This window comes from Lepidochelys olivacea (genome assembly GCF_965140295.1).
Source record: "Lepidochelys olivacea isolate rLepOli2 genome assembly, chromosome: 1".
Taxonomy (NCBI): Eukaryota; Metazoa; Chordata; order Testudines; family Cheloniidae; genus Lepidochelys; species Lepidochelys olivacea.
Window position 1 is genome coordinate 97,823,185 of NC_140411.1, and position 72,089 is coordinate 97,895,273.

The window sequence follows — 72,089 nt, forward strand, 5'->3', positions numbered from 1 at the left end:
TTTGTGGGGGGGGGGGGGCAGAGGGTGAGAAAACCTGGATTTGTGCTGGAAATGGCCCAACTTGATGATCACTTTAGATAAGCTATTACCAGCAGGAGAGTGGGGTGGGAGGAGGTATTGTTTCATGGTCTCTGTGTGTATATAGTGTCTTCTGCAGTTTCCACGGTATGCATCCGATGAAGTGAGCTGTAGCTCAGGAAAGCTCATGCTCAAATAAATTGGTTCGTCTCTAAGGTGCCCCAAGTCCTCCTTTTCTTTTTGCGAATAGGGGAGGCGAGGCAGGCCCTGGCTCCGCCCCCTGGCTCGTGCTCTCTTCCCATTGGTTCTCCCTCCGCCGGCTCCAGCTGTGCTGGGGGGGAGGGGGGACTGTCACGTGACACGGAGGTGGCGGGGTGACCCGTGCGGCTGCCGGGGATGGGGCGGCTGCTGTGGCTGCTCTGCCTGGCCGTGGGCGGCAGCCGCTGGTGGCTGCGGGGCGCCCAGGGGAAGACGCTGCGGGGCCGCTTCTCCAGCGCGGGGGGCGGGGCGCAGCTGGCGGCGCGGTTCCAGTTCCACGGTAGGTGCCCGCCGCGGGCGGCCCCGACGTCGCTCCGGGCGCGGGTGGGAGCCGCGGGACCGGTTTGCAGCGTGAAGCGCCGCCCCTGTCCCCACAGCAGGGCTGGGTGGCGAGCCCTGCCTGGCGCCCCGGAGCCCGGGGCTGCCCGCGGCTGGAGCCGGGCGCACACGCCTGCCCGGAGCCTGGCGAGAGCCGGAGGGGCCCTGCCAGAGGTTTGGAAGAGCGACTAGGGCATGTCCGCTCGACAGCGGCTACAGCCCGAGCGTGAGCGCTCCCCACAGTCCTGCAAGGGTTTTTTTCCATCGCTGTAACTAACCCGCGCCGCTTTGAGAGGCAGCGGCTGCTGGATCAAAGGAAATATTCTTCCATGGACTAGACTGTGCTGACAGAGTGGGTTAAGTCGAGGTAACTATGTGGCATAGGGCATGACATTTTTAATAGCCCTGAGCATTGTCCCTAAATCAACCTAAGTTTTAGGTATAGACCAGGCCTTGGAGGTAAACCATTCATGTCTACACTGTAATTAAACCCCCAGATCTGGCCTGTGCCTGCTGACGGGAGCTTGCGGGACTTGGGCTAAGGAACTGTTTAATTGCAGTATAGCTCAGGGATCAGCAACCTTTGGCCCGCGGCCGGCCAGGGTAAGCCCCCTGGCGAGCTGGGTCGGTTTGTTTACCTGCCGCAGGTTTGGCTGATTGCAGCTCCCACTGGCCACGGTCCCCCACTCCAGGCCATGGGGGCTGCTGGAAGCAGCAGCCAGCACATCCCTCGGCCTGCACCGCTTCCCACAGCCCTCATTGACCTGGAGCAGCAAAACACGGCCTATGGGAGCTGCAGTCGGTCAAACCTACGGATGCAGCAGGTAAACAAACCCGCCCGGTTCACTAGGGGACTTACCCTGGCGGGCCACATGCCAAAGTTTGCCGATCCCTGGTATAGATGTTTGAGCTTGGGCTGCCGCTGGACCTCTGGGATCCTCCCGCCTCACAGGTTCCGAGAGCCAGAGTACAAATGTCTACACCACAATTAAACAGCCCCTTAGCCAGACTCCTGCAACCCTGAGTCAGATAACAAGGACCGGCCACGGGTTTTTGATGTCAATGTACACATACCTGAAGAGGCCTTTCAACAATCCCAAGCCATCTAGTTTGCCTCTGCTAGTGTCCAAATATCATAATTATATAGTAATGAAAGCACATTAAGAACTAGATACTGTTATCGGTCTGTCTCAATGACTTTGCACAGGAGGTCACTATCAGTATCTCCATTTTACAGAAAAGGTGGGGAAAGTGGGGCACGTGGAGGATAGCGACATGTCCAAGGTCACATAGCAAGCCAGTGGCAGAGCCAAAAGCTTTATGAGCTTTGGCTACAAAAGAATTACCATGTAATAATAATTTTTAAAGAAGTATCTTGAGGGTATTTTGCATTATGTTTGCTTAATTTTAACAGTAACTCAGATTATGTGTTGAATCACTAAATAGTAACTAGAATGATACTTAATACTCTACATTCTTCAATCAGAAAGTTTCAAGGAGCCTGGTAGCTTTCTCCACTTACTATTAAAATATCAGGATGTTCCCAGGATGTTGCCCTTAAAATATCAGGATGTTTCCCAGAAAATGCCTCTTCTGCAAACACCTCTGTATAGAGGTATCAGTTAATAATAATAATGGTATAAAACAATTTTTGTCTTTTATTGGGACGCATGTTTAAGAAAGATCTATTTATGGAGATGAAGAATTATTAGCCTGTACCATAGACATGCATAGTGCTTTACAGGTATCTAAGACATTGTCTCTGTCACCAAGTTCTTACCATCTAAGACCGCTATCCTCCAACTAGCTCTTTGTGGTGAACCCCTGCTCCTGTGTAGAGCCCCACTGAAGTCAATGGGAGTCCACTTGCTCAGAACCAGTTGCCGCATTAGTGCTTGAATTAGATACAAGTGTAAGAGATAATACACGAGAGGGTGGAAAAGAGGTGGATGTCTTTACAGTATAAAAGCCAAACAATACCGACATAAATTTGAAGACATTTATATTTTTGCTGTTTGTATTGTTTTGACTAAATCTGACTAGAATTCTCGATTCTAAGAATTTTTTCTTTTAAGAACAGGGGGGTATGTATTATATTTAATATAAAGACCACATGATGGTGTGGAACAAATGGATTTATTGGGATGAATTTGAGGATATCTGACTTAATCACAAGTGATGAAATATTGAGTGCTGCAAGTTATCCTCAAACAAATAAAACTTTTTCACCATGCCATGTATTTGCCGTATATGTCTATACACACCCCATGTTACTAACTTCTAGAAGTTCTTTTTAAAAAAAAAATTGGTGCTGTTTTGTATTCGTCCACCTTATATTTAAATATCTTAGTTCTCATCAGTTCTACTCTACAGTAGATCATAAAATAATCATAAAAAGAAAAGGAGGACTTGTGGCACCTTAGAGACTAACAAATTTGTGAGAGCATAAGCTTTCGTGAGCTACAGCTCACTTCATCGGATGCATACAGTGGAAAATATAGTGGAATCTCCCCTCCGATGAAGTGAGCTGTAGCTCACGAAAGCTTATGCTCTAATAAATTTGTTAGTCTCTAAGGTGCCACAAGTCCTCCTTTTCTTTTTACGGATACAGACAAACACAGCTGCTACTCTAAAACCTAAAATAATCATGATTTTAAAGATTAGTGTCTCAAGCCCTTCCAGTTTTAGAATCAAGTGCTAAATTCCATAGGGAATTTTGGAATTTATTCTTTCTAACCCTTAGGATTATATAATATCGGATGTTTAACCACTCACTAGTACAAAACTGAACAGAACAATTCCTGGACTTTGGGCAGATGTAAATTGGGAGGAAAGGGGGACACAATTACCCCTGGAAGACTTTTTTTTTTTTAGTTGTTTAAAGTGTAACATAAACGTATGTTTATGTTACTAAGGCCAGAGTTAGGATTTCGTGCAAGTTGAGATCATAAGATGGTGTTCAGTGGAGAGTAGTTGGCTGGGCTTGCAAAGGTTTTGTATTCAATTTGACAGCTTTTGTCTCTCTGTAATATAATAACTTTCGAACATCACATGCAATTAGTTCCAAAATTTCAGGGAATGTTCTTGGCATCAATGGCCATTAGTCCCTCCAGTTCCCCTGCCAGCTCTTTAGCACAACCACCACCTTAAACACCTCTGCAATTGTTAGTAGAACAAACAACAGGTTGATGGCACCTTTTAACGCCTTCCAGCATAACAGTACCCCATCTTGTCTCTGCCTATTCTCCCAGTAGAGTGTAACATGTTGACACTCTGGATAACTTATCGCTCAGACAGAAGGGGGGAGGAGGAAGAGGCAGGGAGACATGCACATAGCCCCTGGTGTGGGAGGGGGAATGCGGGTTACAGAGAGCCTCTTCCTATGAGGGGTATGGAGGGCAGGGGGAAGTGGAAATCGGAGTGCACTCAGAGCTGCTGAGTGTGGGGTATGGGATAGGAGAATGGGAATCCATCTTGTATGGGAGGAGGTGAGATTGGAGGGCCCCCTTAGCCTCGGTCAGGAGGGAGGTGTGGGGGAGTTGCAGGGTGCCCCAGAAATAAAGGGGAATGGGAGGATGGCACACAGGGAGCATGTGGGAGGGGTGGAATACAGGGATGCATTCCACTCCTGGTGTGTGCATTAAGCTTGACCTACAGATGGTACAAAGCGTGCAACTCCCTGGTTTACCTCAATGACTGTATGACTAGTCAGTAGGTATGCTAAGGAGGTTGGCTGGAGCTAGAGGAAACCACTTCCTCCAGCTTGTCTGTAGGGGGCTGAAATTTGAAGGAGCTTGACAAATGTAAAATTACCAACAGCAGAACAAAGAAGCCAGGTGTTGTGGTGGGACAGACAACTTTGAGGGATTCTCAAAGCCAGTCAGGAACTTTGAGTAGGAGAGAAAGGAAGAGATGTGTATATTTTCATAGCAGGGGGTGGTTAGCTGCAGGACCAACCAAGGTCAAATCAAGATGACCGAGAGGGAGGCTTGGTAATTGAGAAGGCAAACTATGTCCTCTGGCCGAGGAACCCTGGACAGCACCAGAGGACTCTGATTCCAAGCCAAAGAATGATCTGAGGTGGTAAGAAAACCAAGGCAGGAAAATGCATGCAGGGTTTATTATTTTTATATAGATGTGCATATTTCTTGTGCGATTGAATAAAGAGCAATAGTGATTTAGACTCTTGTGCAAAGTCAGTCTCTGTGTTATGTGTTCTACCCATCGCATGCACTTGAAGAATTAACCTGTGGACCCCAGAACACCAGAAGTGCTGGAGTTCTGGGAGAGAAGCTACAACGGAGACTGAGGGGTCAGTATTGATCCTAAGGGCTGATCAGTTGTACTGTGAGGTCTCAGCTCTCCAGAGAAGATGTGATATAGGAACTGCACCTTAAGAGTATGAGTAGGGATTCCAGACCAAGGGCAGTGACTGGACCCTGTTTATGCTCTGGTGACCTAAAGCACACACAGCCCAATGAAGTGAGCCCCCTTATGGTAGTCTGGAGAGTGACCAAGAGTGGTCCATCTGGATCTGTGACATGCATTAAAAAGGTACTGTGATAGCTGTTTAGGTACTCTTCCAGTTTTATTTGTGTGATCCACATAAGACGAGTAGTTGATTTTATTTTTTTAAATATCAAGGCGACCATGCTGTTCTGTATATCAGAATCAACAATGTAGCAGCAGCTGTTGGAAAAGAGGCCAGACTTCACCTTTTTCAAGCACAGGAATGGCTAAAGCTTCAGGACAGCACCCAGGATTATAGCTGTGGAGAGAAACTGTCCAGAGCTCAGCTGACAAGTGAGTTTATTCTTTTTTTTTTTTTCACCTTGAAGTCTGGGTTCTTTTAACTGTATGTATTTCGGATCAATTCATGGTTTAAATGAAATCAGTAAGACTTTTGTTACCAACTTAAGTGAAACAAGAACGGTCCCTTCAGTATTTTTTTGTTTAATTACAAAGAGATGTAGTTGGTTTGCTTGTGTCATTTTTGGAGGATTTTTTATTTTACAAATGATGTCTTGTTAAACAGCTGGGATGCTAATATTCCTTGACAAACCAATTAGTGAAACATTTTAAGATAGGTAATTTTATATCAAGGCTCATTATAACCCAATGCTTTCATTTGCTTAGAATTTTGAAAAATACTAGTATTTGGCTGGTTTCAGAGTAGCAGCTGTGTTAGTCTGTATCCACAAAAAGAAAAGGAGTACTTGTGGCACCTTAGAGACTAACAAATTTATCTGAGCATAAGTTTTCGTGAGCTACAGCTCACTTCATTGGATGCACTTGCATCCGATGACGTAAGCTGTAGCTCACGAAAGCTTATGCTCAGATAAATTTGTTAGTCTCTAAGGTGCCACAAGTACTCCTTTTCTTTTTAGTATTTGGCTGAAATTTTCCATATGTGGGCTCCACCTGGAGATTATTCCCATATCACAATAGTGTACGATTGTTATTGAGTGTGCAGAAAGTCTTAACAGAAGACCTTAACAAAGTGCAGTCTCCAAGCCAGTTTTCAGAATAAAATCACTATGATGTATAAATGTTTGGGGGACCTGAGGGTGAGGGCAGGAATTTAGTTCTTCAGATGCACAGTTGTTGTTGGTTTTTTTGGGGGGGGGCGGTGTTATTAGTCTCTTTTTGTTAGAACAGGAGAAAACAGGTTTTATAAACAAATAATTGCAGTAGATTTCACTAATTATGAATACATTTAAGAAATGTTAAGAGGTCTCAGTCATAGTAAAAAGTGCAAGTCTGTAAGGTGAGTATAATGTCTTATCAAAGAGTAAGGCTTCCCTAAGGGTAGCTTTTTATCTGAACCTCCCCCCTCCGTGTTTTCTTTCACACCTCCTCGTACAATAATTTTCGCATTTCTCATGTCCTTCTGTAAGTTTCATCGCTCTAAAAATTAATTCAAGACTGAATTGTGCGGTCTCATTCCACAAAGTTTGTTTAATATTAATTTCCTTTTACCATTTAATTCTGCAGTTAACTATTCATCATTGAATCTCTAATTCAAGTGTTGTTAATATTTGAGCTGATAATTATACCAGTATAGAATATGCAAGCTGTGTTGTCGTCTTTTGTTTCTAGAAGAATAATTCAATTTGTTAAGAGGTTCTTTTCCCCTATCCCTGTCGAAAATGGCATTGTTCAAAGACAGGAAAACAAAAATAAAAGGCCAGTATCACTTCCATGGAAGTGTGAATCTGTCAGCCTTTGATGTACAAAACATTGAAGACCCTCATAAAATTCAGTTTCAAAGAAGTGTTAATCAAGATAATGCTTAATTTGTGTACTGATCTAAGTAAAAAAAGTGCAAATGGTAGAACAGCCAAACAATAAAGCATTCAATAGCTCTGATTAATTATTTAATTGAAAGATACAGATACTAAAAGCATTATTTTGTACCATTTATTGAGTATTACATTAGACATTCTAATTGAAGCAAGCATAAAGTTTCCTTTTGAAATTAAGCAGATATTAGGGACTTCATTCATCAGTATCTTACATGAATGTAGCTCTATTTTCATATATTTCCCTCAGGCAACCAAAAGACCTACCATCTGTATGGTAAATAAGTGACCTCTTTGCATGTTGTCAGAATGGAACCTTAACGCAATCTGACTGTGGTGCTGCTTCTAAGGCTACCATGTTCTGAAAACAGTTGCCTTTGTATCAGCTGTTACTATACCTATGTATGATTGATGGGACATGGATAACACTAGAATAATACATGCTTAAAAGAGCTACGCGACACACATTGCATTTATTACATATGGTGGTGGTAGTTCAGTGTACAGTCCCCCAGTGGTACTCACTGCTGGTTGCTTCACGAGAACATGGAATGTGTTTCTTCCTGAATCCGACTGTTGATTCTCTTGAAGGATAAGGGAAAATAGGCCTTTAAACTTTATGCCAGGTACAGTAATTTAATTACAGCTATTCATAGTGGGTTTCCATAAAGGGAATTAGACTCTCTAAGTTGTTTGTCTCAAATATCCTGGGGCAGTGTGTACTGCAAGGTTTTTTGTGTGTAATTTAAGATTATTATTTTTTAATTCGCAAGTTTGCTTGTCTTCCAACTTAGACCGCTCTCTTTGTATTTTGTGAAAGGTTAGCAAGGTACTCAAGTGTCCTCTATGCTATTAATTAGTTTATAAATTTGTCACTTCTTTCAGTTCTCCTTTCCCATCTAGTCATTGTTTTTGGAATCCATAATAGGGATTTCACCCCACATTGCTAGTTGTTTAGTCATCTTTTCATTGCTAGTTTGTCTCCAAAATAGCTTCAGAGAACAAATACTATTTGCTTTGTAGCACTGAAAGCTTGAAAAGAGATCCCACAAAAATAATGCAAGTGTAGAACAAGAACCTTGTATTTCAACAATAATCTGTAATTCTGTCAGGGACCAGGAAAACTCTCAACACAAGTGATTTTTTTTCTCCCCCTTTGTACCCAGTCACGCTATTCTTGTCAAGGAAAAGAAATAGATGGAATAAAAACCATTACATGTACAACACAGAGAGGCTGTTTAGGAGCAGTTAATGAAACTATTGCTTCAGTGTGGCTATGATTATTAACTGAAATGTTAGCTACATAAAGTAAAGTCCCTTTTAGGGGACAAAGTCAGTTTAGGCACCTGACTTTTCATTCATGACTTACACGGGTAACTCAGTAATGCTCTAGATGCCCCTATTTCCATTTTTCTCTGTTCCCTTTTAGTCTTGCTTCCCCACCCCAAACTCCAGCCCATCTACAAGTTTCATTCAGCAGAATCTGCAGGAAACCCACAAAGATGAATACCAGGTATATATAACTTTTTAAGTGTAGTGCAATTTGAAAGCAGCTACATTTTTAGAGAAAATGGTCTCATTCCTCAGACCCAGTTCCACCTGCTAAGTGAAACTCACTCCTTCCTTAGCATAGGAGAAAAGGAAGGAGGTGCCAAATTAGACAGTACGGCACTAGATCTTCAGTATTTATAGCCACTGGCTGTGAATAGAGTGCTGTCCCCCAGCCAGCCCAAGATTCGAGAAGCTGAAAGATGGCTGAGAGTGTGTGTTCCAAACACTTCCTAAATTGCATCAAGTTTAAACTCAGCAAAAATGAAGATTTAGCCCAGAGTCTTTCTTCATACAGTTTTATGGTATGCTTCAAAGTAGAGACTGTTCCTTTTTGGAGTTTAGTTATAGTGTATAGAAATATGATTGATGCTCTAAAATTAAATAGGTACATGACCCGGGAACTCCTTAGTGCCAAATGGCGAAGGGCACAAAAGTGCATAGGGTTGTACAGGGATCCACTGAATAATAGTTCCCCGAAGGTTGGCATGTAAGGTGTATTCCGAGAGCCGGTTGCCCACTGGTTGTCATTGTAATTGCAAAATGGTACCGATAATATTTAAAGAGCTATGTATCTATACTGAAATTTATGTCCTTAAGGTCCTGGAGTTAAGGCGGGTCACCAGAAGATGACATCTCTCGGAAATGTTCTCTTCAGACAAGAGATAACAAATGCTTATCTCCCTATCTGGCCATTTGTATATTTGCATAGTAAGCCAGGTGCAAATTAAGAGATTGTGAAATCTGAGAGGGTGAGGGGAGAGAGAGAGAAGTTAAAAAGAAACTATGTAGGAAGAAACAAACAGCAGGGGAGTGTCCTGTTCATGAGTAAAGACAAAGGATTGGTCTGATCTATCTGGGAATGCAAAGAGGCTCACTGAATCCTTCAGGTAGGAGACAAACTGACTGTGTCCATCTCATGAAATAAGGGTAACAGCCAATCTGTCTGACTGCAAAGCACTGCAAGGTTTTTTGGTGAGCAATACAATGCAAGATGAGAGTTTCTTGTTAATTAAATCTAGGCTCTAGAATGCAGGTTTATGATTTTTTTATATATATAACCATTTGTCTCCAATAATAATTATTGTTATTACTTGAATTTCCAGGGTTTGTTAAATAAACGTTTATTCTTAATTTCATATAAGCATAATTTAGTGCTGTGTGTTAAGCAAAGCAGTGATCTGATGTGGAACTGGCAATCTGGGATGTATTGTTTCTTTGGAAACAGTAAATCTCTGAACACTGCGAGTGTCCAGTGAACTAGATGCTGGACACTCCAGGAAGATGCTTCTTAGACGGTTCAAGGGTTGGGATGTGAAAATCGCTAACCACGTCAGGGCCTGCAAAACCTGGAGGGGAGTGCCTATGTTGCCCACTGGCGCTGGAGTTGGGGAGCTGACCCTTGGTAGACATGGAGAAGGCTTCCTCATGCTAAGGGCAGGTAGTAGGAAGGTACCTCTCAACCTGGGTTCCCCTGGGAAGCATCACAGTGTATTGTATCTGAGAAGATTTAATAGTTTTCAGAAGAGTTAGTTTGTAGTACATTAAATGCTTACTTCATTCTTTGTTTCTTTTTAAAGTGCCTATGAACCACACAGAGCAAAATCTGACAGTGACCCAGATTCCATATCCAGAAACGTGGTATGTGTTTTATGTAGACAAGTTTACCTGCGAGGAGAATTATGAAAATTCTGAATCCGAGGATATTCAATTTGAAATGGTGTTACTAAACCCAGATGCAGAAGGGAATCCATTAGATCACTTTAGCGCAGGGGAATCGGGTAAGATTTTTTTCTTGAAATTAGATCAATAAGATAAGGATCTGATCATCAAATAAATCAGTGCTCACTGTGTTTAAAAAGTGTGTATTTGGATAAATGGATGGCTAAGCCTTTCACTTATAGGACAATACTTTCTCAGAGAGTAGGCAATCCTGATGAATTTTTCTAACATGAGCCTTTCTAGATCTTTAACCTAATTATCCAACTCTGGTCTAATCAGAGAAATAGATGAATTTAAAAGGGTAACATCAAACAGTCAGCTTGTCCAGTGTTTATCTTGAAATAACTGGGATCTGCTATGGCATATTGAAGTTTTATGTTGCTGCAGTACAAAGTAGTTGTATTGTAATCCAATGTGGGCCTTTTAGAAGTAGTAAGAAAAATATGATTTATTTAATGATTATCTTCAAAGTGCTTTACATGCATGAATTCTCAACTCCCCAAAATGGGATTGGCCTTGATCAGTGATATACCTTTAAGAGAGTACTTCATTTGTTAGGTTCTCATTTGTTGCATATTCAACAGTCCTGATAATCTAATTCACCATATACTTTATTCATTTGACATGGTTAGTTCTTTAGGTGCATTTATGGGTTTTATCTCTTAGTGTCAAGGATAGAACTGTCCTAGAATTAAGATGTTCACGATAAAGATTGAAGTTTATTGAAAATTTTGGGGAGCTTTATTGCTTGTTTGGTTTTGAACTTTTCACCAAGAATGTAGACTGCAGGAACAAGTGAAACCTCAAGCTAGCACTAAAATCAGTAATATGTTGCATTACCTTCTATAATGGGTACCTTTAGGCTTGGACTTAAAATCATTCTATATAGATTTGTTTCATTGTACCCTATTAATATTTTCATAATACTAATATGGTATGGAATTTAGTGTATTAAATTTGTTGTATTGTTTCAGTTGATTGATTGGCTATCTTGTGACAGATCGTCGTGGTTGACCTACTGTCAACTTAAACTTGATCTCATTTCTCCCCTTACACACACCCATCACGCAGTTCAAAACCTCATTGTCATCTTTGACTCCTCTTTTCCCCCAATACTTCTTCCTCATATCCAGGCTGTCACCAAATCATGTCAGTTCTTCCTGTACATCGCTTCAAAAATCTATGCTATCTCTCTCTACCTCTAGAATGCACTTGTCCAAACCTTAGTCCTCTTCTCCTCCCTGCTTCTTGTTTTAGTCATCTTCAATCTGTCCAAAGCACTGCTGCTAAAATCTGTACTTCACGGATCTCTCTGTGGCACTCCCCTCTTCATATCCATTCATAGGCTTATTCTTGCCTTTCACATGAAGGCTTGTATTGTTGAAGGAGCCTGAGTGGGATTTTAGCATGGAATGCTTTTGCATCTGCACAGTTATATCCCTAAACATGTTCCCATTACCATTCTCACTCTTTGTGTACTTGTTAAAGCCTTATTCCTGCCTCCTGTTTTTGTATCCTTCATCCACTTTGTCTTCATGCCTTATTCCATGCCTTCCATCTTTTATGCTTGGAATTTGCTCCCTCCTTGTGCATCGTACACCTCGTCTACATGCAGTTTTTGTATTGATATAACATTTGGGTATAAAAAATCACACCCTTAATCAAAAGAGTCATATCAATACAACCCTCCCCCGAGTGGATGCAGTTATATTGGTACAAAGAAGTTATATTTGTTAAGGCACCATTAGCGTCTTAAGTGTCCACACTGTGCAGGTTGTACCACTGAACTAGACCAATATAGTTACAGCAGTGCAATTTATATTTAGACAAGCCCATGCTATCCGCACTAAATCGCTCCTTAGAAACACTGTGACTGCTTCCAAGAATTAGACATGAGTGTGTATAGAAACTATACACATGCAAAATACCTGCACTACAGGCTGAAACTTCAGCCTTCATTGTGTATGTTTGAATTGGATTGTCTGAGTAATTTAGGCTGTAACTCACTGGAGCAGGAACAGTGTCTTCATCTGTTTGTACAGCAGTCAACTTGCTGTTGCTACCCAGTAAGAAATCAGCCCTAGGAAAACGGTTTGATCAAATCTGACACCTTTGCCAATGAAGTACCCTAGGCGTAGACTAATTCCCTTAGTCATTTATTTAGTCCTAGTCTTCGCCTTCTCTTCTTTGGCTGTCCCTTGATGCAAGGTTGATGTCTGCCAAAGGGGTTCATTGGTGGATTTTTTAGGTGGCTGAGGAGCCCAATTTGTGCCCTGCAGATTTTCCCACAGCAGTGACAGGTCTGATGTTGGAGGAGACGGTTGTTGGCTGGACTGTTGTGTCCTTTCTTTCCTCCATAAGCACATCTGTTCTCCTCAAAGCGAGCTGTGGGTCGGTGTATGGTGTGGCACCACTGTGTTCTGTTCCATGCCAAATCCTCCCAGTTTGTTGGGTTGATGTCTCCCTTTTTAAAGTGTTCTTTCAATATGTCTTTGGAGCGCTTTCGCTGCCCTCCGCAAGCCTTTCTTCCCTGACTTAACTGAGAGAACAGTACTTGCTTTGGGAGGCAAGTATCAAGCATACGTACGGAGTTGGTGTTTCATGACCTTCACTTCTACACTGCTGATGTTGGCTGCAGAGAGAATGCTGATGTTAGTGCTTTGGGTCTTCCCAACTGATCCTGAGAATACATCTGATGCAGCGCTGCTGGAACCACTCCAGCCATTTGAGATGTCATCTGTAGGTTACCTAGGTCTCACACCCATAGAAAATGGTGGCGATGACAACTGCCTGGTAAACCAAGATCTTGGTGCCTGTTTGCAGATCCCTATCATTGAAGACTCATATGAGTAGTCTTCCAAAGGATATGCTGGCACAGCAGATCCTGTATTTGATTTGTGTGTCAATGCTGGCTGTTTGGGAGAGGTGGCTGCCAAGGTATGGGAAATGGTCCACATTTTCCAGAGGTTCTCCTCCGATGGTGAACATAAGAACGGCCATACTGGGTCAAACCAAAGGTCCATCAAGCCCAGTATCCTGTCTTCTGACACTGACCAATCCCAGGTGCCCCAGAGAAAATGAACAGAACAGGTAATCATCAAGTGATCCATCCCCTGTCGCTCATTCCCAGCTTCTGGCAAACAGAGGCTAGGGACCCCATCCTGACTAATAGCCTTTAATGGACCTATCCTTCGTGAACTTATCTAGTTCTTTTTTTAACCTTGTTGCAGGCTTGGCCTTCACAACATTCTCTGGCAAGGAGTTCCACAGGTTGACTGCGTTGTGTGAAAAAATACTTCCTTTTGTTTGTTTTAAACGTGCTGTCTATTTGTGGAGTACGAAGAGTAGTTTGTGCAGTTGAGGGCTGGTAGAGTACCTTGGTTTTCCCAATGTTGAGACAGACACCCAGGCCGTGATAGGCATCTGCAAAAAGATTTAGGGTGCTTTGCCTCTGTGTGTGCGAGAATGACACAGTCATCCGCATACTGAAGATCAGCGATGCCAGTTCTTGTGATCTTAGATTTTGTTTGGAGATGCTGGAGATAGAGGAGTTGGCCATCCATACAATACTCAATCCCAATTCCATCAGGAAGGTGGTCGCAGATGAGAATCAGGATCACGGCAAGGTAAATGGAGAAGATTGTTGGAGCAATGAAGCCCTACTTGACACCATTGCGAACGATTAATGGTTTGGTCTCTGAGCCGTTGCACAGAATGGTGGCAGTCATCCCATCATGGAGTAGTGTGATGATGGAAATGAATTTCTGTGGACAGCCAAACCTACACAGTACCTTCCATAGGCATCACGATTGATAGAGTCAAAGGCCTTGGTTAGGTGGATGAATGCTATGAACATTCCTGGTGTTGCTCTTTGCACTTCTCCTGAATCAGTCATGCCACAAAGATCATGTCAGTTGTGCCTTGGGATGGCCTGAAGCCACACTGTGATTTGGGGAGGAATTCCTTGGCAAGGGGGAGGAGGCAGTTTAGTAGGATCTGGGCAAGGATCTTCCCTGCAATGCAGATGAGGGCAGTACCTCTGTAATTCTTGCACAAAGATTTGTCCCATTTCTTGAATATTGTAACAATCTTGGCGTTCTTAAAATCATGTGGAATTTCTTTGCAAGTCCAGGTTTTGTCGAGGATTTGGCAAAGTTTGTGCTGAAGCATTGTTCCACCAGCTTTAAAAACCTCAGCTGGGATGCCATTTGGGCCTGGTGCCTTGTGATTTTTTTTTTTTTTTGTCTGGGTGATGGCATGCTGCTGGACTTCCCCTCAGAAGATGGAGGATCAGCACGGTGTTGCATTGCTGAGCATTGTGGAATAAACTCGATGGTGTCTTCAGAGACCGTGAATTCACAGTTTAGTAGGCTCTCAAAGTGCTCCTTCCAGCATTGTTTAATGGCTGCATTGTCCTTGAAGAGGGTGGAGCCATCCTGGGAATGTAAGGGGGTTGGCCTTTGGAGCTTGGCCTGTATATAGCTTTTGTTGCTTTGAAAGAAAGCTTCTCTTGTCATCCTGATCTACGAAACCTTGGATCTCAGAGGCTTTGTTTTTGACGTCATGTAGCCTCCTTTGGACTTCGGCTTTGAGCAAGTGATAGTCCTAGTAATTCTTTAAGAAATATATAAGATTTATGGTACAAATCCAGAATACACTGTGTGAACTTTCTGCCAATGAAATTTCAGTTAAGTATGTCTAAATCATCAAGGACAGAATAAAGCAAAGATTCCCCCTATAGCTAGGGCCCCAGCTTCTAAAGCCATACAATTATGGTAGTCCCATCTTTTATTGAAAAAGAACAAATTTCCAGCCTTCAAGATTACAAAGAAAAGCTTGAAAAAGTGACCCAAGCATAACAGATGAAGGCTGATATGAACTGCTTTACATATCTCAATTAAGAGTTAACTCCAGGGCCCACTGCCTTGGGAGGCCCCACCAACACAACCCTAACAGGAGAATATGTTACAGAAAAAGAGTGCAGTGAGCCTGGCATGCCCTCCCACCCAAATAGATTTAGCTCAGCAGGTGAGCTAAGTACTGGTTGTCCTCTTGCTACTCCCAGAGGAGGGAGAGTGAGTGGAGGTGGGGGAAAGGGGCTCTGTGCTCCTGCCTCTGAAAGGAAGGAGACCCCTATGTCATGGTGTTTCTAGGGTTCCAGATTGAATTAATCCAACCTGTAAATCAGTTTGCATGACTTTTTCAATTTCAGTGGAGCTATTTATGCAGTAAGGAACAGCCCAGTGCAAGTAAAAGTGGTGGAATCTGGTATAATATACATATTTTCCCTATAAAATAAAGAACTATGAAGAAAGAAGAGAAATGGATAATCTAGATGGGAGAAACAGAAGGGTCTGTTTAGAAAAGGCTTGTAATGAATATCTCCTTATTAGCTTCTTAACATTTGAGGTGTAAGGAGACTATAATTCCATCCACCATGTGTGTATCCATCATTGACCGCCTTCAATCTTAATCTCTAGCTGCACTGGCAAATGTTCATATTTCATCCACACAGATTCCCTTCTTTGGTTAATAGACATGGAACCACGTATGCTTGTTCTAGATTTCCTATCCCATTTAACTAGCTGTTGGAAATTCTGTGACAGAACTGTTTTCTATCTGAGAATGCAGATTGTTGAAATCAAAATGTTCTATGGAGATGGTCCAGTTTCAACAAAAGTCTGTTAGAAACCAGGTAGGTTTTCACTGGAAACATGTTGGTTTCCTGACAGCTCACCCATCAAGCTCATTGGCAGCCTGCCCGGCTTGCCAAGAGCCTGATTTCCCCCACACTGGCTCCCAAGTTTGAGGCTCCTTAGCAGCTTGGGCTCCCAGGGTCTGTGGCTCCAGGACAGTCAGCCAGGCAAACTGCCCCTGAGCCAGGGACCCCAAGTCTTTCCCTTTCAGAGAGAATTTTGAAACATTTGGTTTTCATTCCAAATTGGAACAAAACCAAATTTCAAAATATCAAAATCTTCCCCAAAATGGAATTGCCTTTCTTCACATAGCTCTGCCTTTAACTTCTCCTTTGGACACAGGTGCTATCTGGGCTAAACATACTTCATTTTAGGTGGTGTAAGAGTGACACCCAGTGGTTAGACAGGCTTACCTCAAATGTGTATCTGCTGTCTCTCCTCATCTCAGATCCTGTCTTTGAAGATAAATAACAGTTTAAACTTTCACCTATTTATTGTAGATGTTCCTGACTACCCATTGAGCTAGGCTATGGTTTACTTTATAGGTAGGATTAGATTTTTATTGGTAAATACTGGTAAACCTCGACTTCACTATAGACACATATGACAAAAAAAATTCCAGTGATGATGATAGAAATTTACAGATAGTCAAAGTACGAAAAAATTGGCTGAGAATTTATTAGCATTTGATTTAAGGATATTTACTTTGTATGTTTTGACATGTGCTGCTGACAGTTTGTGTTCGAATGGTTGTAAAGCTTTAACTTCTTGAATCTCAACGGTCATTAATAATTGTCTGACTCCCCCCCCCCCCAATAATTTTGTGCAACTGTGAAAATTTAAATTGATAACTTTTAAGCCTTTTTTATGTTTAACATCAATGTTATCTGTCAAAGTTATTAAAAAAAAAATCAAATTCTGCCAAGCCTAGTTATAGGAAACTATTTACGATTTTCCAATAATTCTTACATATGTTTGTGGGGGTTTTTTAAAGATAAATTGTTTACAGAATGCCTCTTTGTATTCAAGATAGGTATTTTTGGTGGACAAAGACTTTACAGGTCAAATAATGACCAGCCACCTTAAAGAATTAAACTGACACATGAAGATTTTTTTCTTCTATTACTGTGTGGGAAGGATAAGAGAAAGTAGTTGAATACTAATCCGTCTTTACTATCACTTTTATGTTGCTATGTAGTAATAACTACATAACTTAATATTGCTTGTCTTGTGGTAAGAGCATCTTAGGTAGTACTTGTTATGTGCCATAATTCACTTTATTATATTAAACTGCATTTCTTCTCTTCCCAGGATTACATGAATTCTTTTTCCTACTCATCCTAGCATACTTTGTAGCTGCTTGCATCTATGCTCAATCACTATGGCAAACTCTGAAGAAAGGTGGACCTATGCATACTGTCTTAAAGGTTCTGTCAACAGTATTAGTGTTTCAGGCTGGCTCAGCATTTGCCAACTACCTGCATTTCTCAAGGTAACTTTAATTAGTTGTCTTTCCATTTTCAAATTCCCTTAAATGAGGAAGGAGGCAGCTGTAGAGATCAGTAAGGCTAGAGGTAATGATGGTCATGACCTGTGTTCCCTCTAAACTGCGCTGTTGGGTGGTCGCCCAGGAGTGATTCAAGTGCTGCGCACTTGATTAGCAGAGCTGCGCACATCCGGCAGCATGTGTTCAGGTGCCCCTCCCCCCACTGCTTTGCAACCACATTGCTCCTGCAGCTGCTCCCAGGATCCTCCTGCTGGCTATGCAGAGGGGGTGGGGGACTGTTGATGTCAGGGTGTACCCCATCTCCACAGAACAGGGGAGAGGGGACAGCCTGGCTCAGGACTCGGAGCAGGAGAGAGCTGCTGCTGTCTGAGGTCTGAACGAGCCTTCCCTTCCCAGTGAATGAGCACCTTAAAGAGACAGTGCATGGCATCTCTCAGAAACTTCCCCAGCAGCCAGCACATACTGTCTCTTTCACGCTCGCCTCCCAACACATACTTGTATTTTTATTGTTGTTACTTCTTGGTACTTTCTGCATTGCACATATATTCTCTGTAATTTTATTCTTTCAAAGTGTGTTGTTTTAGTTTTTTGACTGGTCTATGCATTTTGTAATTTTTATTTCTCCTACACTTAAATTTAATTCTTTGAGTAGCGAGTTCTAAAATGCCTAACCTGTCCTGGCTGGAGTAATTATCCCTATGGTAACTTTTAAAAATATATATATATATAAAGTTTTTCATTTATACTGGTGGTGCACATCTGCATATATCTCGGTGCACATAGTAAAATTTATTCTGCATATGGATGGAAAAAATTAGAGGGAACATTGGTCATGACAAAACTTGTAGGGTTGACTTGTTACAACTATGTACACCTCTACTCCAATATAACGTGACCCAATATAACACAAATTCGGATATAATGCAGTAAAGCAGCTTTCTGGGGGGCAGGGCTGCGCGCTCCGGTGGATAAGCGCATGCGCTCCGGTGGATCAGCTCTGAGCAGCGTGTTAAGGGTGCCGGGCCGGGGCTGAGGGGTTAGATAAGGGGCAGAGGGTCTTGGGGGGGGCGGTCAGGGAGCAGGGGGGGTTGGATGGTTGGAGGTTCTGGGGGCGGGGCGGTCAGGGGACGGGGAACAGGGGCGTTGGATAGGGGTCCCGGGGGGGCCTGTCAGGGGGCGGGGGTGTGGATAGGGGTTGGGGCAGTCAGGGGACAAGGAGCAGGGGAGCTTGGATAGAGGGTGAGGTTTTGGAAGGGGTGGTTAGGGGCAGCGGGTCTCTGGAGGGGCTAGTCGGGACAAGGAGCGGGAGGGTTTGGATGGGTCAGGGGTTCTGAGAGGTCGGTCGGGGGCAGGAAGTGACTATTAATAACAGAAACGCCCGAGGCCAAAGCAAGTTCAATATAATGCGGTAAGATTTTTTGGCTCCCGAAGACCACGTTATATTGGGGTAGAGGTGTAGTTACTTAGCTGTATCTCTAAGAAGGAAGAGAAATTTAATACTGACTAACTTAGACCATTTATTATCTCCTGTTTTTTATTAGTTACGCTAAAGATGGAATAGGGGCACCTTTTATGGGAAGTCTGGCAGAACGTGAGTATGCTTAAGAAAACATACTTTTTTCAACATGTTTATGCAGAGTAATGTAGAGACATCGGTTAAAGCATATTAACCAATGCTAACATTTAGAGTCAGATTCTGATCTCGGGTATATATCACTACTTTATTTTAAATATATGAAACGCAGCTATTTCTTTAAATAGTGGCTTTTTTCTGGGTATTTTTAAGAGTTATGTAATTAAGGTGTGATTTAAGAATGCCCTAAAACCTAACCTTGCAGACATTTAAGCATATACCTTTTACTCAGCAAATATTCTCATTTAAGTCTAGGGGACTATCATATGAGTAAGGTTATCCACACGCTGCAGCATTTTGCTGGATTAAATTGTTAGTGTGTGTTTTCTTGAGTACTAATGCGTTTTAAAAATTTATATCCATTTTATAATTTATGGATGCTCCACTTCTGTATATAGAATTGTTTTTAATGGAAAATGCTGTATTTTATGGCACAGCATTTTAAGATTAGAGCTGTGCCAAAAAATTACCCTAAGACTCCGTATTAGCACAAAGCAACTTTCTTGATTTCATCCAGCTTTGTTGAATGTCTAACTGGAACCAAAACACCCTAGAGCATCCTGTCCCAACATGCACTAGTTATGTATAATCTTGGTTGGCTTCTTCACAGGTTGCCGCTGCTTTGGTTGTTCTGAAGTTCTGGTTAGAAATATAGAGGGGTTCTTTCCAAGATAATACATTTGCCTTTCTACTTGACTGAAACTTTCCAAGAAACTGGCACTCAGGTGTAACATGCAGTGTAAGAACCTAAATAGCAAAGTATCTCCTCACAAGTTATCACAAATCCTGGCCTGCTGTTCTGGACTTCCACAGACCTCCTGTCAAGGTTCCTCCCCCACTCTGAACTCTAGGGTACAGATGTGGGGACCTGCATGAAAAACCTCCTAAGCTTATCTTTACCAGCTTAGGTCAAAACTTCCCCAAGGTACAAAATATTACACCCGTTATCCTTGGACTGGCCGCTACCACCACCAAACTAATACTGGTTACTGGGGAAGAGCTGTTTGGACGCGTCCTTCCCCCCAAAATACTTCCCAAAACCTTGCACCCCACTTCCTGGACAAGGTTTGGTAAAAAGCCTCACCAATTTGCCTAGGTGACTACAGACCCAGACCCTTGGATCTTAAGAACAATGAACAATCCTCCCAACACTTGCACCCCCCCTTTCCTGGGAAATGTTGGATAAAAAGCCTCACCAATTTGCATAGGTGACCACAGACCCAAACCCTTGGATCTGAGAACAATGAAAAAGCATTCAGTTTTTTACAAGAAGACTTTTAATAAAAAATAGAAGTAAATAGAAATAAAGAAATCCCCCCTGTAAAATCAGGATGGTAGATATCTTACAGGGTAATTAGATTCAAAAACATAGAGAACCCCTCTAGGCAAAACCTTAAGTTACAAAAAAGATACACAGACAGAAATAGTTATTCTATTCAGCACAATTCTTTTCTCAGCCATTTAAAGAAATCATAATCTAACACATACCTAGCTAGATTACTTACTAAAAGTTCTAAGACTCCATTCCTGGTCTATCCCCAGCAAAGACGACTACAGACAGACCCAGACCCTTTGTTTCTCTCCCTCCTCCCAGCTTTTGAAAGTATCTTGTCTCCTCATTGGTCATTTTGGTCAGGTGCCAGCGAGGTTACCTTTAGCTTCTTAACCCTTTACAGGTGAGAGGAGCTTTCCCCTGGCCAGGAGGGATTTCAAAGGGGTTTACCCTTCCCTTTATATTTATGACACCTCCGGCAGCTGAATTGGATGTCCTTTGGAATCTTTTTGGGAGCTCTAGTGCAGCCCATGGTCCAGCGCTCACTTTACTCAATGATTATTAAGTCACTTGTTTGCATGATCTTATATCTTAAAATAGAGGGCTTGACAAAATTTGTCAGACTCCTACTGGCTGGAGGAATAAACCTACCTAACCACAGGTAGATACAACAGACAAGAGAGGAACTCCACCAGTGAGGCTCAGTGGCAAAAGCTAGATGAGAAGCCCTGACCTCCCGTCTAGAACCTATTGGTTTAATATAAATCCCAGCACCTTTCTTCTTCTAGAGTGCAGTTTCTGAACCTTACTGCGGGGCTCCTTAGCAACTAGTAAGTGTCAGACATTTTTAAGCCAGTGGGACTACTTGTATTGCTGACTGATCACATGAGGGAGTAAGGATCATAATCTGGTCCTTAGGAAGGAAATCATACAAACTGTATTAGTAAGTGAATATGTTTGCTGAAAACTGAATAAAAGATTTGAAGTTGTGTGATGAAATGATGCAAATATAATTTTAGGCTCATGTCACCTTTATAGAATATTAACACTTACTAGTACACACCTGATAAAGTAGATCCCATAGTTTTGTTGCCAGGGGTCTGTAATCAGATTATTTTATCTGGCTATAAATGTGTTCAAGCTGAAGGTTTAGAATTTGTACAGGTTTTATACTGGATCCCACTTTCTGACCCCTTCGGTGAGCAGAAATCTGACAGCTGTTGATCAGGTTGTCATTAAGTTATGGAAATTCCCGTAGATGAAGTTCCATTTCGTTAGACAGCAGGGATTCAATTTCTATGCAAAATAAAGGAGACTTTGATTATTGTACTACTTTGGTAAGTGTGATTGTTTTACAAATCAGTGTGTATGAAAGTGTTTGTTTTTAGCTTTAAGGATGACATATTTTCTTCTCTACCACTATGACATGGCATATAATTTTGTACACTGTCTCTCATTAGCCAACAGAAACAATATCCAGAGTCCAAATACTTGCAGTTGGAATTAACAGCCTCTTGGTGGCAGCTGGCCCCACAGTAACTTACATTAATTCTTTGTTTTGGACAGTTGAACTAGTGAATCCAAACTGACTGTGCATTAGCCATGTGATTAAACCCTTTCTTTGGCCTCCAGAGGTGAGGTTAGATGGAATATATGAACCTACTCAGAACTTCTTTGCTGAGGCCACAGCTGTGCACTTCCTTGTATATGTTGGGTTGCTGTGTACTGTGGGTTTAGATTCTTTTCTTGGGGTAGTATTCACATTGCAGCCCCCACCAGATCTTCATATCCTCTTAATTCAAGGGGGTAGTTTCTTCTCTTTGTCCCATTATCTTTGCTTTAAGAATAGTTTAATTTAAAAGGTGTTTTGGCTCTGAGAGTTTTCCTCCCTACTCCTTTCTTTTTGTGATAATAGTTTCCAAAGGAAGCAGGAGGGCAGAATGAAAGGATAGAAATATGGAAGATTTCTTACTGCCACAACCACAGCTCTGAGGGATGGATAATACCAAGTGTAGGTTGCAGAAGTGCAACAATCTCTTCTAGCTGCTACTGCTCTCAATGCAGATTTTTTTTTTTTTTATGTAAAGAGTGAAATCCGGATTATATTGAAATCAGTGGCAAAACTCACATTGACTTCAGTGGGGCCAGGATTTCACTCCAGATATCTGGTTCTGGCACTATCCCAATATCTTTCTACAACTTCTCTTATAACCTAAGGGCCTGCTTCTACAACAGTTTAAGCATGTACCTTCACTCACATGAATATTTCCATTGACTTCAAGCACTGTGAGAAGTCAGTAGATCCTTTTAAGTTTAGGCAGCTTCTGAATGTGAGACTCAAACAGTGATTTTTCTGGATATTGGAAAGCCTGATGAGAGAAATGAATGATGAAGAAAGCAGGTAAATTTCATACCAGCTGAGTCTGTGCATGGCTCTACACTGAGCTGTGGTACTGGTGGGAGAGGCGTTTTGAAAATCTCATCAAACAGTAAGATAACCTTATTGGTCTCAACCAAATTACAAAAGTTATCAAAGGGGACAAAAATAATATGATTTTATCCAAGAATCCACGTACTGCATTATGGAAAAAAGGAAACATTAAGACACATTGAGCTACCAGTAGAGTTTATTCAGCTCTCAATCTGGTATTCCACACACACAAATGCCACAGAACATTTTACAATCTCTAACTCTGAGCTGTGATTAAAAGAGATTCTGTTTGTCCATAGCTTGTTAGTAGGGAAGAGGTTATCTTTAAGAACGGTAGAGTAGTCACTTTTCTTATTCATCTAGATTTTCAGGCTCTTTTGTTTTCAGTCATCTCCCTGTTTTTGATTTTTCTCTGCCATGGCAGATGAATGCCCTATCTACAGCCAAATACTGATGGCATAATAAAGTTGATAATGCCACTCTACAGAATAGCGGTCAGAGCTTGTTCCTGAAGCAGTTGATCCAGTACTGTAGACCTGATTTCAAATAACCAAAATAATTCATGCTGCCTCCTCACCTATAAGCCTGGGAACCCAATATTATTTTGCTCAGATAAATGTGGTTTTATGATTTTAAAGATAGAACTTTGTACATGTTTATTAAAATGGCCTGAAAATAATTTTTAAATAAGCAAAATGAGGACTCCAAATACTGGAATCGTTAAGGGTCAATAAACTACCTTTAATACTATATAAATCTCAGGGGCAGTATCTTGGGTCTTAATTATTTAACATCCATGTTTTGCTATTATTACCAAACATCAAGGAAGTACTCTCACTGACCACCATTTACCATAAATATAATCCCTTGAGTGGGCATATAGCCCATAACATTTTGAAGACATTTTTTGTGTGTGAAAAATACTTAAATTTGTCTGTGATACAGAAATAATGCCATTATTTCTATGTTAATATTTCTGTTCAAAGTTTGTTTGTCTCGGAGTCTTCCATAACAAGTTTACTCAGTTTATTAAAACTAGAGAGCTGATTGATCTAGCAAAGCTACACCAGCACTGTCAGAAACTCAATCCAAGAGCTAAAAGTCAAGCAATGTTCTTTCTGAATGGTTCATTTGGTGCTGGTGGTAATAAATGTGTGACTGGAGTATAGTTAGTAATCCATTTTCCTCTCCCCTAGCAGTAGCACCATTGGAAGGCTAATAGGAGTTAAAGGTTGTAATAAAAATTTTTTTAAAAAATTCCCTTTGCTGGAGTGAGCAGATATGACAGCACACAAACGCACACAGGGATCAGAGTTGCTGATTAAGAAGGTGCTTGTACACATAGCTGTCAGGTGGGGCCAAGCAGTGGCAAAAAAATGGAGAAGCTCCCACAGTGAAATTAGGAAAAAGAACGTTTATTTAAATTCCAAAGTTAAACCAGTTAAGCAAGGACTAACACCCCAAATGAAGTGTTGGTCAGGGTTAGTCACAAGCTAAGTTAGGAAACCCCAGTCGGTCTTTGGTTATTCTGTAGACAACTCAGAAACAAAAACCCCCTCAAGTTTTTCTCAGGTTTTCTCTTACCTCACTGAGGCCTGGACGCATCCTTTCCCACTCACCAGCTGGTCAAGCCACTTATAAAATGAGCCATTTCACCAGCCAGTAGAAGACCTCAGACCTTTCAAATCCAGTTTCCTCTGATTCTAGAAAGAGTGTCTTCTGTTTCGTAGAGACGCCCCTTGTGAAAACGTGACTGCTCTGCTTTTGTAATCTTCTTGATTATGTACTATAGGTGGAGCCCCTCCCCGGGGTTTGGCTATGGTAGTAGGTGCCACAGGATAGGGTTCTTTTCATTTGCTGTCTCCAGGGCCAATCACTCACCCGTTTCTGCCATGGCCCAATATGGGGTTTGTAAACTTCATCACAGTGCCATGGGACATAGTAATTTTTCCAATCATGCCTGTATTTTAAATATGAATGGTCAGAGTTTGTCCTCACTTCCACCTGTGAATCAGTATTCAGAGAGTAGAATTTGTCCTAAATGTGTGTTTCTGTTCAGATTGATGTATTGTTCCTTAAGAAAGATACAGCTTAACTTAAAGAAATTACTGCAGGAATCTGATCTTGGAAACAAAAGTCCTGCTGGGTAAATAAGGGAACCCATTCTAATATATTTTGTATTTGCAGGGTAAAGACATATTTAGTAATTGATATATAAACTTCAGTTTTAGTTTCCTGACCTTACAAACAGATTAATGAAGGTGGATGCTTGAGCCCGTGCTTAGTCTCTTGTCTTCAGTGAGATTCTGCATGATATAATCATCTGCCTGTATGGAGCTACTTGCAGGATTGGGACCTTAGTAAGGGAATGTTGATAATGATGTAATTCACAATTGATTAAATAAAATTTCACATAGAGAATTATCCACAGCATGAAAATCCATATAGTCACAGTCTCAAAGTCTATAGCGTTTAATAAAGAGTGAAAATTATATTGAGAAGTAATAAATTTTACAGTAACTGGTTTACCATACAGTTGCCACATTACTCTGTTTTTTCTGCTAGAGAAAGGAATTGCCATTATGTTGTTGTGACTACATTTAACTTTCTTTCATTCCCGCTAGTGTGTGACATAGTCTGTCAGATACAAATGCTGTACCTGTTGCTGAGTTTGTGTATGGGTTGGATGATCGGCAGAATGAAGAAATCTCAAAGCAGACCCCTTCAGTGGGATTCCACTCCAGCGTCCACTGGCATTGCTGTAGTAGTTGTTGTAACCCAGGTTTGTATTTGTGCTGACTTTTCTTGCTGTACTGTATGCAAACTGTAGTACTGTTACCTGAGCAGCTGCTCCTAATAACTTTGGCAGAAGTGTATTGATAAGTATGACAGAACTGGGAACATCCCATTTCAATATTTTATGACTTTGGTGAACGAACATCAGGACCTTCAATCTTTTTTAAACGCTTGAGCAGATTAAAATAACAAAAAAGCAAGAGAGTATGTAACCGGCGATAACACATCCGCTATCGTTTACTGCAGGGATCGGCAACCTTTGGCATGTGGTCTGTCAGGGAAATCCACTGACGGGCCGGGACGGTTTGTTTACTTGCAGCATCTGCCGGTTCGGCTGATCACAGCTCCCACTGGCTGCGGATCACCGTTCCCAGGGCTGGTGCAACCTCTAGGCGAACTAGGCGGTCGCCTAGGGCGCCAAGTGGTTGGGGGCGGCGGTGGAGCGGAGGTAAGCTCGGGTAGGGGGGTGCGGGGAGGGCCGCCTGCAACAAGTAAAGGGGGGGGGCGGCACACAGGAGAACCGCTCCCCGCCCCAGCTCACCTCTGCTCTGCCTCCTCCCCTGAGCACCACCCCGCTCTGCTTCTCTCCCTCCCAGGCTTGTGCGCCAAACAGCTGATTGGTGCCACAAGCCTGGGAGGCGGGAGAAGCGGTGGCGTGCTCAGGGAGGAGACGGAGCAGAGGTGAGCTGGGGCAGGGAGCTGCTGTACGCGGCTCCCCGGGCCGAGGGGAGAGAGCTGCCACAGGGCAGGGGTGGGGGGTGCGGTGCAAGGTGGAAGTTTTGGCTAGGGCGTGAAACCTCCTTACACCGGCCCTGACCGTTCCAGGCCAATGGAGGCTGCAGGAAGCAGCGTGGGCCAAGGGATGTGCTGGCCGCCTCTTCCCGCAGCCCTCATTGGCCTGGAACGGCGAACCGCGGCCAGTGGGAGCTGCGATCGACCAAACCTGCGGACGCTGCAGGTAACCAAACCGTCCTGGCCTGCCAGCGGATTTCCCTGACAGGTCGTGTGCCAAAGGTTGCCGATCCCTGGTTTGCTGCTTAGCATTCTCAATTCAGGATCCTGAGATTAGGGTATCTAGTGGTCTTTCAGATCCACCTAGGAGAATTGTTGAGCTGTTTGGATGCAGAATTGGTCCTGCAAATATAAAAATGGTCTAGGACATACACAGAAATGAGTTGAATTAATGTAATTAAATAGTCAATTTAGAGTAGCAAATAAATCATTAACATTATAGTAAATCTTATCTTATTGGAGTGCCTAAAAAAGTGATTAAAAATAGAGAAGAGAGAATCTGAGAAGTACGGAGAAGTGGAGGAGCAGAGAGAAACTAGAGATAGTAGTGAAGGAAAGTAATGTTGCCAGCGTATGGCTGCTGGTATTAGAAAGGAGCCAGAAGTGGACTGGCACAAGATTTTTGGTCATCTTTGTGACCAGTACTGATCCCAAACAGAAATTAAATGGAGACTTGGAACTCTCTTAATAGTAGTTGGTGGTGTTCCCTGCTAAGTACGAGCCTGAACCAAAGTCCACAGAAATCAATTGGGAGTCTTCCCATTGGTTTCAATGGACTGTGGATGAGACCCTAAGTCACAGAACAAGGTGCTGGAGAGAGCATACTAATTCAGGTAGGAGGGGGTGTCAGTTTTTGAGAGCTAGTGTCTATGGGCCTAATTCTGCTCCTCTTGAAGTCAATTGGCAAACTCCCACTTCAGTGGAAGCAGGATTGTGGTTCTCCATCAGGTTCCTCTCAAAGGAGAAAATGGAATTTAGCTGCAGCTTTGCTGCTCTAGGTCACTACATTATTTGAAATTTTAAATGAGTGAATTTTTCAAAAAATGAGGGAAGTCAAGAATCAGACTCCTTCCCTGCTAACAGACGCATCAGTTGTACTTAATATGTTAATTGGTGATGCCAAAGGAACAGTTCTAGCTCTGTTGCTTTTGGTAGCATGGCAGTTTCAGGCAAGAAGAGAGAACCACGGCTCTTGTGCTGATAGCTGGCACCATGGTCCTATCATAAATAGTTATGTGAAGAAATGTAACATGTAAGTACAGTATTTACTCTAAATGTACTTTTTTCAGAGTAACAGCCGTGTTAGTCTGTATTCGCAAAAAGAAAAGGAGTACTTGTGGCACCTTAGAGACTAACCAATTTATTTGAGCATAAGCTTTCGTGAGCTACAGCTCACTTCATCGGATGCATACTGTGGAAACTGCAGAAGACATTATATACACAGAGACCATGAAACAATACCTCCTCCCACCCCACTCTCCTGCTGGTAGTAGCTTATCTAAAGTGATCACTCTCCTTACAATGTGTATGATAATCAAGTTGGGCCATTTCCAGCACAAATCCAGGTTTTCTCACCCTCCCCCCCCCTCCCCCCCCACACACACACAGACTCACTCTCCTGCTGGTAATAGCTTATCCAAAGTGACCACTCTCCTTACAATGTGTATGAAAATCAAGGTGGGCCATTTCAAGCACAAATCCAGGGTTTTCTCACCCCCACCCCCACCCCCAAAATACACAAACTCACTCTCCTGCTGGTAATAGCTTATCCAAACTGACCACTCTCCTTACAATGTGTATGATAATCAAGGTGCGCCATTTCCAGCATAAATCCAAGTTTAACCAGAACGTCTGGGGGAGTGGGGAGGAAAAAACAAGGGGAAATAGGCTACCTTGCATAATGACTTAGCCACTCCCAGTCTCTATTTAAGCCTAAATTAATAGTATCCAATTTGCAAATGAATTCCAATTCAGCAGTTTCTCGCTGGAGTCTGGATTTGAAGTTTTTTTGTTGTAAGATAGCGACCTTCATGTCTGTAATTGCGTGACCAGAGAGATTGAAGTGTTCTCCGACTGGTTTATGAATGTTATAATTCTTGACATCTGATTTGTGTCCATTTATTCTTTTACGTGGAGACTGTCCAGTTTGACCAATGTACATGGCAGAGGGGCATTGCTGGCACATGATGGCATGTGCCATCACATTGGTGGATGTGCAGGTGAACGAGCCTCTGATAGTGTGGCTGATGTTATTAGGCCCTGTGATGATGTCCCCTGAATAGATATGTGGGCACAGTTGGCAACGGGTTTTGCTGCAAGGATAGGTTCCTGGGTTAGTGGTTCTGTTGTGTGGTATGTGGTTGTTGGTGAATATTTGCTTCAGGTTGGGGGGCTGTCTGTAGGCAAGGACTGGCCTGTCTCCCAAGATTTGTGAGAGTGCTGGGTCATCCTTCAGGATAGGTTGTAAATCCTTAATAATGCGTTGGAGGGGTTTTAGTTGGGGGCTGAAGGTGACGGCTAGTGGCGTTCTGTTATTTTCTTTGTTAGGCCTGTCCTGTAGTAGGTGACTTCTGGGAACTCTTCTGGCTCTAGACAAGCCATTTACAACGCACACTTTGCTTCTCTACAAAAGAAAAAGGACACTAAACTTTCTAAACTACTACATGCTACAAGGGGCCACAGCAATGGTTCCCTCAACCCACCCAGCAATATTGTTAACCTATCCAACTATACTCTCAGCCCAGCAGAAGAAGCTGTCCTATCTCGGGGCCTCTCCTTCTGCCCCTCCACCCCCATGAACATGATACAGTTCTGTGGTGACCTAGAATCCTATTTTCGACGTCTCCGACTCAAGGAATATTTCCAAAATACCTCTGAACAACATACTAATCCACAGAGGCCTCTCTACCAACATTACAAAAAGAAGGATTCTAGGTGGACTCCTCCTGAAGGTCAAAACAGCAGACTGGACTTCTACATAGAGTGCTTCCGCCGACGTGCACGGGCTGAAATTGTAGAAAAGCAGCATCACTTGCCCCATAACCTCAGCCGTGCAGAACACAATGCCATCCACAGCCTCAGAAACAACTCTGACATCATAATCAAAAAGGCTGACAAAGGAGGTGCTGTTGTCATCATGAATAGGTCGGAATATGAACAAGAGGCTACTCGGCAGCTCTCCAACACCACTTTCTACAAGCCATTACCCTATGATCCCACTGAGAGTTACCAAAAGCAACTACAGCATTTGCTCAAGAAACTTCCTGAAAAAGCACAAGATCAAATCCGCACAGACACACCCCTGGAACCCCGACCTGGGATATTCTATCTACCTAAGATCCATAAACCTGGAAATCCTGGGTGCCCCATCATCTCAGGCATTGGCACCCTGACAGCAGGATTGTCTGGCTATGTAGACTCCCTCCTCAGGCCCTACACTACCAGCACTCCCAGCTACCTTCGAGACACCACTGACTTCCTGAGGAAACTACAATCCATCGGTGATCTTCCTGATAACACCATCCTGGCCACTATGGACGTAGAAGCCCTCTACACCAACATTCCACACAAAGATGGACTACAAGCCGTCAAGAACACTATCCCCGATAATGTCACAGCTAACCTGATGGCTGAACTTTGTGACTTTGTCCTTACCCATAACTATTTTACATTTGGGGACAATGTATACCTTCAGATCAGCGGCACTGCTATGGGTACCCGCATGGCCGAACAGTATGCCAACATTTTTATGGCTGATTTAGAACGCTTCCTCATCTCTCGTCCCCTAACGCCCCTACTCTACTTGCGCTATATTGATGACATCGTCATCATCTGGACCCATGGAAAAGAAGCCCTTAAGGAATTCCACCATGATTTCAACAATTTCCATCCCACCATCAACCTCAGCCTGGTCCAGTCCACACAAGAGATCCACTTCCTGGACACTACAGTGCTAATAAACAATGGTCACATAACCACCACCCTATACCGGAAACCTACTGACTGCTATTCCTACCTACGTGCCTCCAGCTTTCACCCTGACCACACCACACGATCCATCGTCTACAGCCAAGCTCTGCGATACAACCGCGTTTGCTCCAACCCCTCAGACAGAGACAAACACCTACAAGATCTTTATCAAGCATTCTTACAACTACAATACCCACCTGCGGAAGTGAAGAAACAGATTGATAGAGCCAGAAGAGTTCCCAGAAGTCACCTACTACAGGACAGGCCTAACAAAGAAAATAACAGAACGCCACTAGCCGTCACCTTCAGCCCCCAACTAAAACCCCTCCAACGCATTATTAAGAATCTACAACCTATCCTGAAGGATGACCCAACACTCTCACAAATCTTGGGAGACAGGCCAGTCCTTGCCTACAGACAGCCCCCCAACCTGAAGCAAATACTCACCAACAACCACATACCACACAACAGAACCACTAACCCAGGAACCTATCCTTGCAACAAAGCCCGTTGCCAATTGTGCCCACATATCTATTCAGGGGACATCATCACAGGGCCTAATAACATCAGCCACACTATCAGAGGCTCGTTCACCTGCACATCCACCAATGTGATATATGCCATCATGTGCCAGCAGTGCCCCTCTGCCATGTACATTGGTCAAACTGGACAGTCTCCACGTAAAAGAATAAATGGACACAAATCAGATGTCAAGAATTATAACATTCATAAACCAGTCGGAGAACACTTCAATCTCTCTGGTCACGCAATTACAGACATGAAGGTCGCTATCTTAAAACAAAAAAACTTCAAATCCAGACTCCAGCGAGAAACTGCTGAATTGGAATTCATTTGCAAATTGGATACTATTAATTTAGGCTTAAATAGAGACTGGGAGTGGCTAAGTCATTATGCAAGGTAGCCTATTTCCCCTTGTTTTTTCCTACCCCCCCTCCCCAGGCGTCCTGGTTAAACTTGGATTTATGCTGGAAGTGGCCCACCTTGATTATCATACACATTGTAAGGAGAGTGATCACTTTAGATAAGCTATTACCAGCAGGAGAGTGGGGTGGGAGGAGGTATTGTTTCATGGTCTCTGTGTATATAATGTCTTCTGCAGTTTCCACAGTATGCATCTGATGAAGTGAGCTGTACCTCACGAAAGCTTATGCTCAAATAAATTGGTTAGTCTCTAAGGTGCCCCAAGTACTCCTTTTTTTTTTTTAAATGTACTTTATTGTTTTGCAGAGTATTTTACTAATTTGGGAGCAGTTTGAAGATACTAATCATCACAGCTACCATTCACACCACAGTTTAGCAAGTGGACTTCTTATTGGTCTAAGAGTTTGTCTATCTCTGTCATTGGCCTGTGGACTCTACCAGATCATCAGAGTGGAGAGAAGTACACTCAAAAGGGAGTTCTATATCACCTTTGCCAAAGTAAGGCTCACATCTGGAAAATTAATCCCTTTCTTTTTAAATATTCTTATGATATGCTATTGACTGGACTATGCTTTACCTCCATGGGAGAATTAATGATTAAGGATTTGATTTGATGAAATAAATTGTATTCTTTCCATATACACTGAGTAGTTAAATTTGATGTGATAAGGATAAAGTGTGACCTAGAGCATAACGTGTGGTTTTCATTCTGTTGCTTGACTGCAGAATGATGGAAAGATGGAAACATGTAAACATAATTCCCCTAATTGTCATATCCATCTTCTGTACTGACACATCAGAGTAAATGGTATAAAATGCCATTATTCTCTTTCAGGGCTGCATTTTGTGGTTTTTGTGCCATCCGGGTCTTGCAACCATTTCTGTGCTATTTAGAGACTATCAAAGAGAGAAGGTATGTATGGACAAGATAAAAACAATGTGGGATCTGATTAGAAATTCTACAGAAACTGCAGAGGAGCTGTTCCTTCTGTTGGGCTTTCTTTTATTAGAAAACTCATGTTCCAAGGCCTCTAACCTTTACATTCCCAAAGTAACCTATGGAGTTTTAGCCATACTCTCACTGACACAAATGGGAATCATGTGGCTGAAACTCTGCATGCCTTATAAAATGTAAAGGTAATAGTTTGTAGGAAGAAGAAGGAGATGCTTGCTAAGGTAAAGCAAAAAATGGTTCTAGTAAAAACCAACCTTGATGCTGGGGGGTTTTCAGCTCTCCTGAGGTAGAATTCAGTGCAGTGCTTTGTGATATGTAGAGATCTGGTAGGACACTGTAGGAAGATTTCTGCTCTTGGGTACTGGAGGAGTTTGATCACTGTGCTTGGGCAACTACAGTTCTGAAACTATGAAGATTTAACATTGTTTGCCTTTTAATTAAAAATATAGAAAAATATGTGCTCAGTGAATGTCACATTCAGTTGAGAGAAACAAGTATTTAAAAAAGATTTATATAGAACTTCCTCAAAGTGCCTACACACGCAAGTAAACTCTCACACCCCCTTTGCGAGCTGGGTAACTATTAACATGCACGTCGTCTACAGATGGAGAAACTGAGATTAAAAGACCTTGCCTACACTAGAAAATTAGACCACTAGATCACCACCATTGCAGCTCCACAGATGGAGGGTGTACTGCAGACAGGGCTCATTTTACTACTGTGTCATCTGAGGGCTAAATTCACAAGGGGAACTTAGGCATGGCAATGCTCAGTGTTGGTCTGTAATTATTCACACACTCCCTCTTTAGCCCAATGACTCAAAGTGGAACAGCTTCAGCTGAAGAGATTGAGCACTGCACCCCAGAAAACCCTCCTGTAACCAAGTGGTTAGGGATTCATCTGGAGGTGGCAGAGCTAGGTTCGAGTCCCTGCTCTGAATCAGGCAGAGGGGGGATTTGAACCCAGGCCTCCCACATCTTGGGTGAGTTCTCTAAACAGTGGACTACAGAGTATAAGGGTGGGTGGCCCTAGCAATAGTGGCATCTCCTCCAGCCATCATTGCATGTTAGGCGTGCTAAAAGCACATTTATCAGACTTGGCCCTGCTGGAGAGTTGGCCCTTCCTCTTGAGAATTCCACCAAGGTTTTTTTATGTGAGACAGGCTCCAAGTAGTTCAGTGGTGTCAGGACTTAAGTGGCTTTGTGCATGACCACTGGCAGAATTTTCGGTGCCTCATGGACTTTATCAGTGGAAATGTAGGTACCTATGGGATTAGGCAGCAACAGAGCAGTGGTTTTGTGAATGCCAGTGGTACCTAAATGTCAGATTTAGGCACTCAAGTCCCTCTTGTGAATCTAGCCCTTAGTCGTGGTGAACTACAAGACTGAGCTTTCCAAGAGCTGACGCGGGCAGAAAGGTTATATGACTTGTCCAGGGCTACCTACTAAGCTAATGTAGATCCAGGATTACTAGGCAAGAGTTTCTGTATCCCAGACCAATGCTCAAACCTTTTGTAACTGCTGCAGTAGCAAAAGGTGTGCCGTAAGCTTCATTGTGCTTCTAAAAATAAAGTCAACTGATTTATTTTATTCTTTTTTCAAAGTATTCACTTTCTCTTTCCCCCACTCCTTTTTTGTCTTTAGGTTATTACCATAGGTGTTATCCTCTGCCAGTCCATCTGCATGTTTATCCTCTACAGACTTTTTCTATCTCATAGTCTATATTGGGAAGTGTCTTCTCTGTCATCAGTGACATTGCCACTGACCGTGGCATCTGGACATAAAAGTCGACATTACTTCTGAGATACATTTAGGAAAGAATACAGTGCAATAATGACCCAAATACAGCTATTTTCATCAGGTCAGTGTGCTACATCAGTGTCCCTGGAAAAACTAAATCATAAAATCAGAGCACATCACTGATCCTGGATCTGAACAAGTCCCCAAATTAGGTACATTAATTTTTTTTTTTAAACTGGTGGTATGAAAATATATTTAAAATCTGAATGTTTGAATAGAGATTGTTTTTGTGGCACATGCGGTGCTGTGTTGTATGACAACAAAGGAGGACAAACCTAACCTTTCCACAGTGTTTTCACCCTAATAACTCCATGACTTTGTATCAATATTAAGTTTGAAGGCCTAGAAGAATCCAGTGCTTTAAATGGCTCTGAGCTCAAACAAGTCTGAAATAAGCCAGTTATGAAATCGGTGTAATACACGGAATAAAAGTTTGCTTTTCTTTTTATTCTGTAAAGAAAATGCATTTTGTGCTTTAAATGTAAAGGACTTGAAAAACAAAATTGCTCCAGAAACCAATGTAAAACGTTTACAGCTAACTGTGCAGTAAGCTTTCTTTCATTATTTGTGCAAAAGGAAAAGCACTTTTTTTCCCCACCAGTGTTGGTATTAGTTCAAATTTTAACTTGAGCAGCAATGGGGTTTTATCCATAACACTTTTGAGAGAAATGTTACTAAAAACATAACATAGGTGTGATGGGCAAAATGCTATTTGAGACTTTAAAGACGTGGCAACACTCGTAATAGAAACAGCAGGCTTGCTTTTTTTAGGAAAGAATGTGTAATGTGGTACTAGAATTTTAATCCTGATATAATTCATTTCTCTTACATTGAGGATTCAATCATAATTAAGCCATATACACAGATTAAATTAACAGAAGCATTTCAAATAAATGGTGGTTTCAGTCATCAACTACTCATGTATTCCTGCCCAAGGATACTTAATCAGGATTAAATTTTCTATGAATAATTGAAAAACAAAATACTCACTGGATTTGTTATAATCCATGTTGGCATTGGGTTCTAAGTAGTTGCCATCTTCCATCCATTGTAATAAAGCCATACATCTTTGTGATGCCCTAGCATTCAGAATGCCAGTGTAAATATGTACTTTATTGAAGTGCCTATTTATTGAGTGTGATTTAAATCATTTTGACAATTTTTTTTCTGTATCATGTGGACATTCCTATTAAGTCATAGTTTGAAATCTTCTTGTTTGTACTTAATTTGATATTCGTCAAATTGTCTAAACCTATTATTGTCACATTTTGTTTCTTCACGGCATTTATTTTATTTACTAGTAAGTGTATTGAATTTTTAAAAAGAAATGAAAATTCATATTTGTAATAGATTATTGTTTATATAGATTTTGTTCATGTTTGCTTCAGTTGTACACTTTTTTGAAACTAAGTATTTCCCTTTTAGTTTAAAGATAGATGAAATATTTGCCTTTGACTAAGGCAAAATGGCAACATGACAAAGTCGCTTATTTAAATCATCTCCTTGCTAGTTCTTCTCTCTAATTCAGGTCAAGAATGGCAGGTTGAGACTGGAAAAGGTGAGTTGTTATAATTTCACACGATCTGCAAAATAATTACAAAATTAATTATCACATTCATCTGATAATCACATCAAAATGGTGTTGGTTATGTCTGTTTTCCACTTCCAAAGGAGAAAGCTTTCTGTTTTGGTGTAAGTCTCAAATAATGGAGTAGGAATAATTCTGGGTCTCCTCATGTGCAAGACAAATGTGTATTTCACACATTCAAAATATATACTGATTTTGGAATAGAGACAGGAATTATATATTATGATCTGACATGATAAAGGTTTCAATTTATGCAGAAAAGCTATAACTCTCTTAAGGAGCACTCAGTGTTTTCTTTACCCAGTGCACTCTCTTTTGTTATTTAATATAAATCGATCCGTGGCACTTTCCTGTTAATATAAAGGTAAACAATTTCTTGGCATCACATGATAAACACAGTGAATACAAAATCCTAATTCAGAATTCATAGTTCATCTGAAACTAAATATGTAGTATGACATTCAGTCTTTTCAACTTCTTGAATACATCCATTGGTCATCAGATAACCTCATCCTGCTAGTTTGCATCATTCCAGGTTATCTGAAAACATCAATTTAATCTGTCGTTTAGTGTAACCATAGCAGTTTAGTGTCACTCTACTGGTAGTAAGCTGGGCCACATCAAGAAGCTTTTCTCCAGTCATCTAGCATCTGACAACCTTGAGTATCAACTCATTAATGTATTTTTACATAACTGCCCGTTTTCTAGATTATTTCATAACTGCAGAGGCTAATAGCTTTGGGAAATGATCCTTCCACACACTTTGGTTAATGCATTATGACTTGAAAACTTAGGGCCAGTTTATCTCCTGCACTAAGATCCACTTGAAACAGGAAGGGGCATCAGAGAGCAGGTTCCTCCACCCCGATTCTCAGGCTGCAGCTGCTCTGGCCCCATCACTGTCATAAATTACAGCAGCCTATGAGCTGTCCTAATTTACCCTAAGGGACCATACACAGGCTGAGACTATTCCCCTGATACACCCAGTACCCTGGTATAATGGTTGACACAGGAGTCAGCTCATCTAATTTTGTACAAACTGAAAGAGGAATTCTGAAGCTCAGCATCTCCCACAACTCTGATCCATATGGGCTGCTCCCCTCCTGTCTTCAGTTGGAGAAGACAGTTCAAAAGCTGTAGCACAGCCCATGCTAACCACATCCCCTTATCCAGCAGCGGTCCAAGGGCGGGTCGCTTTGTTCCCTTTTCCTTGCTGGCCTTTTATTTTATCTGATTTTTTGGGCAGTAGCAAACAGCTTTTCTTCTTCCTCTCCTGGATCAGGCATTGAGTGAGGTGTTTTCAGCCATCCAGCACCAGCACTGCAGCACCTTCCTGCCAGACTCCTCAGACCCCTCTCAGACATGGCAGAGCTGTCGCGTGAACAGTGAGCTGACGCCAAATGCTGCTCTATTTGTGAGGCAGCTTTCCAGGCCCTTCAGAAGGTGAATTGTGCCCTGTTTTTTCTCAGTCAGCCCACCTTTTTGCTGCTAGGGCACAGGGCTCTGAGTCAGACAGGCATGTTGTGTTCCCTCCTTGCTACGTTTGCCCTGAGAAGCCATGGCTCCAACAGAGAAAAGCCTGATCTGGAGATGCAGAGCAGGAAGAGTCTCCAAGCACAAGGAGGACTTCATCCTGCCAGCCCCAGCGGTAAGTCTTGGGGCACAACAGGTCTGGAAAGCAAAATTCCTTGAGGGGCTCCAGGTCCCCCTGCCCAAGTCCTAAAACTGGTCTTAAATTCTCTGGGGTTTGAAGCGGAGCTCATATTCAGAAGCCGTTCTCCCAGGTCGAAACCCCATCCCCCAGCAGGGGGACCATGAAGGGGAGGACACCGAGGGTACAGTCTACACTGCATACACCTTATGATTCCACAATACATGTACTACAGGTATAAATAGTGTGGATTGTGAAGCACTGCTTAGGCAAGTAAAGACACACCTGAACCCTGTGAGTATGTACCCTACCCAGCTTTCTACATGACTAAGCAATGCTTCCCCTGTCTACATTGCTATTTTTAGCAGGGTAGCATCCCGCTGCTGGAGTCTTAACCTGTTGCCTGCTTCTGCCAGAGCCTTTCACTGACACATGTAGCTACATATGGATGCAGCCTGCTTTTTACTGTGGTATGTAGCTGCACACACCGGAGGAAGGGGACCTCTCAAATTCAGGCTCTGAGCAGCATGTGTAAAAAATGCAACAGAAGTCCCCCCCCACCCCCTGAAATATGCAAAAAGGTTACAACCACAATCCAGATCAAATGTGAGCAGGTGCTAGAGGAAAACCTAAAGGCAAATACCTATCTTCTAAATCCTTGCTTGAAACAGTAATCGCACTGCTCTCATCTTTTGAGGATGTGATCAGAGAGGAATGGGGAACACCTGATAAGGGTAAATGCATAAGCAGGTGTGCACTTTTATATTACAGGGATGCAAGAGCCAAAAAAAACCCCAACCCATTACAGATATACCAAAGGTCAATGCTGAAATAGCTTCTTTAGCAAGATGTGGTAATTCTGTCTGAAGGCGATATCTTTCCCCAGGATCCTGGTAATAGAAAGGTGATAGCCCCCCTCAGGAGGGACTTTAAGACTTTGTCAGTCTCCTTTAGAGCATCTACAAGGGCTTTAGAAGGGTCACAATGTCCTGCCTGGATGAACTTAAGGCCGTGAAGGACTGACCATCCCAAGTTCTGATCTACACTTAAGAAAAGTTCCTTAGCAACAGCCTCTTTGGCAAAATCCTCAATGGATGCAATGAGCTTTTCAGCCACATCTGGCTTTGCCTCTGGAAGATTGAGGCTCACTCAAGCAAATTCTGTGCACATGTACATTCACAGGCTTTCTCCTCTCAGGTGAAAAACTAGACAAAATAATGTCAGAAAGTGCTGCCAAACCTAAACCATCCCTTCTTCCCTTTCCCTCCCAACTCAACACTCTAAGGTGGGACTATAAATCTAGCAACAGACAACAGTGCTCCTTTCGTCCACCCTCCTCGCAAAGCTATCAGACAAAAGACAACAGGTATATCAGGGAAAATCCTGGAATTGAAGATTGGGTGGAAAATCCAGAGGGGAATCTACCACCTCTAACAGCATTCTATGGCAACAAACAAATGTATCTCTGCCCAGACCTGAATCTAGAAGGCAGAATTTCCCCCTTCTCAGAAGAATGGTCTCAATTGAACCCAGAGAAGTGGTTGAGAGAGGTAGTGAGTCATGGACACTCCCTGAAGCTCCTCATCCCAACCCTTCTTCATCCAATCCCCCCATCTCAGGAGATGCCATCAAATGTGAGCTGGTGTTATACAGAATCTCACATCTCCTAGAGATAGGAGCAATAGAAAAGGTTCCCTTCAAAAAAGATTCTTAGAACTCAATTTTCTTCATTGTCCAGAAGCATACTGGTGGGTCAGAGCAGTCCTGGAGTTCAAGCAGCTCAGCAAATGATAAAGAAAACATGGTGGCCCTAGCTTCACCAGGAGTATCCTTGCCTCAAGTGGACTTCCATGGATCTAACAGATGTATAGCTTTACATTCCTATATGACTGTACTACCACAGATTGCTGAGATTTGCATATGGCACAGCCCACTGCCTGTATCGAATGCTTCCATTCAGCATCTTGTTGGCCCCTGGGTCTTTACAAAGATGCTCGTGGTGATACTAGCTAGCCTCAGGCTCTTTGGAGTGCTTACCAGTAACCTTCCATCCCTAGATGACATCTTGATCTGCGCTCTGACCAAAGCAGCAAACACAGTGCCACAATCCAGATGCTGGATCTGCTTCAAGCACACGTATTTGTGATAAAGACAAGAAGAGCTCCTTGACTCCCTCCACAAAGATGATTCACCTGGAAATGGAAACAGACACTTCTGTGACAAAGGTCTACCCTGAACAGATTCCACAATATCCGGAGCCCGATATCCATTTTGGAAAAGTCTGCAAGGCTGACCAGAGCTCAGTGTTACAGCTGCTTAGCCTCCTGGTTTCATGTGCAGGAATCATCTCCATGGGCAAGGTCCCATATCATGGGCGAGGTACCTCCAGTCCTTTCTCCTGAAAGTATGGAACCATTTATCGGAATGCATTCCACACCAGATACTGTTCTGAATCTCAAATCTCTCAGATGGTGGACAATCCCTCAGAACATCTGCAAGGGTATTCCTATGTAAGTCAACCTGTTCGCTAATCTCAAGAGCACAAAGTGGCCAAAGTAATTCATCAAGAAAGCAGACCCCAAATCCCTAGGGACAGGTGCTCTTTTGCACAGACGGACACAAGGCCTGCTACATGCATTCCCACCCTTTCCACTTCTAGGAAAGGTGATCCAGAAGGTAGGGCAAGAAGAAACAAAGGTGATAGTGTTAACTCAGCACTGCAAAGGAGAAGAGAGTTCTCCAGTGTGATAGAACTGAAATCAGAACCACCATTGCAACTACCAGTGAGATCTGACCATCATTTACTGAGAACGTAACAAAAGCACATAACAAAAATCCCAAGGATTCCTAGTTATCCTGGACTTTCTTCAAGAAGGCGTACACAAAGGACTTCAGTGCAGCACCATAGCGTGCCAGGTGTCCGCTATAACTAGTGTCCTATTTATAGGATCCTCTGGTTCCTTGACAGAGAACCATCAGGTATCCAGATTGCTCAGAGCAGTCAGATTGGCTAAACCTGCAGTTAGACCAATCTTTCCGAAGTGGTACCTACTGCAGGTTAAAAGCCCTAACCACACACCCTTTTGAACCACTGACATCAATATCTTCATTCTACCTATCCATCAACACTCTTCTCTTGTTGCCATCATGTCTTCTAGACATGTTTCTGAACTTGGCAGCTGTATCTATGCAGGATCCCCACTGGGTGTTCCATGATGACAAGATCATGCTAAGAATCCTAGCATCGTTCTTGCCTAAGGCAAATTCATCTTTCCATGCTTCACAGAAGATTGTCCTCCCTTCATTCACCCCCAAGCCACAGCAACCAGCAGAAAACTGTGGCTCACGTTAGAGGTTCAAAGAGCACTGAATCAACAAGAACACTGGGCTGCTTGTTTGTCTTCTTTCATCTGAAGTGCGAAGGACTCAGGATATCCAGGTCGTCACTAGCATAGATGGATCAAGCTATGCACAGTAGAGGCATAGAAGGTGTCAGGTGCTCCTATTCCAGAAAGCATCAAGGCACACTCCACAAGATCTATGGTGTCTTTGTGGGTGAATAGAGCTTGTGCTTCTACTTCAGTGATCTGCAGGGCAGCAGCATGGTCCTTGGTTAACACCTTTATTAGGCACTATAAAGTGGACTTTCAGTTCTCCGCAGAGACCTCCTTTGGCAGGCGGGGCTCCAGTAATAGCACTGCTGTTTTAGGGAATTAACTCGGGAGAGCGATGTCTTCCCTGTCTCATCTTGCTTTTCTTATCCCTCCCTACTTCTGTTCACTGCTTGCTACTTCCCAGACATATCAGAATCGTGGGAGATGCTGGGCTGCAGAATGGAAAATTTCTTACCGGATAGTTTCCTTTCTGCTAACATCATCTCCCATAATTCTATCCTCCCTGTCTTCCTAGGTTGGCTTCCTAGCCCAGGGACAGTGTTTAATTTTGATAGTTATGCTAGTAGGCCATAGCCCTACTACATAGTTGATTGGTTGGCATTGAAATTGTTGTTACTAATCATATTATGAGTTTTTACACAGCTTTGGAATGAATCATCTGGTATCAGACTGGAGAAGGGGGTATGGTTAGCACAGTCTGTGCTACGGCTTTGAACCACCTCTGAAAACTGCAGACAGGAGGGGGATAGCTCATATGTAGCAGAACTGTGGGAGACACTGATATCAAAAAGGTAAATTTCTTACCTGATAAAATCCTTTTTGTCAGCTGGGTATCTATGGCCAGACTGTAGTCTCTTTGCGCCACTGCAGCCGTGTAAAGGAACCAAAAGAAATGGATGCAAGGTCCATGTGCATGTTACACTGCCAGCCAACAGTAGGCTGGAGGTGAATGATACCATCTTACTTGTTAGTTTTCATGCGGTGACTTACTGAATATAGACTTCTGTGTTATCTACGGGATGCCGTTACATACACTCCTAAATTACTGTAGGTGAATAGCAATGTTCATGAAAGGTGCCAAATAGTGAAAAGGCTGGAAACTAAAGTTGCCTGGATTCTGAAGGAACCCACTTCATAGCCATGCCCAATTCTTGCCTTCTTCACTGGCATATCTGCCAGCTGTTCCAATTATGATTTTTTCTGTTAATTAGGAATTAGACTGAGGTCGCCAATTCACTTCACAAAGGCCCCCAACAGCCTTCACGTGAAAATAATTTTCCATTTCTGCCAACTTGGGCTGGATTTGAACCATTGGTCTAGAGGGGAACAGTTCTGTAGCCCATTACCGAACCCTTAAGCCATACATTCCTGTTCCATACAAAAATACGTTTTTATTGTACTTTTAAAAGTGTTCAGCAATGGGGTGCTATACTGACAATTACATACAATTTTGTATATTAATAGACTGGGGAAAAAATCAAAATTCCATCTAATAGAGGATACATTCTCCTTCCCACCCACACAAATCAAATTTTTAGAGCCACTTCTAATGAGTACTCTTTCCGGTTTCTGTGCCAATGGAAGGCCATTCACCTCTTTATGTTTGTTGTTTGGATCTTAGTTCTGCACACTAAAACAGGTCAGAGAGCATTTTTATTTGATTTGATCCTGTTTATTAACTGTACTTTGTTATGCAGCTAATTTTGCAGATGATACTAAACTGCTCAGGATAGTTAAGACCAAAGCAGACTGTGAAGAGCTTCAAAAAGATCTCACAAAACTAAGTGATTGGGCCACAAAATGGCAAATGAAATTTAATGTGGATAAATGTAAAGTAATGCACATTGGAAAAAATAACCCCAATTATGCATACAATATGATAGGGGGCTAATTTAGCTACAACTAATCAGGAAAAAGATCTTGGAGTCGTCATGGATAGTTCTCTGAAGACGTCCATGCAGTGTGCAGCAGCAGTCAAAAAGGCAAACGGGATTTAGGAATCATTAAAAAAGAGATAGAGAATATCTTATTGCCCTTATATCAATCCATAGTATGCCCACATCTTGAATACTGCGTACAGATGTGGTCCCCTTGTCTCAAAAAAGATATATTGGTATTAAAAAAGGTTCAGAGAAGGGCAACTAAAATGATTAGGGGTTTGGAACGGGTCCCATATGAGGAGAGATTAAAGAGGCTAGGACTTTTCAGTTTGTAAAAGAGGAGACTAAAGGGGGATATGATAGAGGTATATAAAGTTATGGGTGGTGTGGAGAAAGTGAATAAGGAAAAGTTATTTACTTGTTTCCGTAATATAAAAACTAGAGGCCACCAAATGAAATTAATGGGCAACAGATTTAAAACAAATAAAAGGAAGTTCTTCACTCAGTGCACAGTCAACCTGTGGAACTCCTTGCCTGAGGAGGTTGTGAAGGCTATGACTATAACAGGGTTTAAAAGAGAACTGGATAAATTCATGGAGGTTAAGTCCATTAATGGCTATTAGCCAGGATAGGTAAGGAATGGTGTCCCTAGCCTCTGTTTGTCAGAGGGTGGAGATGGATGGCAGGAGAGAGATCACTAGATCATTACCTGTTAGGTTCACTCCCTCTGGGGCACCTGGCATTGGCCACTGTCGGTAGACAGGATAGTGAGCTGGATGGACCTTTGGTCTGACCCAGTATGGCCATTCTTATGTTCTTATATTAATTGATATTATTTAGGCATTATGGTAAATAACATAGATTGGGCTGCTTAAAACTGACAACATGCAGTAGATCTTTTTTAACTTTTTTTTTTTTTTTTTTACGTGGGTGACTGTGTGTTCAACAGGCATGGTACAATGCACAAAAGACAAATGAGTCCTAATACACTTTCAATTTTTTTAAAACAGGTCTGTTCTGCAAATTTAAAATGTTAAATGAAAAAAGTAGATGTAATTTTTATTTATTTATGCATAGACCACCCGCTAATGCCAATACAGTTAGGTATGGCATTCTAAATATACAAGTTAAATATTATGGCAAAAAACGTAATTTCAAAATGCAGCCACCTTTACTGGGTCTCTGTGTCCCATCTTCCGGAGCACATTGCAAACACAATCTTCTTCAGAGTTCAGGGCACCATTTCTTTTCATCTTTCTCAGAACTTGTTCCCACAAGCACTGTCAGCATCCACAATCAGGCTCTTACTTTCTAGCTATTATGAGCTTTCCCTTTTTCCCCCATTCTTTTTTTTTTTTCCCTCTCCCAGCTTCTTGTTTATTTTGCCTACCAACCAAGTCTTCAGTCTCCTCACCACTCCGACCCATGTCCTCACCTGCCTTCAGCATTATCCTGGCGTTTACCAAGTGCTTTTCCTGCTCCCCAGGTGCTCTGCTGCTATTTCTTATTCACAGTATTTCTATTGCATGTAAAATCCTGTGGCTGCTCTGCCGTCCCCTTGTGTAGTCATTTATGTCTCTGCAAAGTGGTTTGGCAATGCTACCATTCTGAGTGGTTAGCATTTCATACCCATTTTGTATTCACCCTGCACAAGTGTCGATGACTGTGCAGGGGCCAGAGTAACAGCCGTGTTAGTCTGTATTTGCAAAAAGAAAAGGAGTACTTGTGGCACCTTAGAGACTAACCAATTTATTTGAGCATAAGCTTTCGTGAGCTACAGCTCACTTCATCGGATGCATCAAATAAATTGGTTAGTCTCAAATAAATTGGTTAGTCTCTAAGGTGCCACAAGTACTCCTTTTCTTTGTATAGGGGCCAAGCAGTGCAGAATCAAACTGTATATATCTTAACTTTCTTTTTCATTTTTATAGGCCACCTTAGATGTTCTCAGTGACAGGACGAAAGCTACTTTGCTATTTCCATGGGGCCAAATTGTTTACACAGTTATGCCTTGGCAATCCCATACATGGAACAAGATGGTGTGCCAACTCCAGAGGAAAAGAGACAGCCCATCTCTATGCAGAATCTGCTGAGGGAAGTGTGTGTGTGTGTAAGAGAGAGAGAGATTTTAAACCATTGCCCCATGAATTGGAATAGTTTTCATCAGTGAGTTCACTTAAGGCCATTTTTACACACATCAGCCATATCAAACAAAATGGTAGATGGCTTCATCAGTTTGCAAATTTGAATAGTATTTTCTCCCTTTGGGTAAAGCACTCTGAAGAGTTTGTTTAGGTTGGCTAATGAGTATTTTATTCTGCAGTAAAACAGCTCACTGGAAAAGCTGTGGGTAAACATGCAGTCTGAAAGCATCCACCGTTTTGTTTGAGGTGGTAACTAGATCTGCGTGGCAATAGCAGTAAATAGTTTTTCAAACAATTGTTGACCACGTTACCCTCTAAGACTATGGAATTATTAATTTTAATCCAAGGATTTAAAATGTAAGAGTTAAGGATGGATCAATATGTACATAAAACTTCTATCGACCATGAAAATTTCCTTCAAGCTAAAACTTGCTATTCAAAGTTTAGAGCATACAAGAGCAAACAGCTTTAAAATGTTTTCCAACTTCTATGAGTACCTAAAATTGTGTTTAAAAAGAAAAAATCATTTGGAAGTGTACCAATTTAATTTGCATTTTGGCGCTTGTGTAGCACAAAATAGATTAGATTAAAAACCAAAATTTGGCAAGTGATTAGTCAATTACTTGATTTTACTGCTTTTGGTATTCTGAAAATAAAAATGAACAGACAGGTTCTACTTTGAAAAATGGCCGATGCACATGTGCTTTAACCACTTTTCAGTAACATCCATAGAAGGCTTTCTACAGTACGTGACACATACACTAACATCCTGCACAAAGCTCAAATATGTATTTATATGATAGACTGCAGTAGCTAACAAAGACCCAGTGCGGAGTCAATGATCTACTTTTAATACATACTTTAATGCACTTTTATCTGAATGTAATACAAAGGGCCTGAATCTAATTTATAAAATGTAGGAAATTCAGTCACAGCTGAAAGTCAGGGCACTGTTGTCCGTAAATAGAGTATTTCCATAGAGACAGTAGGAAACTGCAAGTCTGAACTAATAGACTTTAGGCTGGAATGTCTGTTTGGGAAGGTGGATTTGTCCCACCAAGGAGCTAATAAGGAGTTAGGCTCCCAAACACATGTATTCCCCAATATACCAAAATGATAAGCGCTTAGAAATATCTAAGATTGCATTCCTCCATAAGCCAGGGCCATCCACGTTGCACTCTTGTGCCTCTTCACAGCCATCATGGCTCGAATGCCTCCCTGTTGACTGCTACTTCTAACCCCCGAAGAACAGAGTGTGCTAGATAGATGTTCGAAATAACTAAATGTCTGTGTTTGGAATTAGTAAAAACCAAGTAACTTCTTGACCAGACTTCCCCATAGAAGAATGTTCTTTAGGATTAACACTTGAGACTGTGGAGTTTCAGCAGAATAATGATTACGCTTCAGATAATGCTACTCAGATGGAATGAAATTTACCCTTTTGTATCATGTAAATCCCACTTAAGCCCTCAAAATAGAGTTTAAGAAGGACTTAGATGGTGCATAAGCTTTGTGCTAGAACTCTGCACGGGTGAATTTCACTCTGGGTATTTATTACAGGTAACTATATTATCGCATATCTGATGGACAGCACAGAAATGTTTCTGTGAAAGAAATGTGGTACAAGGAAACATAAAGGCCAGTATGATCCACATTATGCAGAAAGATCATTCTCTTCAGAAGCGCCTGTTTTAATCCTTTTTTTCTTTGCCCCCTTGGAAACGAAAAGCACAATCCCAGGCTCCAAGTCTCCCCATTCTCATGACTTCCTCTAGAAAGTTATCAGGGAGTGGGGGAAGGTGCTCTTCTCTCACGGGGATTAGGTGTCCTGGCTTCACTGTGTTCCCAGTTCCTTCCTATCTGCGCAACATGGGATGAGCCAGTGACCTGATCCCTGACCCCCTGCGTCACAGTTTGTTACGTTGCCACTAGATGAATGACCTGGTCACTGAATCTATCTGGAATCTATGTTCATGTTTCTGGGACAATGTTTCTTTCATCCAACAGCAGAGGAGATGCTAAATACATACAGGTGATCATAGTTGTACATAAATAAGGGAATTTTCAATGTAATTAACATGTCAGGAGGTAACCTGTTTGAGATGCAAGGGATTTTCTATCACTAAGCTTGTCTTATATATTGAACATTTGTTTCAATTTCTCATATCCAAGCACTGTTCTGAGCTCAAATTATCAGTACAAACAATACTTAGTTAATAACACAATAAATATTTTCAATTCACATGTTGTATTGTGAAAAAGTTTGGAATAATGGAAAGTATGGGATCAAACTTATGAATTTCAGATGTGAAGGTGAATCCATTCATCAGTTCCATGGACACCAAATCCACCAGGGAATACTGCAATTCTACATGTCATCTGAGTCCTAGATTTTGCATCTGGATCTCCAATTTTGCTTGAAGCCGGTGATTTGGGGTGAGGGATAGCTCAGTGGTTTGAGCATTGGCCTGCTAAACCCAGGGTTATGAGTTCAATCCTTGAGAGGGCCATTTGGGATCTGGGGCAAAAATTGGGGATTGGTCCTGCTTTGAGCAGGAGGTTGGACTAGATGACCTCCTGAGGTCCTTTCCAACCCTGATATTCTATGATTAAAAACATAGAAGCAGACATTTTCCCATTGGCTATGGATCTGAGAAGGCTTCAATGCTTACATTATTTCATGAAATGTCAGTTGTAATTTAAATTCCAAAATTGGATCTAAATCCTCAAGGAAAAACATATGAAGGGCAAGTAATTCTGTTCCTTTTTGGCTAAGGCACAATCCACAAACAGGAACACAGACAACAAGGAAGACCACCAGTCTCATTTCCTACATGCATCAAATCCACGTCAATAGAAGCTGAGCTGGCATAGCAAGAGCAATATATGGACTTATACTTGCACCAAAAGAAAAATGGTCAATGCAGTGCACTTTTTAGGGTACGTGCTATGGAAAAGAACCCACTATTGGAAGAGTACTGCAATATCTAATCATAACTTGTGTTCAAGATAAGGAAATTCCTCCTCAATTTGATGGACAATATGCTACAAAAGTATTATCCATATGATTTTGGGATGGACATGTGGGGGGGGGGGAAACTGTGCGGGCCTGGGGAACTTCAATTTGAGTGACATATTCTAGAGTTCTCATGCTGTCAGTACTAAAGTATCATTGGAATTTTAAATATTATAGATGACAGTTTCCTTCCTCAGAAAGTGTTGCCGTCAACACGGGGGAATTATTTATTAGACTTTGTCGTACCAGATAAAGAAGAACTGATCATAGAAGTAAAAATTAATTGTAGCTTAGGTACAAGAGATCATGACTTGATCACATTTATAATAATGATAAGCGGAATAAGTTGAGAGAAGTAATATATGTACTTGGTGCCTTAATAGGGCCAATTTCACAAAGCTGGAAACAATTATAAGCCAAATCAGCTGGGAGGAAGAATTTAATCAGAAAAAATTTGAATTATAATTGGGAATCATTTAACACCACGTTACTAGATGCCAAAAAAGCCACAACTGAGGAAATAGGTCTTCATGATTAAAAAACTGACCTGGTTTAGAGAGGACGTGAAGGCACCTATACAAAATAAAAAAAATAATATTTAACAAATGGAAGAAAGGGGAATTTGATAGTAATATATATAAATCAGTAGTTAGGAATTGTAGAAAATTGATAAGGGAGCAAAGGGACACAAGGAGAAATCTATGGCTAGCAGAGGACTTCAGTACCTCAGCCAGAGGTTATGGGTCTACTACAGGATTGGGTGAATGAGGTTCTGTGGCCTGAAAATGTGCAGGAGGCTAGACTAGATGATCATGATGGTCCCTTCTGGCCTTAAAGTCTGTAAGTTAAGGACAATAAATAGGAATTTAAAAAATATATTAGGAACAAAAAAGAATCCTGACAATGCTATTGGTCCATTACTAGATGGAACTGGTAGAATTATCAAAGATAATGCAGAAAAGGTAGAAATGTTCAAAAATATTTCTGTTCAGTATTTGGGGAAAAAGCAGACGATATAGTCTCATCATATGGTGATGATAACTCTTTCCATTCCACTAACTTCTCTGGAGGATGTTAAACAGAAGCTACTATAGACTGACACTTTTAAATCAGATAATTTGCACCCACAAGTTTTAAAAGAGCTGGCTGAGGAGCTCACCGGATCATTAATGTTGATTTTCAATAAATCTTGGAACATTGGGAAAGTTCCACAAAATTGGAAGAAAGCTAATGTGCCAGTTTTTAAAAATGGTAAATGGGATGATCCAGGTAATTATAGGACTGTCAGCCAGACATCGATCCCAGGCTAGTTGATGGAACAGCTGACACAGTACTTGATTAATAAAGAATTAAAAGAGGTAATGCAATTAATGAAATCAGCATGATTTTATGGAAAACAGATCCTGTGGAACTAACTTGTTGTCTTTTTTTTTTTTTAATGAGATTACAAGAGTGGTTAATAAAGGTTACAGTGTTGATGTAATATACTTAGATTTCTGTAAGGCGTTTGACTTCGTACCACATGACATTTGGATTAAAAAACTAGAATGATATAAAATTAACCTAGCACACATTACATGGATCAGAAAACTGGCGCACTGATAGTCTCAAAATGTAACAATAAATGGCGAATTTTCATCAAGTGGGTATGTTTCCGGAGGGATCCTGCTGTTTAACGTTTTTATCAATGACCTGGCAGAAAACGTAAAACTGTCACAGCTAAAGATTGCTAATGACACAAAAAATGGGAGAGTGGTAACTAATGACGAGGACAGGTCACTGATTTAGAGTGATCTGGATTGCTTAGTAAACTGAATGAAAGCAAACAGTATGTGTTTTAATACTAAATGTAAGTATATACGCCTAGGAATAAAGAATGTAGGCCATAGTTACAGAATGGAGGAGTCTACTCAGGGAAGCAGTGCCTCTGAAAAAGATTTAGGAGTCATGGTGAATAATATGGAAGTGAGGTCCCAATGTAAAGCTGTGGCTAAAAGAGCTAATGCATCTTGGAATGCATAAAGAGTCAGGGTCCTAAGTAGAAGTAGAGAGTTATTTTACCTCTGTAGAGGCACTGGTGTGCCCACTGCTGGACTACTGAGTCCTGTTCTGGTGTCCACAATTCAAGAATGATAAAAAATTAGAGAGGGTTCAGAGAATGATGAAAGGATTAGAAAACCTGCCTTATAGTGATAGACTCAAGGAGCTCAATCTCTTTAGTTTAACAAAGAGAAGGTTAAGAGAGGAGTTGATTACAGTGTTTAAGTACCAACATGAAGATCAAATATTTGATGGACTCTTCAGTCTAGCAGAGAAAGATATAACAGGATCCAATAACTGGAAGTTGCCGCTAGACAAATTCAAACTGGAAATAAAGTGTAACTTTTTGACAGTGAGCATAATTAACCTTTGGAACAATTTACCAAAGGTCATGATGGATTCTCTATCACTGACCATTGTTAAATCAAGATTGAGTGTTTTTTTTTTTAAAAGATATGATTTAGGAATTATTTTGGGGAAGGTCTATGGCCTGTGTTATACAGAAGGACAGACTGAATGAACACAATGGTCCCTTTTGACTTTATAATCTGTGAATTAGATCTGTCAATGCAATCCTGGGCTAGGAATCTACTACTGTAATTTTATTCACAAGTGACAAATGCATGGCCAGCCAAGTCCATATAAAACTTTTATATCCCCCCTCTCCATCATGTGTTTGGTACATGCCTTGTACATTACAAAAATGCTATTTTAGCAATGTTTAAGGGTTTTATAGTTTTTAGGTACCTTGGCTATGGGTATAGTTGTAGGGGGCTCAGAAGGAGCCATAAAAACTACCATGAGTGACCTAAAATGTCTTTTTTTGTACCTGCAAGTATCACCATTTAGAGTCCATTAAGTTAGGTGTCCATGGCTAGATTATGTGCTCTGCCCATCTCAGTGGGGCTCTGGAAATCTGTGATATTTTTATGTAAGGAAAAGCTGTGGGCTCAGGACTGAACTGAATCTTGCTATTTCTCAGCTTTGAGAAGATGTAATTTGGGGGAAATGAGGAGGAAACATTTCTGGGGAGACTGATGGTGTCTGAAGCAGCTCAGGGCTCTGGAATGTTCAAATAAGTCTGAGGGAGAGAGGAGATGAATGAATGGGCAGAGTGCAGGTGAGCCTATCAAAAAGGGCATGATTAATTCATTTATTATATGTCTCTGAAAAATGTGCTATGGGTGTCAGCCCCTCTGATGGAGTATATACATGCATTTGTGTATCTAGGTTTGTGTGTGTGAGTGTGTGTAACTACATAGTCCCCACATATGTTTCTCTATACTTGAAATCAGAAATGTGTGTTCTTGAACAGCAGTGGAAATACCACTAGGGGGGATTGTTAAGCTATTTTGCATGGGGAAGAAAAAAAAATATGACAACTCTTGAAAATTACTCCAAGTTTTATTATTTAAAATGGTCATTAGACAACTCTGAGCAGCAGCAGCATGCTGGAACTCTAATTCAATCTTTGTAAGCAAACTCCTATCTCTCCCAAAAGCAATCCAATGCCTGTACACAGGCGTTTTAATTGCAAACGGATTAATGTAGCCTTTGAAGTAATAGCTCTTCCCCCCCCCCCCGTACCTGCTTTCAGAGACCGTTGTTCTCACAATACCACTACAAGCACAACCTAGAAGCATTGTCCTGATCTTAACATTTAGACTCCAGCACATGGGCAGAGTTCATTCTCAGCTCTTGTTTAGTCAACTTTGAAATCTTTAACCACATCCTTAAAATACATTGGTGGGGTGGGGGGGAAATCTGAGCATTTTCTTTGCAAGGATTATTATAGTGGGGAGGAGTTGCAAGAAGAGGCCAAAGCGGTGACATGTTATTGTTCTGACAGATGCAGTTTTAGGAGTATCAGGGTTTTGTTTTGTTTTTTTAAAGGGAAATAGATAATACTTACTGGGCAGTTTGAATGAGCCGCTCCTAGGATGTAAAAGGATTCCTAAAACAATCTGAATATCTCGCTTCCTACATCTCTCTCCAAACATTGGGCGCTAATGTCAGTGCAGCCTGAACATTTTGGTGGGGACCTTAACCAGGATAAATTCACGGTTGTTTGCCATACCGACTGGCATTCTCCCTCCCCCCATACACACAATTGTTTTAATAAATCTGAACCACTATTTCAGTGGAGTTTAGGGAAATCCAGTGCCCACTTTATTTGGCATTACAGCAAATGAAATGAACGAGTGGGTAGTTTTAGGAAGAGAAGTGTAGAATAAAATGAGTAGAAAAATCCTGGATGACAGAATGTGTGTGGTGGGTTTTTCTCCTGCCAAAGCAGAATGTCAAATACTGTCCTTTTATTTTTATTTTTTTTTAAGCACGCTAAAAGGAAAATTCTTCACAGAATCTTAAAGAACTTTTTGACACAACAGCTGCAAAATCTATTTTCTAAACAAAGATTTATACATATTTATATGAGCTTAATCCAGATTTTTTTTTAATAAATCATTCTCAGAACTGCAGAGGTAAACTATATGTAAATACCTCAAGTAATAGGCTTGTAGTGCAAATCACATCATTTTATCTTCAATTTTGCATTCGTTTTTCTGGCTTAAAGGTGCATCAGAGATATGCATTTTAGCATATTCAGAACACGGGGCGTGAAATTAAATGTTTGACAGAGTGAGAAAAATATACAGACTTTGGAGATGCCTTAAAAATAGTAATTTATGCAGATCTAGAGGAGTGAAATCATTTGCAATGGAGTGACCCTCTCTCCAGGAATTTTTTGCGCAGTGTTCTTCTCTAATCTCCTGCTGTATCTTCATTTTTCATTGAACTAGCCAGTTTTCTGCGAAGCAGTCTTGTAGATAAGGGAAGTGCTAAAAGAAGAAGAAAGAAGAAGCTCAGTGGGTCCGTTTCCATTGCACTTTTACCCAAGGCAATGGGCAGAATTTAACGGATTCCTTCCAACATATGTTTTTGCCAGATAAGTAAACAGTGTGTGTCGGAAATGAAAAAGCATTTGCAATTTAATGACATTACAGCTCTCAGCTTAGGCTGGCGTGCTGCGAGGCGAAAAGCAGAAAGAGAGAGGAGAGTAGAAAGAGAAAAAGAACAAAGTTCATCTTCCCTTTTGTGCATTTTTATCAAGGAAAATATTACTTCTTTCCCCCTCTTGTTCTCTTTTCTTTTTCTCTTTGCTTTTTTGTCTCACTCATTTACATTTTTTTCTTTTCTCCCCTTTTCTCTTTTCTGTTCACTTTTACCTTTTTCTTATACTGCCACTGAATCATCCCTCCTCCCCCCACCCCATTGTGTTGACTTATTCATCTATTTGGGCCATTCATTTTTTACCTATAAGAAGCTGTTTATCCAACAATGTATCTTTCTTCCCCCTGTGTTGTACTCCTAGTGCTATAGCTCCCAGTCAACAGGATTGTTGGGGGGATTATAACGTTTCATTTCAAAGCACTACAAATCTGCTCTCCTTCATTTGGTTCCTGCTCCTGTTTCTTCCGATACTTGTCATTTCATTTCAAATTCATTGCATTCTGTAGTTTTAGCCTCCCAAAAACCAAGCGGCCTGGCACTTAGACCCAACTAACGGTCCTCCAGCTTTGCCTTGGGTTTGAATGGCTGGGAACTTCCTTTGGTAATTGAAAGGTACCAAGTGGGCTCCATTGGTGGACCATCCACATTAAATTTTAGTTCAATCTCCAGTTTTCAAGGAGCCACTTGACATGGAACAATCCTTCCAGTGTGACAGCAACATCTGCTGCTTCTTTGTCTCTTTGATGATTGACTGTGCCTCTGTCTGTCTTTGCATATTTGCATGTGTGTCTTCTAAGCCCCTAATTCAGCCCTGCCATGGCGTTCCGATCCAAAATCCCATAAAAGATCAAGTCCGGTGCCTGTATCAACATTGGAGGACATTACAGCCCAAAACACTCGGCGTGACCCTATTTCAGATACACTTTTGTATCCCGCTTTCTATCCTATGGGACTTATTTGCATATGGAAAAGACAATGGTCAAGGCTGGACAGGTCAACAAGGGCCACTCTGGGACCCAAGGACACCATTTCCCTGAAGCGCACAGCACTGACTGGACACCTTGGATTGTCCCCTTGTCCATAGGCATGTCCAAATATCAACAAATTAGCTCAGAATACCCAAAGCACCAAGGTTTCCTATGTTGCTTACATCCTGGTTCCCTTTTTAAAGGCTGTGCAGCTTCAAATTTTAACGTGGAGCTATCCTAAAAAAAACCCTTTAATTTAATGCCACAGATTTTAACACTAATTATATTTTGAGAATGGTACACAAAAGTCATTTGCTACACCCTAAGGTTAACCTGCAGGTTGGGTGTAATTGAAAGTATCTCTAGTCAGTTGCAAGTCCTATCATAGAGGCACATATTTGAAAAGATGTTTAAAGAATATGTACTTGTCTAAAGACTTGTGCATGTTTTTTACCATGAAATTACATCTTCCACATCTTCCAGATCCGGTACTTGGTAAGTAAAAAGGGAAATCTGTTTGGACATAAGGAGGTAAAGTAGCTAGAGGTGGTAATTTAATCAACCAAGGATATATTTCAATGTTTTTTCTGGTCTTCTAGGCATTAGCACTTTAAATTCATTATGTCTGTTTGACAGATATATGCAGCCTTAAGGATCTAAAAATGAAATCCAAGGATAGCCTGCTAGAGGACATATATTGAAGTTAAGAGATTAAAATGGTCTAACCATTGCAAACAGAATGGAACATCTCACATTTCTCATACCTTGTAAGCATGAGTATTTTGCAGATGTTAAATACAGTCTGCTCTAATTATATATTTTGTAAAAAAAACTGCTCAAGAGCCCTAGCTTTCTAACTTTTATATTGATGAAGTGGATATTAGAAAGGCAATATTAGCTGCCATGCAGTCTCAAGATGGGGAAGCTTTACATGGGGGATTTTCTCTATCAGTAATTTAATAGGGAGGGTGCAGCCGAAGCAGCCTTTCTACATGCTTTAAAGACTCAAGAATCATGCATGAATTTCCTATAAGGCAAATAACAAAAGAGCCAAATGAGAGAGCGAGTCTCTCTCTGTCTAACTGGGACATGGAGGACTCTGTGTCATTAGAGTAATTTAACAATGTTAATGATCTGTAATATTAATACATCATACTTGAGAATGGAGAAAAGTTGTCATAATTAAATGCATTAAGCTACAATTAAAAAGTCATCTAAGCAGTTGTAAAGATACCAGTGACGATAAGGCTGTTCATTACATTCCAAACCTCTCTGACCATATAACTTCCTCACTGGCAGGTTTGGTTACAGGCAGTCCTCCTTATTCCAGCATCAGACATGTCAAAATAGCAGCCACACACAAAGTCAGTGGCATATCCTGTATGGCCTTATCAGCCCTTTCCATCTCCAGCTACAGTTTAACACTTTCTGTAGGGGAGTCTGTGCTAGGCGGCATTTTAGCATATCTACTTTAATTCCTCAGAAGGAAAAAAAGGACAAGCTAGTGAAATACATGTGTCAGGACAGTCTCTCACGAGATTAGGGTCATTTTTTTCAAATCACATTTCAAACCACATTGAAATACACCTTTTGATACTGTGTTTAAATGGAGATACTATAGCGTTTAAGCATAAACCCAAGTTATCTACCATCTGATGTCTGATAATCTCTTAATTCTCTTCCTTGCCTATTTGAATTCTCATTTTAAAATGCACAGGTCTGGAGTCAGAAACAGTGTCAGACCTGGAAGAGATAATACAGACTATGCAGTGATGTATCAGGACTGGGATGAAAGAGGAACAATGATTAAAAATCACCCTATTCTGTGCCGTACACTGTATAAACCGAGAATAACACATGTTCTCCGCCCAGAAGATTTTCCAATCTGAAATAATCGCAAGCATTGTGTTTCTCCAGCTTTACATACAGCAGGGAATCAAAGGCTCTCAAAATCAAATTAACAGTAGAAAAAAGATGGGCCTGATTCTCTACCGCCCTGCACATTGTACATACATTTACACCTGCGTGAAGTGGGTCTAACAATGCTACCAAAGCAGTATTCTCCACTCACGCCATTTACAGCTCTTCTTACCGAATTCACACTCATTTTGTGGAGATAAAAGGGCTAGACACCACTCCCCTGTAAGTCAATGGGAATCTTTCCATGGACTTTAATAGGAGTTGGATTGGGCCACAAGTGACTACAGTGCAATATAGAGTCAGGGCCTGTGAAACTGACCTTTTCTCACATTGGGTGTTCTTACTTGGATGCTAATATCTGAACTGTATTGTTAAATTTATTCATCTAAATTTGGGTGATTGCTGATTATGCATTATATGTATCTTATGACTTTTAAAACAAACTGTCTATTTGTGGATAATCTAAGCACTATACCCAGAGGTACAGACACTCTTTTTTTAAGCTGCGTACTATATAATTTTTCAACATTAACTTTAATAAAAATTTTAAATCTGTTCTTTGACTTAAGAATGTATGGGAGAGTCCTCAAATGGTTGAGAGCCAGCATAACCACTTCCTATACCACCCTACTATGGAAGGAATAATTTAGACTTGATTTGAGAACTACTGTGCTCCAGCTAGTCTCGGCTGGTGGACTGACCGCGGGGGCTACAGCCAGCTACAGTATTTTAGATCAGCCCTGAGATTGCTCTAAAATATGCTGGGGTCAGAGCACACTCCCACATCCCCTACTCCCCCCAAAGTGTCCAGCAGAAAATGAGCACAGCTAAGAAATCTAGCCTTTGATTTTACATCCACAGCTCAACCACTTGGAACGCTTTATGCCCAGACAAAACGGTGTTTCGAATATTTCACAGATGTTAGGTTGTCCTCCCATTACCAGCAGGGTTGGACTGGATCTTCGGAAGCCTTGTCAACATGTCCATTCTCACTGATTCCACTTGCATAGGTGCAGTGTTAGTAGGGCTAGAAAGCACAAGTACTGTACTGACTCAGTTAGTCCTCCCACCACAACCCTACGGCTCTCCTGCTCTTTCTTTTAGGTGGCAACAGCTCAGATCAGTCATTCTGTCACCTGTCAGACATACTTCAGGCACACGTCTATAAACTTGTTCCGGGCAAGCCTGAGACCCAACACCACCATCACGCACACTCACAAGTTTCACATAGGCCGGAGAACAGATGGGGTGGCGGATGGTCATTTTTCTCTCTCCTTGATTCACCACCTCCATCCCTGAGATCCACACAGGCCTCAGAGCAGCTGATGTACTTAGCCATGGGCAGTGGGTATAACAGGCCAGGGAAGGCTAGGCCTTCCCCGGTGCAGGTGCCCCTGACAGACATCTGGGCTGCGGTGGCCCCACCCCTTCCCCGAGGCCCCCACCTACCACCTGCTGCCACCTACCTACCTGTACTCCACCTCCTCCCACCCCAAGTCCCCGCTGCTTGGCACATCGCTTCTCCTCGGTGGCAGGGGAGTGAGGAGGGACACTGCGAGGAAGTGGTGGCCACAGGGGTCTGGTGGGGGAATGAGGTGGCTCATCTTGGGGGGAGCAGCTCAGCCCGGCGCTGGGGCTTGGGGGGGCTGGCCAGGGAGGGCTGGGGTGGGCAAGCTGGAGCTCCTCCGGTCTCGGGGGGAGGGGGTCTCAGGGCTCCTCCTGTTTTGGGGGGTGAGTTTCGGGGGCTCTGGCCTGCAGGGGGTGGGGCATCAGGTGGAAGAAGCGGGGCTGGCAGGCTAACCTCCCAAAACTGGGGGTTGACCTGAAACCATATACTTAGCTGTTTCAGCTCTGCCTCCCCAGCATACCGACACCTAGTAGAATAATGCGGGATACAAACCTACTTTCAACCAAAGTTTACTTTGAAAATATTTATAGATTTTTGGGGCACAAAAAGAGTAAAACAACAATTGTTAGTGAGCAGATAGAATATACAGAAAGAGAGCAAGACAGCATTCATCAAAATAGCCTCCAGACTCTATAAGGCAACAATTTGCAAGGTTTCCATTGACCTTCTGCCATGATGTCTGCATGGATTCGATAGAGGTGTCTCTTATGACTCATGAGTGGAACCCTAGGCAGGATATCACCATTCAAAGCAGGAACTGGAAGAAAATAAAAATATGAAGCAGTACTGAGTGATTATTATTGTTATTGTTTGTTAACAATTGGCACTTATATTGCACTAGGTTCTATACAATAAAAGAAGCCATAGTCCTCTCCAAAGGCCTTAAAATGTAAGCTGTTTGGAGAAGGGTCCATGTTTTTGTTCTGTATTTGTACAGCACCTGGCACATGGCCTGAGCTTCTAGGCACTATGGTAATCATTAATAATAATGTACATGACAAAAAACAGTGGGAGAAAAGTACAATAACCAAGTAATATTATCAAGGTGATGATTCACCAAATCTTAATGATACAATATTGTGATAATAAAATTTATATATATATATGTATATACACATTAGGGCTGTCAAGCGATTAAAAAAAGTAATTACGTGATTAATCGTGTTGTTAAACAATAATGGAATACCATTTATTTAAATATTTTTTACATTTTCAAATATATTTATTTCAATTACAACATAGAATACAAAGTGCACAGTGCTCACTTTATATTTATTTTTAATACAAATATTTGCACTGTAAAAAAACAAAAGAAATAGTATTTTTCAATTCACCTCATACAAGTACTGTAGTGCAATCTCTTTATCATGAAAGTTGAATTTACAAATGTAGAATTATGTACAAAAAATAACTGCAGTGAAAAATAAAACAATGTAAAACTTTAGAGCCTACAAGTCCATTCAGTCCTATGTCAGCCAATCACTCAGACAAACAAACTTGGTAACAATCTGCATGAGATAATGCTGCCCACTTCTTGTTTACAATGTCACCTGAAAGTGAGAACAGGTTTTCACATGGCACTGTTGTAGCCAGCATTGCAAGATATTTACTTGCCAGATGTGCTAAAGATTCATGTGTCCCTTCATGCTTCAACCACCATTCCAGAGGACATGCGTCCATGCTGATGACAGATTCTGCTTGATAATGATCCAGAGCAGAGCGGACTGATGCATGTTCATTTTCATCATCTGACTCAGATGCCACCAGCAGAAGGTTCATTTTCTTTTTTGGTGGTTTGGGTTCTGTAGTTTCCACATCTGAGTGTTGCTCTTTTAAGACTTCTAAAAGCATGCTCCACACCTCATCCCTCTCAGATTTTAGACGGCACTTCAGATTCTTAAATACTGGGTCAAGTGCTGTAGCTATTTTTAGAAATCTCACATTGGTACCTTCTTTGCAATTTGTCAAATCTGCTGTGAAAGTGTTCTTAAAATGAACATGTGCTGGGTTGTCATCCGAGCCTGCTATAACATGAAATATATGCAGAATGCTGGTCAAAGGACTGAGTGGACTTGTAGGCTCTCAAGTTTTTGTCATGGATATTTTTAGTAAAGGTAAGGGACAGACACAGCTATCAACTTTTCATTAATATATTTGAATAGAAGAGGTCATGATACAACAAAGAGAGGTAGAGTTGCTATCTGCTTTTCATTCCTCTGTAGAGTTAGGCAGGTGGGGCCATATGGAGGAGTTTGTTTATGTGCGCAGGGATGACCCTTGAATCCTCCTGAGAGATCTTAATGAACTTCCATAGAGGTACACTGTTATGCTCTGCCGAAGGTTTTTAGGGAGGGCAGCCTTATTTCTTCCTCCATGGAAGGACACTTTCCCACGTCAGTCAGCAATAACTTTGGCAGGCATCATTGCAGTAAACAGATTACTGGCATACAGGCCTGGGAGACTTCAGGACACCACCAGCTGCTGTGCTTTGTGTGCCTTTGTTACCCTTAGGCATGAGATATCAGCGAAAACCACCACCACCTGTGACACATAAGTGCCAGTATTCAGTGCCAGTGCCCCACACTCATAGTTTCATGCAACTGATCAATTCCCGTCCTGTTTCCCTCACCCCGGTGGGTCCTACTCACCATGGCTTGAGCTGAGAGTGGCACCACGCACAACCACGCCAAAGAAGAAGTGTCAATAAGCTTGTGTTGTTTAACACTTTGGGGGAGCAAGGGAAGGGGGCAGTACTGAATCTTAAGTTTCACTTTCCATTCCTATTATCCTGACAATGGTACATTTGTGTGTTTTATCTGTAGCTGCAGCTGTTGCGGCCTTGAGGGATTTAAGGAGGAGAAAAAGGGAGGACATGGGAGGGCATGTTCTGTGAGATCCTTCAAGCCAGTGCTGCATCAGACCTTGAACAGAGGGCTTGGAGGGTCAATACTGCAGACTGTCAGGAGCAAGAAAGAATGGAGAGGAGAAACGTACAGGAAAAGCAGAGGGAGATGCACCAGGACATAATGAGCCTTCTCAGTCAGCAAACTCAGATGCTGCAGACTCTTGTGGATCTTCAGGGTCAACAAACCTGGGCTTGTCTCCCATTGCAGTTGGTGGAGAACTGCAGCAGAGAACCTCCCTCCATCCCCCTTCCCTCAGCATTCCACCTGGCCTCAGGGCCTGCACACCTACTCCTACCACTGCACACTAGGTGAAAGCCTGGACAACCTCAGCTCCAAAGACACTGACCTGTGAGAGCCACAGCTGATGTACATATAGCTACAATGGAGATCAATGTCCTTCCCCTTGTTTACTTTTGAGTTCTTTGGATTTTTTTTTTGTAGTTGATTTTGTAAGTGAATAAAACTCTTTTGTTTTGAAAGCTTTTCATCTTTATTGGTTTACGGCACATGGTGCACCATGCCTGCGGGCAGTGAAAGTAGTGGTCTTGTACACCCACAACCAATAGGCTCACTGGCAAACAGTGTAGTCATCCTAAATGTACAGCCAGCACCCTCACATTAATGGGTGCCCTGTCAGTGATATTTGTACAATTCCTAATAGGTCCCCAAACTGCAGCGCCAGGTTGAGCACAGCACACCACAGCACGCGTCTGTGGCTCGCTAGCAAAGTGCTCTTTCAAAATGTCCCTAAGCTGTATAACTCCTCGTTGAGCTCATCCGATAGCCCTGGTGTCTGGCTGTTCAAACTCAGCAAACACGGCCTCTGCCTCCTTCCTCCACCCCTGCAGTAAGTTTTTCCCCTTTGCTTCATTAATATTATGTGGGACACAACACAGCTATAGCCACTGGGATATTTTTTGGCCTGAGATCCAACCTGGCGAGTTACTAATGTCAGCGCCCTTTCAATCTAGCAAAAGCTCATTCAACTCTCATTCTGCACCTGCTGAGCCTGCAGCTGAATCTTTCTTTGATGCTGTCAAGGTGCCTGGTGTAGATGAGACAGGAGTTAGGTTGGATCCCCCAGGATCACTACTGGCATTTCAACATTGCCAATGGTAATCCACCGGTCGGGAAAGAAGGCCCCTGCGTGTAGCTTTCTGAACAGTCCTGTGTCCTTAAAGATGTGCGCGTCATGCACCTTCCCTGACCAGCCAACAATGATGTCAGTGAAGCGGCCCCAGTGATCCACCAGCACTAACATAACCATGGAAAAGTAGCTCTTTCTGTTGCTGTACTCTGCATCCAGGTGCTCTGGGGCCGTAATAGGGATGTGTATGCCATCTATTGCTCCACTGCAGTTTGGGAACCCCACTGCTGCACAGCATTCCACTATGTCCTTCACATTGGCGAGAGTCACAGTCCTGCGTGGCAGGAGACAATCAATGGCCCTGCACGTTTGTAAGATAATGGCCCCCCCACTGTGGATTTTCCTACTCCAAAATGACTTCCCAGTGACCACAGTGGTCTGGGCTTGCAAGTTTCCATAGAGTGATCACCACTCGCTTCTGTACTGTCAGTGTAGCTCTGTTTGGTGTCCATGTGTTGGATGGCTGAGGAGAGTTTGCCACAGATATCCAGGAATGTGGCCTTGTGCATCTGAGAGGTCTGCAGCCACTGCTCTGCATTCCAAATCTTCATGGCAATACGATTCTACCATTCAGTGCTTGTTTCTCAGACGCAGAAGTGGTGCTCAACCATTTGCACCTGCTCTGTGAACGCCACCAACTGCCTTGAATTGATTCTCACTGTGTCCCACAGCAAACACAAGGAAATCATCATGTTCCCTGCAGTTCTTCTTGCGGCTCTGCAAATACCAGAAGGTGGTGCATCCTGGTGCTTGCAATGTTCATGACAATAATGCAGAGCTCTGCAGACTCCATGTTTCTGTCAGAGATGGTGGACAGTGACAAGTGCTGCATGGGTTTGTGCGAAATTGAAGGTAGGTACAAAAATCATGGGCTAGAGATGATATTATGGCATTGCATTATGGGAAGTTGGCACCCTTTTTCACAGTCACTCCTGCACAAGTCATTTCTACCCCATCTTGCATTGCCAAAACAACCCAAAAGACAGTGTGCTGAACAGTGGTGGGTTGCACGCTGGGACACCTACCCAGGATGCACTGCACTGAACATCAACACAAGCACTCCTGGTGAGTACGTGCAGTGCCGACACAAAGAGCCAAGTACACATGCACACAAGCAATATACTAACTTCAGCAGCTGGATGCTAACATAACTTGCATCAGCAAAACTACAGTGTAGTGTAGACATGGCCTCAGGTACTGACAGCTTGGAATGGTGACAAGCTGTCAGTCAGAATGATGTTGATTTACTTTGGGTATACGTGTGAAATGATTAATACCAGATTATAAAGATACAGGAGCGCATTCATTTAACTCACACTATTGGAAGATGCTTCAGCCTTTTGTAGGTGTTGGTGGCACTGCTCTACAATACCAGGAGCAGAGATATTGGTATTTGTATATTCTGGAAGTAAGCACTCCCCTCTAATTTGGGCTTTGTTTATATTCAGGACCTTCACACCAGTGTAACTACACTAATATTGTTTACATTGGTGCCAAGCCTTAATATAGACACGCTACACCAGATCACAGCAGCACTTACACTGGTGCATCTTAGGGCGTGCCTCAGGGCCAGCCTTATGCAGCGCTGGAATAAGCCCCTACACTGATGGTATCAAATGGTTCGATAAGGTGTCCTTCAGGTGAGCAAGGCCTTGGTGTTCCCCCAGCCATTCCAGGAAAGCAGGCCTTTTTTTAAAAATTAAGCAAAATAAAAGTCATGCCATTTTCTTAACTTGTTTACACAATCAGTTCTGCAGTTAAGAGACAGAATTAAAACTGTGCGCTTAGGTACAACAAGTATATTTTTTCTTAAACGTTTGTTTTCAATACCAAAAGAGGCCTGGCATCCTGAGAGAGTGACAAGGCCTGTCCATCAGTGGAGGACCCCAAGGGCTGCTCTGTGACGACCTTCCAGATGAGAAGGAAAGCACAGGGAGAGGCCGAAGGAAGAAGTATGGGATTAGGGGAGCATGTGTGGCGCAGAAGGGCGCGCTGCTCCTTCAGGGGAGTGCTTTGAAGTTTCAAGGGGGCACTCTTTGGTGAGGTGGCTTTGTTTCTGAAAAAGGGGGAGCTGCTCTTTGTGGGTGAAGCTTTGGTTTAAAAATGCAAGGCCTTCGTGTTTTTCATAAGAAGGCTTCTCTTTTCTCAGATTAGGGGAAGCTGACATTTATGGGAGGGTTTGGTGTCTCCTAGTCAGGGAGAGGGTCTGCTTGGGGGCTTTAACACTGCATATTGGGAGAGCTCCCCTTTGCAATGGGAGCCATGGTGGCACAAAGCAAGGAAGTTATTTTTTGCTGGTGAGACCTTCAAGCCACAAAATGGAAACTGAGAAGATTTTGTGAGCAGCTTTAGTGTTTCAAAATGAGGGAAGCACTCTTGCTCGAGGAGCATTGGTGTGTCAAACTCCTACTTTCCCTGGGAGGGTGAGGGAGGCTCAGGGTCACCAATTCTGAGTAAGCTGCTTTACTTGGCAGTGGAGCAGGCTTCCTGAAGCCTTCACATATGCTCCATTATGTCATCATCATCATCATTATAATGCAGTAGTGCCAATCAGGGTTCAATGCCCCATTGTATTAGGAACTGGACACACATGGAATAAAAAAACATTTGCCGTCCCAGAGAGTTTACAGTCCTCATCTATGATGCAAGACAATAGGAGGATACAAAAGACAAACATGATGAGGTAAGAATAAAATCATCATGGTTATTATCATAAGGAGCAGTCAAGAAAAGCGGCTGCCTAGCCACTGTTGAGTGTTTTGTAGGTATCATGGCAGAGGTGAGTTTTAAGGAAGGATTTGAAGGAGGACAATATATTACTAGCATTACAAATGAACGGCTGGCTTTACAGAGAGCTCCTGCCATGCATAAGTGACAGCACAGGAGAAAGCATGGGGGTTGAGGGAAAACTGGTCCATGGGCACTGAAGGCTGTCATCACTGGCAGAGCAAAGGCAGAAGTTGATGTATCAATAGTACATTAGAGTTGATACATAGGACGGAGCTAAGATTAGAAGTGTCTTAAAAGCAAAGACATGTATCTTGTGTTTGATGTGGTAGAGAAAAGGGAATCAGTGGTGGAATGCAAAGAAGAAGGTGACATCATAAGGGATGATCCCAGGAGGTAATTTTAGCAGCAGAGGTATGACTGGACTGGAGGAGGGAAAGATTACATTTGTCAAGGCCAGAAAGGACTTTGCAGTAAATAAAGCAATATGATAAGAGGTTTGAATAGAGTTTTGGTCAGGTAGCAAGAGAGGAAAGGCCAGATATTAGAGATGCTGAGTAAGAAGAAGCAATGAGTTATAGACACAGGCTGGAAATGTAGGTGTAGAGAAGGGCATAAATGAGAGATGACACCTAGATTACAGGCTTGAGCGACTGGCTGGGAGATAGATAGTGTTATCTACAGGGCTTTAAAGCATGGAAAAGCTTTGTGAAAAGATTAAGAGTTCAGTTGTGGCCATGTTGATCTTAAATTGAGCTTTGGACATGCACAAGGCACTATCAGAAAGATAGGCCAAGGTTTTAGTCTGGGCTAAAGGAGTCTGAAGCACCGAGATAGGGTCTGTGAGTTGTCAGCATAGAGATGATAGGTGAAGCCATGTTTTTAAATATGATCACCTGGCGATAGGATGTAAAAAGAGAAAAGGGGTGGGTGGGTCTCTGTTGGACTTTATTAAAAGGGGCAAGGGAAGGGGGAGGACCCACTAAATGAATCACTGCACGGTAAAAGGAAGAGAGCCTGGAAAGGACAGGATCACAAAAGCCAAGGGAGAACAAGATTTCAAAAAGCATAGGTGATGGTGTCAAAGGCAGCTGAGAGGATGAGGATGGGGATGAAGTCCAGGCCCTGAGATATGGCCAGGAAGATGTAATTAGAAAATTTGGTGAGAGCAGTTTCAGTGAAGTGTAGAGGGTAGAAGCCAGACTGAAAAAGAGTCTGGGATGGACTGAAAGAAAAGAACTCCAGAGACCAGCTATAGATTGTGCGTGCAATGAATGAAGAGAACAACAGGAGTGAGCTATTGGGTGGAACAGATTTTGCAGTCCAGGTGGAGGTTTTATTGTGGGGGAGACTAAAGCATACATCTGTATCATTTCTGCTTCTAGTAGGAACTGCCAGCTACTGTGACAGGTTCCACCTGGGGTGCCACCTGGAATTGGGGTACCAAGACCCACCAGTCTGGGCTCCCTCTCACACTGTATTGCTGTGACACACTGCAAAGCCCTCCAGCCTGTACTTTCACCACCCTTCATACAGATAGGGCCACACGCAGCTGCAGTTACATGTAGGTCTCTGACAAGCCCCTGCATAGGAAGGCTACAGTTAAGGCAACTCCCACTCCCCAGGCGCGCGCCCCCTCTGGAGTATAAACCCAAAATTATACCGTCTTCTGCTGCACAGCAACCTGTACACATAAGCTCATAAAATTTGCCCCCTCATTCAATGTAGAGAGGAATATGCAACAGTCTTTGCCCCCTGAGTTATGATTCCCACACAATTCGCTCCAACTCACTGGTTTAGATAAAGCAAAAACAAGTTTATTAACTACAAAAGATAGATTTTAAGTGATAGCAAACAGATCAAAGCAGATTACATAGCAAATAAACAAAAAACTCAAACTAAGCTTAATATACTAAATAGATTGTATATGAATAGCAGATTCTCACCCTAAGAGATGATACAAGCAGGCTGAACATTCTTAAGGAACAAGCTGCACTTGCTTTATAGCTTGGAATCCCCAGGTGTTTCATTCACAGGCTTGAAATCCCTTTAGCCTCAGTTCAGCACTTCCCCTCTTTCAGTCTTTTTCTGCAGGTGTTTCCAAGAGTCTTCTTGTGTAGCGAGTGAAGATACCAGATGATGTCACTCCCTGCCTTATGTAGTTTTTGCATATAGCAGGAACCCTTTGTTTCAAAGCTTGGGCCATGTCTACACTTGCCATTTAAAGCGGGAAAAGTCCCTTTTTTGCTCAAAAACCATGGGAGCATCTACACTTGCCAATGACTTTTTGCAGTGAAACTCAGAAGTTTCACCGCAAAATGAAAACCACCTCCACGAGAGGCATACAGCTCTTACTGGTGATGCTTTTGCAGTGATGTGCAAGTGAAGACACGTTCTTCCTGTTTACACAGCTTTTAGCTTCTGGAGGATATTCCACAATGCCTAGGTGACCACTCTAGCCGGCAGCTCTGCTGCTCTGTTGCCAGGTGAACAGACATTCACCCCTCCCCCTGTAAAGCCCCCAGGAACTTTGAAACTCCCCTTCCTGTTTTCTTGGCAAGTGCTCACTTATCTGGCCAGTGCTTCTCCAGGGAGCAAACAATCCGGTCCTTGGAGCAATGCTGTGCTAGTGGAGCTTATCAGTGCTTGGGGAGAGGAGGCTGTGCAGGGACCCAAGATGCCCCACGATCATTCCCCGCCCCCTTCCCACAAGACCCATCATCAAACTGGAGAGAGCTGCACTGTGGGATAGCTGCCGTAGAGCACTGCTCTCATCCGCAATATAAGTGCTGCTAATGTAAACACTTTCTGACGCCTGAGGAATTAAATGAGTACACAAACCAGCGCTTTATTTTCACCGGTTCCCTATCACCGGTGAAACTTACAGCGCAAAAACTCTGCAAGTGTAGACATACTCTTGGTTCCCAGACTGGTCTGTGGAAAAATACTGACATCCCAAGATGGAGTCTAGAGACATGTGGTCTTATCACATGACCTTATAGAGTCATAGCAGCCATTACTGGGAGGCTGTCTGTAGCGTTTACAGGAAGGCTCATCACCAGGTGGGAGATCAGCTTCTCCTAGGCAGTGGTCCCCAACCTTTCTTGTGGGAATAGCATATTGCTATTCCTAGAAGACTGTGGTGGGCGCCAAACACCCTGCCACTGAAATGCTGCCGCAGAGAAGCAGCAGCGGGAAGAAGCATCGCTGCCGAAATGCCACCTAGAAATGGCAATGCTTTCTTGGCGGCATTTTGGCGGCGGGGTGTCCTGTGGGTGCACAAAAATGCCCCGGTGGGCGCCAAGGCACCCACGGGCCTTGTTGGGGACCCCTGTCCTAAGGCCTATTGTTTTTTCCTAATGGCCCTTCCCCACCCACTATCTAGACCGAAAGCATCTTGTCTAGTGGGCTTTACCCAGGTGTTACTACATTTGAAATACAGATACATTGTCAATATTCATAACTCCAGATACAAAAATGATATATGCGTACAAATAGGATAATCATATTCAGCAAATCGTAACTTTTCCAATGACACCTCACATGACTTATCTTGCATAAAATACATCATCATTATGCCACACATATAATAATATCACTGTGAAGAATATGGGCTGCAGTGTCACATACGGTGAGGGTTTTATTGTGGGGGAGACTAACGCATACATCTGTATCATTTCTGCTTCTAGTAGGAACCGCCAGGCCTCACAAATTTTCAGCTACTGCAGAGCTTTATATATATGTCAGCATCTCTGTATCTATGACATTTGTCAGTAGAGTGGTCTGGGTATATTCCTTTGGTAAGGCAGGATGACGTGACCTAATCTGTGTTTAGCACTTTGTAGTTGGTCATAAGTAAGTCATTTTTAATAGATGAGTTTTTTTAAAAAATAGACTGTAAGTCTACAGAAAGGCAGCCACCACCAGGAATTAAAAATTAAAATCTATTTTTAAAAAACAGTGGTCTTTTTTCTGCTGAGGGCAAATTCATCCTCAGACAGGGATTTATTATTTGTATTGAGGCAGTGCCTACGGACCAGGGATCTAGGCACCACTGTGCTAGTCACTGGGCAAACACATAATCAGAAGATGGTCCCTGCCCCAAAAAATTCGTAACATAATACCTGGATACTTCAAAAGCACAAGACCTGCACCAAGGGCAGACGCTGAAAGCGAAATACTTGTTTCTGCTCACTCGGGGGGTCATTGAGCATATTTTCTTCATTTTTCATACAAATGATTTTTAAAATTTAAGATCAATAAAAAAAAGAAAAACAATGAGGAAAAGAGTGAAAAACTTTAAATATGTTTTAATCTTTGTGGTCGTGACTGTTCTAAGGCTAACATTTCCAATAAGTAAATCCATGGTCCCATAATAGCACAGAGTAGAGCCGAATGTAGTCAGTCAGGCTGACTTTTTAAAAGCTCATGCTGTATAAGTAAATACAAGTATTTTTGTCCTTTCCCTGCGACAGTGTGAGACCACATGGTTTTCACTTTTGTGATGATTTATCCCTGAAGGTTGCACTGGTTGACAAAAAGTGTGTAGACTAATCAATGTGTCATTTTCTCTCATCTGAAAAAGCTAATTTATTAGGCCTAAATAAATACTAATTTTTGCATCATCAAATGCTCTTTCAACCTTTTAGTTCTGTAGACAATAGGGAGCTGACTGGGTACATTTGTTTTTAAATTTCTTTCACATAACTGAGAGAGATCCAGACACAACATCAAGCATTCAGAGATATCATGTTTTCAAAAGGATTTATGACACTCCTTGTAGATTTGGAGCCCATAAACTAGTTAATTTATTGTAATGCTACATATAGGGAGTTCGCCTGGAGTCAGCCCAGTGAGGCTTACGTCTTGCAAACTGCTCTGAGGAAGCTCGTAGTAGGAAGGTAATATGGAAGGGGGGTGTTCAGCTGTTGTGATCTGCACTGGATGTGCCATGTTTGTCTTTCTTCCACAGGACAGAAGCAACTTTGTCTGTACAAAGTGCAAGCTGGTCTCCATATTGGAAGAGAAGATTGAAGGTCTGGAGCAACAGATAACAACCCTGCGTTGCATACGGGAAACTGAGGATTTTCTGGACAAAACTCAGGTTAGGCTTCTAGGGGCACAAAGCTCTACAGATATAGAGCAGGTTGCACAGAGGAGCCAAGAGGCCAGTGAAGAAGCTTGGCAACATGTGACCTCCAGAAGAGGTAAGCGGAATGTCCGGGTTCCAGTAACACAGACACAGGTAACTAACTGCTTTCATGTTCTCTCCACAGGTATCGTTGCAGAGAGTGGACCAGATGATATGTCTGGGGCGAGAAAGCAGAAGGAGACTCCGCTGGTTGGAAGGCATGAGATGCTATGTCCTGAGGTTGGGAGTTCCACGACCACCACTCCCAAGAGGAGAAGGTGGGTGGTGGTGGTCGGGGACTCTCTCCTCCGGGGGACTGAGTCATCTATCTGCCGCCCTGACCGGGAAAACCGAGAAGTCTGCTGCTTGCCAGGGGCTAAGATTCGCGATGTGACGGAGAGACTGCCGAGACTCATCAAGCCCTCGGATCGCTACCCCTTCCTGCTTCTCCACGTGGGCACCAATGATACTGCCAAGAATGACCTTGAGCAGATCACTGCGGACTATGTGGCTCTAGGAAGAAGGATAAAGGAGTTGGAGGCGCAAGTGGTGTTCTCGTCCATCCTCCCCGTGGAAGGAAAAGGCCTAGGTAGGGAGCGTCGAATCGTGGAAGTCAACGAATGGCTACGCAGGTGGTGTCGGAGAGAAGGCTTTGGTTTCTTTCACCATGGGATGGTGTTCCATGAAGGAGGAGTGCTGGGCAGAGACGGGCTCCATCTTATGAAGAGCGGGAAGAGCATCTTTGCCAGCAGGCTGGCTAACCTAGTGAGGAGGGCTTTAAACTACGTTCACCGGGGGAAGAAGACCAAAGCCCTGAGGTAAGTGGGAAAGCGGGATACCGGGAGGAAGCACAGGCAGGAATGTCTGTGAGGGGAGGGCTCCTGCCTCATACTGGGAATGAGGGGCGATCAACAGGTTATCTCAAGTGCTTATATACAAATGCACAAAGCCTTGGAAACAAGCAGGGAGAACTGGAGGTCCTGGTGATGTCAAGGAACTATGACGTGATCGGAATAACAGAGACTTGGTGGCATAACTCACATGACTGGAGTACTGTCATGGATGGTTATAAACTGTTCAGGAAGGACAGGCAGGGCAGAAAAGGTGGGGGAGTAGCACTGTATGTAAGGGAGCAGTATGACTGCTCAGAGCTCCGGTACGAAACTGCAGAAAAACCTGAGTGTCTCTGGATTAAGTTTAGAAGTGTGTGCAACAAGAGTGATGTAGTGGTGGGAGTCTGCTATAGACCACCGGACCAGGGGGATGAGGTAGATGAGGCTTTCTTCCGGCAGCTCACAGAAGCTACTAGATCGCATGCCCTGATTCTCATGGGTGACTTTAATTTTCCTGATATCTGCTGGGAGAGCAATACAGCGGTGCATAGACAATCCAGGAAGTTTTTGGAAAGCGTAGGGGACAATTTCCTAGCGCAAGTGCTAGAGGAGCCAACTAGGGGGGGCGCTTTTCTTGACCTGTTGCTCACAAACCGGGTAGAATTAGTGGGGGAAGCAAACGTGGATGGGAATCTGAGAGGCAGTGACCATGAGTTGGTTGAGTTCAGGATCCTGACAGAGGGAAGAAAGGTAAGCAGCAGGATACGGACCCTGGACTTCAGGAAAGCAGACTTCGACTCCCTCAGGGAACGGATGGCCAGGATCCCATGGGGGACTAACTTGAAGGGGAAAGGAGTCCAGGAGAGCTGGCTGTATTTCAAGGAATCCCTGTTGAGGTTACAGGGACAAGCCATCCCAATGAGTCGAAAGAATAGTAAATATGGCAGGCGACCAGCTTGGCTTAATGGTGAAATCCTAGCGGATCTTAAACATAAAAAAGAAGCTTACAAGAAGTGGAAGGTTGGACATATGACCAGGGAAGAGTATAAAAATATTGCTCGGGCATGTAGGAATGTTATCAGGAGGGCCAAATCGCACCTGGAGCTGCAGCTAGCCAGAGATGTCAAGAGTAACAAGAAGGGTTTCTTCAGGTATGTTGGCAACAAGAAGAAAGCCAAGGAATGTGTGGGCCCCTTACTGAATGAGGGAGGCAACCTAGTGACAGAGGATGTGGAGAAAGCTAATGTACTCAATGCTTTTTTTGCCTCTGTTTTCACTAACAAGGTCAGCTCCCAGACTGCTGCGCTGGGCATCACAAAATGGGGAAGAGATGGCCAGCCCTCTGTGGAGATAGAGGTGGTTAGGGACTATTTAGAAAGGCTGGACGTGCACAAGTCCATGGGGCCGGACGAGTTGCATCCGAGAGTGCTGAAGGAGTTGGCGGCTGTGATTGCAGAGCCATTGGCCATTATCTTTGAAAACTCGTGGCGAACCGGGGAAGTCCCGGATGACTGGAAAAAGGCTAATGTAGTGCCAATCTTTAAAAAAGGGAAGAAGGAGGATCCTGGGAACTACAGGCCAGTCAGCCTCACTTCAGTCCCTGGAAAAATCATGGAGCAGGTCCTCAAAGAATCAATCCTGAAGCACTTGCATGAGAGGAAAGTGATCAGGAACAGCCAGCATGGATTCACCAAGGGAAGGTCATGCCTGACTAATCTAATCGCCTTTTATGATGAGATTACTGGTTCTGTGGATGAAGGGAAAGCAGTGGATGTATTGTTTCTTGACTTTAGCAAAGCTTTTGACACGGTCTCCCACAGTATTCTTGTCAGCAAGTTAAGGAAGTATGAGCTGGATGAATGCACTACAAGGTGGGTAGAAAGCTGGCTAGATTGTCGGGCTCAACGGGTAGTGATCAATGGCTCCATATCTAGTTGGCAGCCGGTATCAAGTGGAGTACCCCAAGGGTCGGTCCTGGGGCCGGTTTTGTTCAATATCTTCATAAATGATCTGGAGGATGGTGTGGATTGCACTCTCAGCAAATTTGCGGATGATACTAAACTGGGAGGAGTGGTAGATACGCTGGAGGGGAGGGATAGGATACAGAAAGACCTAGACAAATTGGAGGATTGGGCCAAAAGAAATCTGATGAGGTTCAATAAGGATAAGTGCAGGGTCCTGCACTTAGGACGGAAGAACCCAATGCACAGCTACAGACTAGGGACCGAATGGCTAGGCAGCAGTTCTGCGGAAAAGGACCTAGGGGTGACAGTGGACAAGAAGCTGGATATGAGTCAGCAGTGTGCCCTTGTTGCCAAGAAGGCCAATGGCATTTTGGGATGTATAAGTAGGGGCATAGCGAGC

At 42.5% G+C, this 72,089-nt stretch overlaps 1 protein-coding gene and 1 long non-coding RNA gene across 2 annotated transcripts; one reads left to right on the plus strand and one right to left on the minus strand.

The window, feature by feature from the left end:
* Positions 1-383: 383 nt before the first annotated feature.
* Positions 384-35,209, plus strand: GPR180 (G protein-coupled receptor 180). Its single transcript, XM_084625709.1, has 9 exons — positions 384-556; positions 5,239-5,397; positions 10,025-10,225; positions 17,174-17,354; positions 18,911-18,960; positions 25,331-25,488; positions 31,512-31,703; positions 32,041-32,118; positions 33,804-35,209. Exons 1-9 carry the CDS (start codon positions 415-417, stop codon positions 33,960-33,962), a joined length of 1,320 nt encoding a protein of 439 aa, XP_084481835.1. The 5' UTR covers positions 384-414; the 3' UTR covers positions 33,963-35,209.
* Positions 35,210-52,397: 17,188 nt separating this feature from the next.
* LOC311530729 lies at positions 52,398-59,752 on the minus strand. The gene is made up of 3 exons (XR_014714078.1): positions 59,630-59,752; positions 57,646-57,738; positions 52,398-52,513 (listed from the first exon to the last, which is right to left on the minus strand). It is a non-coding gene; the product is annotated as an uncharacterized lncRNA (long non-coding RNA).
* Between the last annotated feature and the right edge of the window lie 12,337 nt (positions 59,753-72,089).

Coding starts and splice junctions, on each gene's coding strand:
- GPR180 (XM_084625709.1), top strand. CDS start 415: ATGGGGCGGCTGCTGTGGCTGCTCTGCCTGGCCGTGGGCGGCAGCCGC. Junction 10,226..17,173: donor CTTTAGCGCAGGGGAATCGG/GTAAGATTTTTT, acceptor TTCTCTTCCCAG/GATTACATGAATTCTTTTTC. Junction 18,961..25,330: donor TATGGGAAGTCTGGCAGAAC/GTGAGTATGCTT, acceptor CATTCCCGCTAG/TGTGTGACATAGTCTGTCAG.